General features: G+C 34.8%; 3 protein-coding genes across 6 annotated transcripts; 2 read left to right on the top strand and 1 right to left on the bottom strand.

Moving 5' to 3' along the window:
- The first annotated feature begins 6,457 nt into the window (after positions 1-6,457).
- On the top strand, positions 6,458-12,623 carry LOC112777182 (uncharacterized). Of its 3 annotated transcripts, XM_025821486.2 has the most exons (7): positions 6,458-6,731; positions 7,108-7,207; positions 9,807-9,902; positions 10,001-10,053; positions 11,029-11,077; positions 11,804-11,851; positions 12,456-12,623. In XM_025821486.2, exons 1-7 carry the CDS (start codon positions 6,499-6,501, stop codon positions 12,531-12,533), a joined length of 657 nt encoding a protein of 218 aa, XP_025677271.1. In that variant the 5' UTR covers positions 6,458-6,498; the 3' UTR covers positions 12,534-12,623. The 3 variants fall into 3 exon arrangements, with proteins under 3 accessions (XP_025677271.1, XP_025677272.1, XP_025677270.1); XM_025821487.3 differs by lacking the exon at positions 11,804-11,851; XM_025821485.3 differs by lacking the exons at positions 11,804-11,851; positions 12,456-12,623 and adding an exon at positions 11,174-11,447.
- Positions 12,624-12,752: 129 nt separating this feature from the next.
- On the top strand, positions 12,753-15,104 carry LOC140182201 (uncharacterized). The gene is made up of 2 exons (XM_072228338.1): positions 12,753-14,516; positions 14,601-15,104. Exons 1-2 carry the CDS (start codon positions 12,753-12,755, stop codon positions 15,102-15,104), a joined length of 2,268 nt encoding a protein of 755 aa, XP_072084439.1.
- A 14,781-nt stretch (positions 15,105-29,885) lies between these two features.
- On the bottom strand, positions 29,886-32,610 carry LOC112775546 (probable protein phosphatase 2C 49). 2 transcript variants are annotated; one of them, XM_025819242.3, is made up of 4 exons: positions 32,216-32,610; positions 31,236-31,433; positions 30,918-31,153; positions 29,886-30,773 (listed from the first exon to the last, which is right to left on the bottom strand). In XM_025819242.3, the coding sequence occupies exons 1-4, from the start codon at positions 32,399-32,401 to the stop codon at positions 30,191-30,193; spliced, it is 1,203 nt and encodes a 400-aa protein (XP_025675027.1). In that variant the 5' UTR covers positions 32,402-32,610; the 3' UTR covers positions 29,886-30,190. The 2 variants fall into 2 exon arrangements, with proteins under 2 accessions (XP_025675027.1, XP_025675028.1); XM_025819243.3 differs by lacking the exon at positions 32,216-32,610 and adding an exon at positions 31,760-31,831.
- Between the last annotated feature and the right edge of the window lie 34,026 nt (positions 32,611-66,636).

Here is a 66,636-nt window from a genome sequence, read left to right as displayed (position 1 = left end):
GTCCAGATTGATAGAGATATGCTTATTGCAGTGGATAATCCAATCACTAAGAAGAGCATGGAATGTACTTGAAAACTTGGGCAAGCACCACTTCAGAGGCCAGTTCCCCTTCCTCAGAAGAAGCAGCCTGAATGGCCTCAAGGACAAGATCTCCCTCTGCACGAGTATTGGACTCAGCTGGCAGTATCCATTAGACAATTGATATCCACTATGGATCAGTTGAAACAGGAGCACAAAAGCCAATCCACCATGCTGCATAAGCTGACAGAAGAACAACAGAAGCAGGGGTGTGAATTGGAAGAGTTAAAGCGCCAGAAGGGACTCCCCAAATGGAGCAGCAGCCACCATAACTGAGGTGGTTGAGTTTCACTATCCTTTCCCTTATATTATTTCTATTCTCTAGTATTTTATTTATTTTCTATTTTCTATTCTGAGCTACATGATCACTAGTAGGATTTTCTTGCTTTCAGGTTAAGTTGTTATTTTAATACTTTATGTTTACCTTTTGAAAGATGTCTCATGTATTGCTCACTGAGCTTAATTAAAAATTTTAAAAGAAAAGAAATAATAAAATGTATGAGATTTTGAGTTATATATATATATATATATATATATATATATATATATATATATATATTATAAGTCTTCTAGTTACTTTGATGTAGAGGCACTATCTCTATCCTGAATGTATGAATTAACTGTGCACATTTGATATTGGAGTTGAGATTATTGGTTCTTGAGAAATAGGAACTTAGAGAAGTATTATTGATTCTCTAAAATAAGAAAAAAATTGATTCTTAAAGCAAAACAAACAGAAAAAAATTAATAAAAATAAAATCAAAAGAAAAAGGTCAAAGACTTTGAGTATCAATGATTAGGAGGGTCAAAACTGATCTAAAGCTCAAAAGAGTGTTTTCCCTAACCATATGCTTATAGCATGAAGGTGTCAAGTAACCCTTGAGACTGAACACTTAAGATTGTGATCCATTGCTGTTACAGAGTATGCCTAAGGTTCTGAGCACCACTGTTTGGGAGAAAAAGAAAGAAAATTAGAACTCAAAGAGTTTCCCACTTAAGTGCTTGTGGTGTTCTTGTATCAAGTTAAGCTTGAAAACAAAACACTTAGAGTCACGGCTAGGCTCAAGGTGCAAAGCATCAAAAAAAGGAGTTGTGCTCAAGAATCAATTAGAGTCTAAAGAAGAGAATCTATAATATCATCTGAGTTCTAGTTCTGAAGGATACTAATATTTCTAAGTTTCAAAGGATAATGAGATGCCGAAACTATTTAGAATTAGAGTATCACAAGCCCTATTCAGTAACTAGACCTGAGCTTAAACGATAACTCAAGTCTCAGACATTTTCTCTTCTTGGTCCTATATTATTTTGGTCGTTTGAAGACAAGCAACAGTTTAAGTCTGGTGTTGTGATGCGTGAGCATCTTATACCCTTTTTCTTAGTATTTTCTAGCTGTTTTTAGTTAGATTTTATTTATTTTTACTTAATTTTAGTGCAAAAAATCCCTTTTGGATGCTACTTTGAGTTGTTTTAATATTTTTATGATTTCAGGTGAAATTCGAAACAATTTGGCAGAGTTTGGAGCTGAAAAGGAAAAAGCTGGCAGCACCCTCCCTGGGCGTTAAACGCCCAACTGGTGTTTAGCACCAGCAAGGGATCAGGACCAGAGGCGCACAGCTCCCTTTAGGGCGTTAAATGCCCAAAATGGCATTTAACACCAGCAGCTGACCGAATTTACCCTCTCTTTGGCATCTCAAGTGGATTTATCATTTATTAGTTATATTTTTTTGTAATTTTTGTTTAAAAACAATACCTTTTAATTTTAGGATTTATTATTTTAATTTACTTTCAGTATCAAATTAGGTTAGTATAGAAGGGAAAAGATCTTCTGTATTCGGATCTTCTCCCTTCCGCACATTTTCAGAATCCTAGTTTCTCTGTAAGTCATGAGCAACTAAACCTCTCAGTTAAGGTTAGGAGCTCTGTTTATTTCTATGGATTAGAACTATTATTCTTCTATTTTAATTAATGTCTTAATTCAATTCTAAGGATTATTTTCGTTTTTAATCTTATGAATTTGGGTGGAACGAGAGTGTGACCCTTATTCTACTTGTGTTCTTGTGATTCTCCAGAGAGATATCTCGCTTGAACTACAGCTTGAAAATAAATTCCTCCTAAATTGCTAATTACATGAACTAATTGGGATATGTGACATATAATCCTGTTAGCTTTGGGTAATTAGGGTTTTTGTGGCCATAAACTAGTTTTTGAACTTAACCATCTAATCGGAATTAAGTGACCACGAGAGTGGCGGTTAATGAATGTTAAAGGAGGCTAAATCATTAAGAGATTAGGGTTTAGACATTTACGGTTTGCCATGAAATGAATCATGCATTGTTAAAATAGTTGGTAAGAACTTTTAATCCGGAAAGATAAACATCTCCGAATCCTTAACTGTTTTCACACCAAACCCTTATTTGCTTTCTTTATTCACTTGTTTATTGTTTTATGCGTTATTCAACCATCAAAACCCCTTTTCTATTCGCCTAACTAAGTCCAACTGGATAGCCATTGTTGCTCAGTCCGATAATCCTTGTGGGATCGACCCTCACTCACCTGCGGTATTTGTTGGATGATCCGGTGCACTTGCTGGTTAAGCTGTGCGAAATCTTAATTCGCGCATCAGTGGCCGAAGAGCAATAACATCACAAACAATAATGTCAAGGTGTTCAACAATTGCATAAAAAAGATGAGGGAAAAGCCAATTTTCACCATGCTAGAAGAGATTAGATGTTACATTATGCGCATCTTGGCCAGGAACAAGAATGCACTGGTAGGGTATATGGGCAGGATTACTCCGGTTCAGTAGAGTAGATTGGAAGTCGAGAAGAGGTATAGCAATCGTTGGAGGCCTTTCCCAACGGGTGATTTAGCTGGTAATATATTTGAGGTTTAATGCTTGCCGATTAAGGTCAGCGTAGACTTGGGCAAGAAAACTTGTAGCTGCAGATTTTGGCAATTAAATGGTCTTCCCTGTCGACATGCTTGTGCTGCTCTAGCATATCAGAATAAAATACCCGAGAAATACGCGAACAATTGACTCACTGTTGGAGCATACAACAAAACATATGAGTTCCTAGTTCAACATATTCCTAGGAAAGAGTTTTGAGAAATGCATGGCTGTGCAAACCTTTTGCCTCTAACATACAAGAGGCCGAGCGAAAGACCAACAGAGAAGAGAAACAAATGGAGTGATGCACCAGAGCCACAACTAGATCCTCAAAGAGTCAAGCGAAAATATGGACAAATAATTTGCAAATATTGTCTTATTGTATGATTGTTTACAATTAATGTCATTTCTATACCATGTTATATTTGTATCCTCACTTGTTTCTTGCTTCTTCAGGCCGAACATAATAGTAAAACATGTCAAAAAAAGAAAGACGATATGGCTGTAGCCGAAGAAGTAGGACCAGCAATAGCCCCAGATGTAGCACCGACAGCAGATGCAGCACTGGCAGTACCAATCGCACCTTTGCAGCGCCATCTATGGTGATTCTGATAATTCCATAGTTATAACTATTAATGTAATTATTTTCTCGTAGTTTTTAATTGTTAATGCAATTATTTTCTCTTTAAGCAGGTGATACCAAAGTCCAAACCCTGCTTCACTTATTCCTCCTCAAGCCAACTAACCTCCAATTCAACCGGCACCTATAAGATCACCACCAATCAGACTTTTAATGTAGAATATGCCCTTCAATAGCAAGAGGCCAACCAAAAGGAAGAATACCAAGAGGCCTCCTCCAACTCTGTTCAACAACATGAGACCTCCTTCAATAAGCAACCCCTCAAGTAGGCCTATTATTAGCCAAGAAACCATGCATGGTGCTAGTGCTGGAACATCTACTAGATTCATGAAATTTATGTCGACTCCAAGACGTGGAGCACCAACAACTAGACTCTCTAGTGGTAGTAGCAATTCCACACCTAGTTAGGACCTAAGATTGATTGGATTAAAGAACTTTTGTTGTAGTGTTTAGATATGGCTGTTACATAGACTATGTGCACTTCAATCTTTTTGGGAACTTAGTTATAGTGTTTTGGTTTAGGGTTACATTGACCATGGTTTGTTTTGTTATTTAATTCTCATCAAACAACTATGATGAATTAGTATGAACTTATATGTCTACTATGTTAATGGGAGATGATTACATATTTGGCTTTGTCCCACATTGATTTGGTTCAAAAATTTTTGTTTAGTAATTATCACCATTCATATATATTGCTATGTCAAAGTTAGATTAGAGTTTGTGATTTGAAATATAAGCAGCTATGTCGAATTTTGAATATCTAAAAGTTATTTTTGTCAAATTTTCATTCATTCGGCTCACAAATTTTTATTAACTGTTAATTGTCACAACTCATATATTGTTATGTCAAAGTTAAATCAGCGTTTGTGATCTGAAATATAACTTAACTATGTTAAATTTCGAATTTTTAAGTGGTTACTTTTGTCAAATTCTCAATTTTTCGTAGTTGGATATGTCAACACATATATACTTTTTAGGTTACTTTTGTCAAAAAATATTTTGAACAACCAGGAACTGGCTCAACGCCACATTCTCCTTTCATTTCAATTCAACATCAACCCAGGAAAAGAACATGATCAAATCAAACCTCAATTATACATTGTAAATGCTAGAAACATGATTGAAAAGAAGCACAACACAAGTCCTATAACAATTGACAAAATCTATATCCTAATTTCTATAATTTCTCCCTTTTTCCTATCTTCATAACTACTTTCATAATAAACACAGAAGAAGAAGCATGATAAACACAGTCTTGTCATAATTGCAGAAGAAGAAGAAGAAGAAAAAGAAAAAACATGATAGCTATCATAATAAGGGGATGCTCCCATAAAGACACAGAAAACGTATTTTTTAAAGATATTTTTTAATAATTAAAATTTAACACATATAATCACTTAAATTATGTTATTTTTGTTAAAATTAGGTCAGACAAATTAATTTAATCGAAAAATAGTGAATCAAATTTTGAATCCGTCTAAATTAATATTATTTTTTATAAAAAAAATGACTACAATACCCCTATTATATAAAATGACTAACATACTTTTATTATATATATTAATTTTGAGAATTCTAAATTCTATCCCTTTTCTTCTCTATCGTTATAGAGTTAGAATTTAAAGTTTTTAAAATTAATATATATGATAAAGATATTTTAGTTGTGTTTTATAATAGGGATATCGTAGTAATTTTTATGAAAAATATTAATTTATACCAGTTTAAAATTTAATTTATTAATTTTTTTACTAAACTGATTTGTCCAGTCTAATTTTAATAAAAATAATACAATTTAATTGATTATATATGTTAAATTTTAATTTTTAAAAAAACATCTTTAAAAAAAGACGTTTTTGAGATATTTATCCAAGTGGCTCCCTCATAATAAATCCATATTCTACTTTCATAACTACATTCTCAACCTTTCATAACTAGGGTTTCAGGTTTTCGAAGAACTCACACACTTATAAAGAAGAAGCACATAAGGTCATTATGGTAAAGTTAGTAAATAATGCCACGATGAAAAGTTAAGCTGAAAGGGTACTTGCCACGTAAGAAGCCAAACTAACGACAAATTTAAAAAATTGACCTTTGGTTAAAAATGTCAAACTGAGCAAATATTTCATAGTTATAAAATTAATTTAAATTAATGATAATTAATATTGTCAGCGTCACAATCTTTCATAATCAAAAATGACTATTTATTCACATCAAATTTATGGATGATCTAATAAATAATAACTAATAAATAAATAAATAAGAATAGTACTACGTCATTATTAGAAATATTATTATTTATCATATATATATTTATATATATTTATAAAATTTTTTATATAAAAAAATAATTTGGTTAAAAATGTCAAACAAGACAAATCTTTCATGGTTATAAAATTAACTTAAATTAGTGATAATTAGTATTGCCAATCAATCTTTTATGATAAAAAATAACTATTTATTCACATCAGATTTATAGATAATCTAATAAATAATAAATAATAAATAATAATAAATAAATAAATAAATAAAAATAGTACTATGTTAGAAATATTATTATTATTTATCAAAATTTGTATATCCAAATCGATTTATATTTATATTTTTTAAAATTTATATATATAAATTAATAAAATTTATTTATTAAAAATAATTTAATATTTATACTAATTAAATGAATTAATTAAAAATATTAAAAATAGTTGATCTTAAAAAATATTAAAATCTTTAAAAAAATTTTTATTATTAGTTAATTATTAATATTTAAAAATATAAATTAATAATTAAAAATAATAAAATTTATTAGTTCGTGAATATTTATCAATAAATAAATAAATAAAAATCACATGACACAAGAGAGTCGCATACTCATCAGCGTAAGAGCAGCAAGACCATGTCTTCAACTGCGACTCTCATAGGTTCCATTTCAACCACACCACACTTTTCATCTTCAAATACAACAACCAGAACAAGATTCAGAACCAGAACCAGAACCTTCTCCTCTACACCTCAATCGTTGAACCACTCATTCTTCAGGCTCACCAACGCTCCTTCCAAGCGAGCTTCCTCTACTCCCTTCCATGGATTCAAGCGATTTTCCCCTGTCATGGAGTGGCAGGACTGCACGTAACTCTCTTTCTCTCTATTTCCCTCACTACTTTCTCTTTCCAAATTATTCACAACGTTTTCGTATATATTTTCTCATTATTTCTTTCAACCAGAAAGTAATTTAAAATTAGTCAAAATTTTGACAGTTGCTATGATTCAATTCGGAATGGTTTACTAATTTCCCACTATTGGTGGTGTTTTCTCACTTTTATGGGGTTTTCGCAGTTTGTTCATTGTAGAATTAGATGATGATTCCATTGTTAGTGATTCAGTACATTTTTTGTGTTATTCTATTCGTCTGTGCGTTTAGCACTTGTGCATGGAATTGAAATCTTCTAGCTGAACCATCCACAGCTTCCCACTTTCGGTTAAAATAGAATGTTGCTAACTGCAGGGTTAAGACGGAGGTCGATGTGCCGGTCTCGGTCGCCTATGCTTGTTATTCGGATCGCGAAGCCATTCCTAATTGGATGCCCTTTATTTCCTCTGTTAAGGTGTGCTTGCTGTCCTGCTTACCCTTAATTGTATGAAGCAATTCTCTAGAGTTAACAATTTAGCATGACCTATCCTAAAACAATTAAGTCTTTTACCTTATGGTATCATGATCTGTCCCATTTGAATATGTTATAGAAGTTTGGTTCTCTTCATGAGGTCATAACAACTGCTGCCATAAATCAAGAGCTAGCTGATGCAAAGGGAGGTAGCAAGGAAAGGGCTATAAATAGCGTTAGTTAAATGTGCCGAGTCAACTGTATAGCTAATCCTAGGGAAACTACATTACCTGTATTTGGGTAAATACCCTTTCCAGCCCGGATCTTTTTCTCGTGAGACATAGCGCACCCTAATCATCCTTAAACCTCATCCAGACCCTCATCCACTAACATATATAGACAAGACGACCCCTGCAACCGGTTAACAACCGGTTGCCATTTTGACGTGTTAGATTGAGACTGAGGTGTCAAAATATCAGTGCTAGAGGGACTAAAAACCCCCTCTTTAACATCTTCCTCTTCTTCTTCTTCTTCTTCTTCTTCTTCTTCTTCTTCTTCTTGATCCTCCTCCTCTTCTCTATTTTCTTCCTCTTCTTCTTCTCCATTCTCTTCACATCTCCATCACCATCACCATCACCATCATCGTCGAGCTTCACCTTCACCACTACCACTGTAGTTCTCTCTTCCTCCTCCTCTTCGCCTTCTCGCCCTAAACCACAACCCCCCTAAACCACCTTCCATCGGATTAGTGCCAAAACTGCCATGAACATCCCCGACAGCAACCACGTGCACATCCTCCTCCCTGCCATGATGCCGTGCCCAATCTGAGTCGCCTCCCATCCAAATCTCTCCTCCGCCATGGACACCACCAGGCTCAGTACCGCCATTAGGTAAATCTCCAGGAACAAAAATATAAGTTTACAAAAACTTAATAATCATGAATAAAAAAAAAGAGAAGTTAAAAACTTACTTGAAGATTGCTCTGCTGAAATTCTCCTTCAAGGATCCTTGCAAATCATCCTTGTGTGCTAGGGTTTCTTGTTCGCAAAGCTTGCAGCAGCTTCTATCTCTAAGAAAGGTCGATCAGGAATTTGGTTGAATAGGGTTTCTTGTTCGCAAAGCTCAGCGATGATGGAGAGAGAATCAGAATCCTCATAGGCTCCAAAATTCTAAACAATGTTAGGGTGTGGGGAAAGAAAAGTCATGAACTTGGATTCGTTTTCGATGCAGGCACGAACTTGGGTTTTGTGGTTTTGTGCGGGTTTTCAGGGGGTTCTTTTCTGGTTTGTGGGTAGCCATTGATGATGGGGTTCTTTTCTGGTTTGTGGGTAGCCATTGATGATGGCTCTGAAGAAGAGGGAAAAGCCATTGATAATGGTTTTGAAGAAGCGGAAAAAGAGGAAGAGAAGGAAGATGAAGAAGAAGAGGAAGATGTTAAAGAAGGGGTTTTTAGTCCCTCCAACCAAAGGAACTGACACCTGACACTGATATTTTGACACCTTAACCTCAATCTGACACGTCAGACTGGCAAGTGGCAACCGGTTGTCATCCAGTTGCAGGGTCATCATATCTATTTTTGTTAGTGGATGAGGGCCTAGATGAGGTTTAAGGATGATTAGGGTGCACTATGTCTCATGGGTAAAAAGTCAGGGGCCGAAAAGGGTATTTACCCCTGTATTTGGTTGTCAGATTTTAGAACTTTGTCGGACAAACACAATCAAAGGGGCACACCTACATAACTGAGAATTACTTCCACATCTGAACAAAAAGAAGTCCATTGTTATGCAAGCTAATGTTGAGGCAACGAACTGCATAGTACTATTACGGGGAAGGGAAGAAGTTGAAATCACCTTAAGAGTAGGTAGCGGCAGATGATGCTATAGAGGGATAGGAGTGGCAACTGTTGGTAGTTAGGAATTGAGATGATCAGTGGTGATACTAAGAGGGATCAGTATTTGTGGTGGTTGGGGACAGGGATCATGAGTGGGCAGAGACCAAGGTCTGAGTGAGTAAGGTAGCATACCATACCTCATGAGGAGGGTCAAGTATAAAAATGTAACTTGAGTTACTTTAGCTATGTAGCTCTCTTATCCAATAGACTAGTGTTTTTCATTTTGGCTCTTCTCATGAGCTTTTGTATTAATAAATTGTGGCATTAATCCATGCACTTCCTCTCACTTTAGGTAGGCTGGAATTGGGACTGATTAGGAAATATCTCTGTTCACTTATGCCTGTGCACTTTTCAGATAGCATGTCCTTATACTTTCTTAGCAACATAATAAATCTGAATATATTCTGGAGGTGTTTGATCTTTTCTTAATAAGGAACTGTTTGATTCATGCCTTTTCGCCTGCTAAATTTAACAAAGAAGATATAGTTTTTGCTTTGCTAAAGCGAGCATTCGACTGGTTTGTTTGGAATCCATGGATCCCGTCCTGGTTGTTACAGCAGGTGGTACAGTTGGGATCAGCATTAATGTATCGCTTCTTTGGATCCAAGTTTTGCCAACAAATTTTAAAGCCCTGAAATTTCTCTTCAAACAAGCATAAAAGATATATTTCGTCTTTTAATTTCTTAATTTAATGTTTAATCCATTTAACAGATATTGCCTGACAAACCTGACCTGTCAAGATGGTCGTTGAATTATAAGGCATTTGGTCGTGACATTGAATTCTCTTGGCTTGCTCGTAATATGCAGGAAAGATCTCTAGTCTAATATCCTAGCTTCTTTCAAATATATGGCATTTACTTTTTTCTCAAAAGTTCTGATTTATGTTTACTTTTACCTTCTTGCAGCCCATTCCAAATCAGAAAATCCATTGGCGATCGCTGGAAGGTCTTCCAAACAGGTAACTTACAAAGGACATATTCTGAGAAGTTAGTGATATGTTATTGATTGTCTTTTATATGATATTGAACTATTCGTCTGTTTGGCTTCACAATGCTTCCGGGAAAATTTTCCTTAAAAAGTCAACATAATATTATTTGCACCATTAGGTTACACTTGCTTATGCTTAATCAGAAGAACTTTCTATATCATGTAGATTTTATGCCTATACTTTTAGGGAAAGGTCTCCCTAAGATCAACACTCGCAGTCATGTCTAACTAATCTCGTCCAATTTTATGAGCCAGTGTCATATAACTTTAAAATTAAGGGAGCTTAATAATTTAGCATATACTTCTAAAAATGGAGAGGAGTCATGCATAGTGAACGTCATAGACTAAAATGACTGGTTCGGAAGGTTACGAAAAACGTCCAAAATCCTTGCCATTCGAATAACTAAGCTCTAACCGTCCAAAGCATTTTCCTCCCCTCGAAAACCCTCATAGACTAAACTCGTAAACACACCCTAAGGGTAGTGTTTGGAAATTGTTTTTGACATAAATATAAAGACAATGAGCATATGAATTTGATTGTTAGTCACTTAGTTGAGTCATGTACAGATACATAAATTTTTTGGTTTCAAACAGAAAATCTCTGTCCTACCAAAATGTAAAGATAGATAATAGTATGAAACACACCTCTACTTATGTCTGTCTTTCTGTACTTGTGTCTCGAGACCGTTTTCGAACATTAGCCAATAATATTGCCATGGTCATATTTGCCTGGACCAACACTTTCGCCAGACATGTCTCACAATGTACGTGGAATGCAATTTTTCTGTCTTGTTAAAGAATTCCTGCTAATTAGAACATATGTTGCACCATGTTGTGTAATTTACTTTTGTATCACCGAAACAAAATTAAATTGAGTTGTGGCTATCATAGACCCAATTTTACATGTGTCTATTCAACTTTTAACTGCTTGGTTTTCATGTGGCAGAGGTGCTGTTCGATTCTATCCAAAGGGCACATCATCATGTGTAATTGAAGTAAGGACTTCTCCAAAATAAGTCTGCATATTTTACCACTGTTAACTTGAACTCCAGAATTTTGCACATTTATCTAATCATGTATATAAATTATAGGTTATAGATTCAAGTACTAAAATGTCCATAAAAGATCACGTCGTTGCAAAATTACCCATAAAAGAGCAAAAATCCGAAATTATCTATGAAAGAAGGATCATAGTGCCCTATCAAAAGTTACCTACATTTTGGAAGATTTATCAAACAAATCGAGTTTTTTAGGTGTAGTGGGTGATTTTTCTTTTTCTGTACATGTGAAAAAAGATCATGAGTTTGTGCTTACTGTTACACTGGGATAATTTCATGTCATTAAAATTTCTCGGCCCTTGCATAAGACGTTATGTCTGTTCTTTTATCTTTTTATAACAACTCAGTTTTGCCATTATTCCATATCTGAGTATTTTTGCAGAACCTCATTTTCGGATGCCATAAATCAAATATATTATTAAAAGGATTCTTGGTACACTAATGCCAACTTTAGGTCTCATCATGCAGTGTTTTGTCAAAAGAATAAAAGTATATCACCACATTGTGCCATGTGCATGCAATAATTTACTCAAAATATCTTTATATTCTCTTTTGCCCTATCAACACGATTTCCACGTTTCTTACTTCTAGCAAGGAGCTAAGAAATTTAAATTGTTCTCCAGTTTAGTCAAGCGCTAACTACTCTCCGTTTGTCCTTTATAGCTTACGGTCTCGTATGAAGTCCCCCAACTTTTAGCTCCGGTGGCTTCGGTGAGTGATTACGCATTAATAGAATGAAATGTTTCAATTTCTTCATTTGACAAAAAAGCCTTAATAAAAGTCAATTATGCTAGGAAAATTAGGTGATGGTGCATAAAAATAGTTTAATAATCTTTTTTTGCCCATCTTCTCAAAAATGAAGGGGAGTCTTGGAGTAACGGTTGAGTTATCTCCGTGTGATTTCAAGGTCATGGGTTTAAGCTGTAGAATCAGCCACTGGTATAATTATCAAGTTGGACTGCCTATATTACATCCTTTGGGTGCAAAATTTTTCCATTTTGCTTTAATGCCCCTTGCTCCTCAAAAATGTTATTTCTACGACTGGGTTTGAGAACCAAATTGACAACTCATAACACGACTATGCAATCAGACAACCGGACTTTGCATGCACTGTGATGGGAATGCACTCCACACAGCCGTGCAAAGATTAGACAACCGGAATGTGTGACGGATTGTGGGAAGAGTTGTTTGATCTGGTTATTTAAATTGCCGGATCGTTTATTTTCCTCCTCTTAGATTCTCTCCTTTTGCAGTTTTGAATCCGTTTTGGTAACCCTTTCTGATTTCTTTACATTTTCATGATAATATGTTGCAGGCACTACAACCTTTTCTTGCAAATTTGCTTGAACGTGGTCTGGAACAATTTGCTAGATTTGCAAAAACCTACACCTGATTTTATTATTATTGTTGTAGCTGATTTTTAGAACGGGACTAAACTTAAAATTTTGCATATATAAATGTGCATACATTGTTTTCATTTTTCCATGGCTGTGCTAACTCATTGAAATTATGGTCTTAATGCCAAATAAAGGCTTCAAACGTAATAATATCAAAATACTGTTGTGAAATCCGCAAAACCAGCGTTGTTCTTTAGGGTATTTCAAACTTTAATATGGATTGTGCAAACATTATAGCTTGGAATGTGAGAGGAGCTGGAAATAAGTTGGCTCGGGTGCATCTGAAACAATTGGTAAAGAATTTTCATCCGTACGTTTTTATCATTTTAGAGACTCGTTGTGCTTTCCAAAAGATGGCTGTCTTTTGGAACAGATTAGGTTATACTCCTATTCATATTGAAGAAACTCAGGGGCATAGTAGAGGTATTTGGGTTCTCTCTGCATGGTCCGGAGTATCTTGCAATGTCGTGGCAGCGAGTTCGCAAGTGGTGTGTGTTGAGTTTTCGAATGGCGGTTTTTCTTGGGTCTGTGCAGCAATTTATGCAAGTCCCGTTCCTAGCAAAAGGGAAGAAGCTTGGAACGTTTTGACAGATTTTTCTAGAAATTATTTAGGTCCTTTATTAGCTATTGGGGATTTTAATGAGATCCTTCTTTCATCTGAGGTTAAAGGTGGGAACTTTGTCTCTCGAAGGGCAGAGCGGTTTGGAGCTCTCCTAGATGAGTGTGGTTTGATTGATTTTGGAGCCAATGGATCTTTGTACACTTGGTTCAGACATATGCAGGGTAATCGGTTCATCTCGAAGAGGCTGGATAGGGCTGTGGCTACTGATGCTTGGTGTTTTCGTTTTCCAGAAAGCTATGTGGAGAATTTGGTGAGGATGCATTCTGACCACTGTCCCATTATGATACGATGTCAAGGTAATGATAGAAGAGTCGGGGTAAAACCTTTCCGTTTTCAAGTAGCTTGGTCTTATCACCCAAGTTTTTTGTCGGTGGTCAGGGGTGCTTGGGACAAGGGTAGACCCAATCCTATTCGTTGCCTTTCTCAGGTCAGAGATGATGCTTTGGCCTTTAACCGAGATGTCTTTGAAAATATTTTTAAAAGAAAGAGGGAATTGGAGAGGCGTGTGACCAGTATCCAACAGCGAATGGAGAGAGTTGATGCTTTATCCCTCATACAGGAAGAAAGGGAGTTACAGGCTGAATATAGTAATCTGCTTATGCAAGAGGAGTTGTTTTGGTATCAAAAATCCCGAGAGCACTGGGTCAGATTTGGAGATAGAAATACTAAGTTCTTCCATATGCAAACCATTATGCGGAGGAAGCGTAACAAGGTTCAGGGGTTGTTTTTGGAGGATGGAAGATGGAGTACTGATCCGCAAGAACTCGAAGAATGTGCAATTGGATTTTATAGAGATCTTTTTTGTAATGTGAAACAGGTAGAACTTGATGTGATGGGGGATCAGGAATTACCTTCTTTATCTCGTGAGGCTATTGAAAGTCTCACAAGAAATGTTTCTAAAGAAGAAGTTAGGAAGGTGGTTATGGGCATGAACTCTTTTAAGGCCCCAGGTGCCGATGGTTTTCAGGCTTTTTTCTTCAAGGAATATTGGGAAGTGGTTGGTACAGAGGTATGTGAACTTGTTAAGAAGGTTTTCGCTGGGTTTGATCTGGATAGTGCTCTGTTTGACACTTTGGTGGTACTGATTCCTAAAGTTGATAACCCGTCTCGCATGAAAGAGTTTCGTCCTATCAGCCTCTGTAATGTCATCTACAAGATTATAACTAAGGTGGTTGTGGAGAGGTTACGACCTTTTCTACAAGATATCATTGGTCCTCTGCAAGGAGGGTTTATTCCTGGAAGGGGTGCCCCAGACAATATCATTGTAGCCCAGGAAGTTCTCCATTTTATGAAGAAAACCAAATCAAAGAAAGGTGTTCTTGCTTTTAAAATTGACCTAGAAAAGGCTTATGACAGGGTGAGCTGGGAGTTTTTGGAGCAATCTCTCCTAATGTTTGGCTTTCCAGGTACTATTGTTTCTCTTATTATGAAATGTGTAAAGTCTTCCTCCCTTTCTCTAATGTGGAATGGTAACCGGTTGGATGGTTTTCAGCCAAAGAGGGGTTTGAGGCAAGGAGACCCGATGTCTCCTTATTTATTTGTTATTTGTATGGAGAGGTTGAGTTGCCTCATTGCTAGGCAAGTGGAGGTTGGTAGATGGAAACCAGTGACTGTGTCTAGGGGAGGTCCTGTAATCTCCCATCTCCTTTTTGCAGACGACCTTATCCTTTTTTGCAAAGCGAAGAAATCTCAAGTGCTTCATGTTTTGGACACTATGGCCACCTTTTGCAGAGCATCTGGTATGAAGGTGAATTTTGACAAATCTCGTGCTATCTGTTCTATGAATGTTTCTAGACAACGCAAGGATCTCTTCACTGGTATTTCTTCTATCCGATTTGCTAATTCTCTGGGAAAATACCTTGGTGTCCCCCTTAAGCATGGCAGAGTTACTAAAGCTGATTTTAATGATGTGGTTGATAAGCTTACTAATAGGCTAGCATCTTAGAAAGGTCGCTTCCTTAATAAAGCTGGTCGGATTTGCCTTGCTAAATCAGTTTTATCTTCTATACCTATTTATAGGATGCAAGTAAGCCTTTTTTCATCAGGTGTGTGCTCTAACATTGATAAGTTTACTAGAAGTTTTATTTGGTGTGGTAGTCATAATCACCGTGGTCTTCATTTAGCATCTTGGAGAGTTTTGACGACTCCGAAAAAGTTTAGAGGTCTTGCTTTGCGGGAGTCGCGGTTGGTCAATTTTTCTTTATTAGGAAAGCTAGTTTGGCAAATTTTGATGAATCAAGAGAAACTGTGGGTCAAGATTATGTTTCAAAAATACCTCCAGAATAGAAACATATTTGCAGTTAAAGCAATGGGTTCTTCATCGTATATATGGAAGTCTATTGTGCACACAGCTTCCGTATTAAAGGAAGGGTTTGTTTGGGAAGTGGGAGCTCTTTCTAAGAATTTCTGGTTTGACTCTTGGTTGCACTCTGGGCCAGTAGGAGCGAGGGTTGAATTTCTTGATATTTGTGAGGCTGCTTTGATCATTGAAGATGTTTACCGTGATGGAGTTTGGCATTTGGAGAGGATTTACTCTTTTATTCCTATGGACTTAAGGGAAGGCATTCTTAGTTTAGTACATATTTCGGCTTCTGGTCGTGATTTGGGTTGGAGTTGGGAGCACACTCTTTACTCTGCTAAACAAGGATATTTATGGTTAATTCAGAATAAGTTGAATTGGGATAGGAATATCAATTGGCTTTGGCTTTGGAAGGCGCGGGTCCCTGAAAAGTTGAGGCTCCTAGTGTGGCTTTGCCTTCATGATGCTGTACCAACTCAATATCTGCGTTTTCGGCGACATCTCTCCTCCTCATCCTTATGTACACGTTGCAATCAACTTCCGGAGACAATTCTTCATTGTTTTCGGGATTGTGAAGTGGTGCGATCAGTTTGGGTTTCTCTAGGTTTTTCTGATGTGTGTTTCTTTGGCTCTCACGAGGTGCATGATTGGTTCAAGCATGGCCTCCTCAATGAAGGTTGTTCCAAATTTGCAGCTATAATATGGTCAATTTGGCAAGACAGAAATATGGGTAATTTTCAGGGAATTTTTGGATCTGCTGGGTCAATTGCATACAAGGCTCGCAGGTGCATGGTGGATTTTGAATATACAACTCAGAATCGAGTGTGTTGCATCCAGGGATTAAAATCTCTGTCTTGGTCTCCGCCAGAACCTGGTGCTTGGAAGTTAAATTGTGATGGGAGTGTGAACTTGGGAGATGATTGTGCTGGTTTTGGATGGGTAATTCGCGATAGCTCCAGTCAATGGGTAATGGAATGCTCAGGAAATTCCTTTGGATCTAGTGTCATCAAGATGGAGTTGTGGAGTATATGGAGAGGTTTGGCTTGGGCTTGGGAGGTGGGTCTTAAGCTTGTTGTCTGTGAGACAGATTGCGCATCAGCTTTTGAGCTAGTGACTAGTTGGCAAGTTCCACTCTGGCATCTTGAAAAAGAAGTGATACAACTGATCTTTGACTTGAAGTTAAGAAGGGATTGGGATATTCGTTTTGAGCTTATCCCGAGAGAAGCTAATGTCGTGGCAGATCGGTTGGCAAAGATGAGATCTGGAGGTAGCGGAGCTGATGAGGTTCACCTTTGGCACCAGCCGCCAGAGGTGGTTTGTCCTCTCTTGCTGTTAAGAACCTGATTTCTTTTCTTTTTCTTTTCTGCTCTTTTGTTTTTTTTCTTGGTTGTTCACAAAAAAAAATGGTCAAATTAGTATGTGAAAGATCACTTGATCTCCAAATTACTCCTCGAAAGTTTTTCTTTAAATCAAACTCATCCTTAAATTATTAGAAGTTAGTTCTTCTGTCACTTTTCTTGCTAACGGTGGGAACTAAAGTTGACCTAGCTCGTCAAGTTACACCTGACCTAGCTCGTCAAGTTACACCTCAGTGCATAAAAGAAATATTGTTTTAACTTATGGAGAGCTGAGTGCATCAAAAAGGGCATCGTATCATTGGTTTTCAATCCCTCACACTCTACCTAATTTCACTTCCCTCACTCAAAAAAACTCTATGTTTCACCTGGTGGAAAGCGTCCAGCAAAAGAGGAGGGGAGGCAAGGCGGTGGTGGAGGTAGAACACAGCACGAAGACGGTGAGCAGAATCGGTAACGACAACAGGCCACTCCATTAGCTTCTTCTCCCTTTGGTCTTCTTCTCCCTTGGATGATCAATTTTTTAATCATCATTTTTATTTATATTGTTGTCTTAGAAGAGTGAAGCGGAAGGAGAAGAATGAAGATGATGATTGGGGTTTCTGAGCTGGGCTGGGATTGAAATTTGAGGACTAATTTGATTTAGTTTTATAAAGGGTTAAGTACGATTTTAATCTCTAAAATATAGTTCGAAAATTTTTTTCGTCTCCAATCTTTTTTTACATACAAAATCATCCCTAAAGTTTAAAACCAAATTTTAAAATCGTTATTTTTACTTAAAGCTTAAAATTTTGGATCAAATTATCCATAACAAAAAAAGTTATAAAAAAAAAAAAAAAAGCAAGAGAAAGAGAGTGTTTCTTCTCCCATAAAAAGGAAAGGGAAGAAGAAGAAGGGAAAAGAAAAGAAGAAGAAGAAGTTGTTTATGATCCACCTCTGCTTTTGCCGCTACTTCCGTACGATTTTGATTCCTAAGGTAAAGACGATTTTAAAATCAAGTTAAATCTTAGGGACGATTTTGTATACAAAAAAGTTGGAAATAAAAAAAAATTTTGACTTATACCTTAAAGACCAAAATCGTACTTAACTCTTTTATAAATATATCATGGCAGCATGAAATGGATATCGTCAAGTGTATGATATGCTGTCATTTAGTGGGTCAACTTGGCAATTGTTACGGTGCTGGTTATGAAAGTGACGGAATGACTAAAATGATTAACTTATAATTTTTGAGGAATCAATTTGATTAAAAAAATCTTTCGAAAACTAATTTAAAGATGTGATCTTTCAGGAACGAATTTGACCATTTACTCCTTTATTTATATAACAAAGAAAGAATGAATTACCATTTCTAACTATTATAATTATGTCTCTTCTTATAAATTTAAGAAAGAAATGTGTTCGAGATATAATTTGTTGAATAATTTTGTTAAATAAATTTAATTTTTATGAGTATTAAATTTATTTACATCTTTTATAATTAGACACTTGTATATGATGATTAAAAAAATGATCTTCCAAGACGACAATATAAATGAAAATTCTCAAAATGTAAACTTAAACCAAATTGATTAAGGCCAATTTGGATAAAAAAAAATTTATTTAGTTATTATGGAAATAGAACTTAAAATATAAAGATTTATATTAAATAATTTATATAAATTATTTTGTGATTGATTTTTTACTTATAAAAATATTTATTTTAAAGAAAAATTGATAAAAAAATTATTACAAAAAAAAAATCACTTTACTTTAACTTCTCTATTAAGTGTAACACCCTACCACACAAAGCTTTACGCTTAAGTCGTAAAACAGAGGTGATGTGGTATTACGACCTCTAAAATAAAATAAGTACATATAATAGCAGAAGAGTTATAATATGCTAGGAGCCTTGAAGAAAAGGGGGAAATAAAAATCGCACAATAAAGGCGCAACGCTCAAGGAACGAGTTAACTTACGTGCTAAGAAAACCATAACTATCAAACATAAGCTAACAGAAGTGGGAATAGAGTGCCAAAGATACAAAATATCAAGCTCCTAACTCAGCCTGCGAAGTCAAGACTGGCCGGAGAATATTTACACATATATATACATACATATCCAAAACCCAAAAGTACATATACACAATCCTGCCTCTCCATAAACCTTTAAGAGGATCAAAAAGAATAAGTCATGCGGAGAGAAAACTAAGTACATATATATACATCATAGCATAACAAAATATCCCAGTAACCACTCCGCTTCAAGAGTCCAGACGCCTAACGAGATGCCTCTCGACCTGCATCTGAAAAATAACAACATAGTATGGAATGAGAACCGGAGGTTCTCAGTATGGTAAAAGTGTCACACACATAATATATAAGGTCCTGGGAATGCCAGAGGCAATCCTAAAACGCCGACACTCAGATTATAGAGCTTAAAGTATTAAACAGAAGCCATAAAAGGTGGTTTCCTAAAAATATTTAATTATAACTTAACTTAACCTTAAATCTAAGTCCTATGCTGCCATTCCTCCATACCTCCAACTCCATCGTGCATTTTCACAGACAAATAGACAGATAAAGGCAAACACAAGAAGGTTACAACTACTGCAGGTAACAAATACACATTTAGCATGGCAAATACAGGTAGGCACACCCAATTAGAGCACAAGCAAGTAATTCAAGAAATATGCATATGATGCATGCCTGTCCTATGGCTGATGAGGCTCATCTGTCGGTTATCCAGCCAACCCGACAAGTCTGAATTGTCCTTAGACTGTCCCCCGACGTGCATCCCCAAGAGTCTATGCATAGATTTTTCTCAAATAATCAATATTGCTCAATGGGGGTAACATTCTCGGGAATTTATATAGTGCCCGGTCACACTTACGTCGTAGGGTCAACAGAGTATCGAGTTTTCAACCTGGTACACGTGGTGGCAAGCCACGGCACTTAATCCAGGGAATCTCGTATCTCAGATTATTCAAATTCATAAGCCATATAAATAATTCAATTATAATTCCTCAACATCCACATCATTCTCAATCACATCTCATTCATCATTATATGTCAATCATATTCAATCATTATCCTTCATTATCACACCTCTCATTCCGTCCATCAATAGTTCCAATTCAAAACATAATTCATTCTTTTCCAAATGAACTAAACTTAAAACATGCTCATTTTCTTAATAACTCAAAATCAAACCATATAACCTTTAAATCTAAATCTTTTTAAATAATCATATAAACAAAATCTCTAATTTTTATAAAATTTCGGCAGCATCTCCTCTAAAACTCGGACTTTGCCACCCTGTTCGGGTCCAAACCTGTATTCTTTTCAATTCAACATACCCTTTCTCATCATCATAACAACCACCACAATAAATCTACCTCAAATCAACAATTAAACTTATACAATATTCAAATCCAACAACCAAAATTTAACTAAGGATCATAGTTCACAAATCCTAGGCTTTTAACACAAAATACCTCATTATCACAACAACCTCCACAATAGTTATACCTCAAATCAATAATTCACCAAATCATTAGTTAATCAACAATAACTTTCAACCATAATTCTCTCCAAATTAACATAACAACATTCACCATCCGAAATTAAAAACTAATTATCCAATAAACTTCAACCAAATATATTCATCGATAAATTACTAAACATTAAACATACACCTGCATTCCAACTTATCCAATGGTCATCTAGCCTAAGTTTTCACAGAACATTATATATTAAATGCAAGAAACCTAAACCATACCTTAGCCGATTTCCACGTAACGACCAAAGCTATTTATTCAAAACCAAAACAGCCCCTCAAAACTCAACTAATCCGCTTCCTCCAAGTTCCAGTATTCACAATTTCAAGCTCCAATTATTTATTTTCAACCTAATACACATTCATAATACATATATACCCAATTTAATACTCAAAGCTCGAATTTAATGAAAATAAAATAGAATTATCGTATCCTCACCTTACCCAAGCTTCACATAAGCAAGAGTGAACATTTCTCTCAAGCTAATTGGATCCTAAAACATCAGAAATCAAAGAAATTCAATATTCCCACTTAAAATTCGAAAATTGGGAGAAAAGAGGGCTGAGAGTGATTAAACAAGTTACCAGTGAAATTGTTCCGGTAGAAATGTAGAGCTCGACGCGGTGGACGCGTGGCCGCAAACGGTGCGGCGATCGGAGCTCGGATGGAGGAGTTACGGCAAATTGAATTTACCGTAAGGGTTGGAAACGTTCTTCGTTTCTCTCTTCCCCTAAATGTGTTTCACGCTGCCTCTGCTGAATGGGGAAGAAGAGAGGCTTGGATTCATTAAATTCTGAGCCGGTTGGGCCCACGGGCCTGGTTTGGGCCCGGTTCAACCGGTTCGGCCCGTTTGGTCTAATTTTGGACCGATTTTTTTGAAATTAGTGTCAAAATTCTCGTTTCGATGAGCTCTACCCTATTTTGATATAATATTCGCATTTCTAATCCTCCTTATTAAAAAATAATTTATTAACTAATTATCTACTAATTTAATCGGGGTTTACATCCTACCCACCTAATAAAGAATTTTGCCCTCAAAATTCAAATATAGTTACCTGAAAAGAGATGTGGATAGTCCTTTCGCATATCTGATTCGAGTTCCCAGGTATGTTCCTCGATACCAGCTCGTCTCCAAGCTACTTTTACCAATGATACTTCCCTTCCTCGTAATCGTTTAACACTGGTGTCATCAATCCTCACCGGAATTACTGGGAGTGTTAGATCTTCTCTCACTTGGATTGGTTCTGGTTCTAGAACATGACTTGCGTCAGGATTATACTTCCGAAGCTGTGACACATGGAACACATCGTGCAAATTCGAAAGATACGGCGGTAAGGCAATTCTATAAGCCACTGGCCCAATTCTCTTCAGAATCTCAAATGGTCCAATATAACGGGGATTCAGTTTCTTGGTCTTAATAGCTCTTCCCACTCTAGTGGTTGGTGTAACTTTCAAAAAGACATGTTCTCCTTCTTCGAACTCCAAAGGCTTTCGCCTCTGGTCAGCATAGCTCTTTTGGCGGCTCTGGGCTATAAGCATTCGACTACGAATCTTCTTTATCTGTTCAGTCGTTTCGGCTATCATTTCAGGCCCTAATAAACTCCTTTCTCCAGTTTCATACCAACACAACGGAGACTGACATTTCCTGCCATACAGAGCCTCATATGGAGCCATTCCGATGCTCGCATGATAGCTATTATTATAAGAAAATTCTATTAATGGCATATACCGATCCCAGCTCGCAGGCTGGTCCAAAACACAAGCCCTTAGCATATCTTCTAAGGTCTGAATAGTTCTTTCTGACTGACCATCTGTCTGAGGGTGATACGCAGTACTCAAGCTTAACTGAGTCCCAAATGCACGCTGAAAAGCTCCCCAGAACCTTGATGTAAAACGGGGATCTCTATCAGATATAATAGTAGAGGGCACACCATGTAATCTGACAATCTCTTTGATATACATTCGAGCCAATTCCTCCATTGTGCAACTTATTCGGATAGGAAGAAAGTGAGCTGATTTTGTTAGTCGATCCACAACCACCCAAATAGCGTCACAACCAGATCTGGTTCTAGGCAAACCTATTACAAAATCCATTGCGATACTCTCCCATTTCCATTGTGGAATCTCCAAAGGCTGAAGGGTCCCTGATGGTCTCTGATGCTCAATCTTAACCTTCTGACACGTTAAACATTTAGATACATACAATGCCACATCATTCTTCATACCTGATCACCAGAACATCGTTTTCAGATCTTGATACATTTTAGTGCTCCCTGGGTGAATTGAAAACCCGCTCTTATGAGCATCCTTCAAGATTCTCTGTCGCAGGTCTCCAATATCTGGCACAATAATCCGGTTCCTAAACCTCCACAAACCATCCTGTCCTTCTGACACTCTCCACTGTTTCCCCTGTTCGACTGCTGGTAATACCTTACGTAACGCTTCACTGTCTCGATGAGCCTTCAGAAGTTCTGATTTAAAATCACTAGAAATTTGCAACTGACTCAAACACAGGATTCCAGATTCTTCTCTAACTCCCAAATTCAAACCTTGGAATGCCTTCAGTAACTCTTCCTCCCGTAGCATCATCCAAGCTGCATATAAAGACTTCCGACTCAAAGCGTCCGCCACAACGTTCGCTTTTCCTGGATGATAATTCAATTCAAAATCATAATCTTTCAGAAGCTCCATCCATCTCCTCTGACGCATATTCAATTCTTTCTGCTCAAAAAGATACTTCAAACTCTTATGGTCTGAGAAAACATGAAACTTAACACCATAGAGATAGTGCCTCCAAATCTTTAAAGCAAACACAACAGCAGCAAGTTCTAAATCATGTGTCGGGTAGTTCATCTCATGCGGCCTTAACTGCCGTGAGGCGTATGCTACAACATTCTGGTGCTGCATCAAAACACACCCCAACCCTTTCAGAGATGCATCACAATACACTTCAAATGGTTCACTTGGTTCAGGTAATATCAATACAGGTGCAGTAGTCAACATGTGCTTCAATGTTTGGAAACTTTCTTCACATTCCGGAGTCCAGATAAAAGGCGCATCCTTCCTAGTCAATTTAGTTAAAGGTAAGGCGAGTTGTGAAAATCCTTTAATGAATCTGCGATAATACCCCGCCAAACCTAGGAAACTCCTGATCTCTGTCACTGAAGTTGGTCGCTCCCAATTCATCACTGCTTCCACCTTAGCAGGATCCACAGCTATCCCCTGCTTACTCACCACGTGGCCGAGAAACTTCACTTCACTCTTCCAGAACTCACATTTAGATAGCTTAGCATATAACTTCCTGTCTCTCAGAATTTGAAGCACAATCCGCAAGTGATCAGCATGTTCCTCTTCAGTCTTAGAATAAACAAGAATGTCATCAATGAAGACAATAACAAACTTGTCCAGATACGGTCGAAAAATCCTGTTCATATAATCCATAAATACTGCCGGGGCATTAGTTATCCCAAAAGACATCACTGTATACTCATAATGACCATAACGGGTCCTGAAAGCAGTTTTCGGAATATCCTCGTCTCTAACCCTTATCTGATGATATCCGGATCGCAGGTCAATCTTAGAAAACACACCGGCACCCTGTAACTGATCCATTAGATCATCGATTCTAGGCAACGGATATTTATTCTTCACAGTGATCTTATTCAATTGCCGATAATCGACACACAACCGCATACTCCCATCCTTCTTCTTTACCAGTAACACTGGTGCTCCCCACGGAGAAACACTTGGTCGGATAAAATGCTTACCCAACAGATCTTCCAGCTGAGCCTTCAGTTCAGCCATTTCTAAAGGCGACATCCTATAAGGAGTAATTGAAATTGGACCGGATCGAGGTACCAACTCAATTGCGAATTCCACCTCTCGGTTAGGTGGGAATTCATTAATATCATCCGGAAACACATCTGGAAATTCACATACAACCGGAATTTGCTCTAAACTCTGATCATCACCTGATACTCCCGCAGTTAATAACATAATACCCTGACATTCAGTTCCAGAACAGTTTACTATCATAGAGTTCAAATAGTAACTATTCACCACAACCGGTGCTTCTGACCCTTCTGGCATAAACTGTACTGACTTCTCAGAACAATCAAGCAAAACATGATTCTTGGATAACCAATCCAATCCCAAAATGAGATCAAGACCAGTCATAGGCAAACAAATCAAATCATGCACAAATTCACGCTGTTGCACTCGAAAAGGAACTTGTGGACATTCTATCCTAGTCACCATAGCTTCATGAGTAGCATTATATACTTTCAAATCATAACCTAAAACCACCATTCTCAATCCTAATTCATGGGCCTTTTCAAATACAATAAATGAATGACTTGCTCCTGAATCAAATAAAGCATTTAAGATTTTACCAGCCATTTCACAATTACCTCTAATCAGTGTCTCAGATCCCTCAGCACCAATGGTAGAAGTGGTATATACTCTCCCTGGCTGCTGCACCCTACCAGTCTCATACTTCTTCTTCTCAGGGCAATTACTGGCTATATGCCCGGGCTGTCCACAGGAATAGCACACTCCAAGTCCTAGTCTGCACGGAACTCCAGGATGATACTTTCCGCACTTCTGACAATTCAGATCTTGCTGTGGCTGCTTCCCAAACCTTTTTCCTTGACTAGCATTGGTATTCGGCCTTCTGTAATTACCTTGACCCTGAGTCTGCTGCGAAACAAAACCTCCACATTTGAAATTCCTACCTCTCGGAGCAAAGTTCCTCCCTGAAGGCCTCTGAAAAGGCATCCTCAAACTCCCTTTCTCTGCTGCCGCCTTCCTCACACAATCCTCAGCCACCCTACTCTTATTCACCAATTCAGAAAATACCCTAATCTCCATTGGGGCAACGAAGCTCAGAATATCGCTCCGAAGACCTCCCTCATATTTAATACACTTCCATTCAGCAAAATCTTCAGGCGCACCTTGACAGATACGAGAAAAGCGACATAACTCCTCAAATTTACTGGTATACTCAGCAATAGTCATCTGTCCCTGCTTTAACTGCATTAATTCAAGTTCCTTGGCATTTCTGGCTGAATTAGGAAAGTATTTCTTATAGAATTCTGTTCGAAAAACCTCCCAAGGAATTACAGCACCATCAGGCTGCATAATACGTCGTGTTCCCTGCCACCAATACTGAGCTTCACCTTGCAGCTGATAAGGTCCAAATTCAACCCATTGCTCTTCAGGAACCTGTTGTGCCTGTAATGCCCTTTCCATAGCCTGAATCCAATTATCTGCATCAGTGGGATTTGAGGTTCCCCTAAAGGTTGGAGGGTGAACTTTCAGAAATGTAGCAAGCGTCATAAGACCGTCCTCATCATTATTGTTCCCATGATTACCCAATGCCTCAGCTGTTGCCTGCATAGCTGCAGCCATATTTCCCAGGGCAGCCATAAAGTCTACTGGATCAGTCCCTATGGAAGCAGGAGTAACGGTGCCTGTCCTACCTCTACCTCGCCCACGACCGCGTCCGCGAGTCGACATCTGGTCCCTATACACACCAAACAAGTGATATTAAGTTGATCAGTCTCAATATCGCAGGTCTAATGCTTTAAGTTCCAAATGCATGCTCACAAACGTTTATGCCATATATATCAATCAGATATCCTAATAGCACATACACACATATACAGAGAATGCACAGAAGCACAATCAGTCCGTCTTTCAGGCTCTATAGGAACGAACTGCTCTGATACCATAATGTAACACCCTACCACACAAAGCTTTACGCTTAAGTCGTAAAACAGAGGTGATGTGGTATTACGACCTCTAAAATAAAATAAGTACATATAATAGCAGAAGAGTTATAATATGCTAGGAGCCTTGAAGAAAAGGGGGAAATAAAAATCGCACAATAAAGGCGCAACGCTCAAGGAACGAGTTAACTTACGTGCTAAGAAAACCATAACTATCAAACATAAGCTAACAGAAGTGGGAATAGAGTGCCAAAGATACAAAATATCAAGCTCCTAACTCAGCCTGCGAAGTCAAGACTGGCCGGAGAATATTTACACATATATATACATACATATCCAAAACCCAAAAGTACATATACACAATCCTGCCTCTCCATAAACCTTTAAGAGGATCAAAAAGAATAAGTCATGCGGAGAGAAAACTAAGTACATATATATACATCATAGCATAACAAAATATCCCAGTAACCACTCCGCTTCAAGAGTCCAGACGCCTAACGAGATGCCTCTCGACCTGCATCTGAAAAATAACAACATAGTATGGAATGAGAACCGGAGGTTCTCAGTATGGTAAAAGTGCCACACACATAATATATAAGGTCCTGGGAATGCCAGAGGCAATCCTAAAACGCCGACACTCAGATTATAGAGCTTAAAGTATTAAACAGAAGCCATAAAAGGTGGTTTCCTAAAAATATTTAATTATAACTTAACTTAACCTTAAATCTAAGTCCTATGCTGCCATTCCTCCATACCTCCAACTCCATCGTGCATTTTCACAGACAAATAGACAGATAAAGGCAAACACAAGAAGGTTACAACTACTGCAGGTAACAAATACACATTTAGCATGGCAAATACAGGTAGGCACACCCAATTAGAGCACAAGCAAGTAATTCAAGAAATATGCATATGATGCATGCCTGTCCTATGGCTGATGAGGCTCATCTGTCGGTTATCCAGCCAACCCGACAAGTCTGAATTGTCCTTAGACTGTCCCCCGACGTGCATCCCCAAGAGTCTATGCATAGATTTTTCTCAAATAATCAATATTGCTCAATGGGGGTAACATTCTCGGGAATTTATATAGTGCCCGGTCACACTTACGTCGTAGGGTCAACAGAGTATCGAGTTTTCAACCTGGTACACGTGGTGGCAAGCCACGGCACTTAATCCAGGGAATCTCGTATCTCAGATTATTCAAATTCATAAGCCATATAAATAATTCAATTATAATTCCTCAACATCCACATCATTCTCAATCACATCTCATTCATCATTATATGTCAATCATATTCAATCATTATCCTTCATTATCACACCTCTCATTCCGTCCATCAATAGTTCCAATTCAAAACATAATTCATTCTTTTCCAAATGAACTAAACTTAAAACATGCTCATTTTCTTAATAACTCAAAATCAAACCATATAACCTTTAAATCTAAATCTTTTTAAATAATCATATAAACAAAATCTCTAATTTTTATAAAATTTCGGCAGCATCTCCTCTAAAACTCGGACTTTGCCACCCTGTTCGGGTCCAAACCTGTATTCTTTTCAATTCAACATACCCTTTCTCATCATCATAACAACCACCACAATAAATCTACCTCAAATCAACAATTAAACTTATACAATATTCAAATCCAACAACCAAAATTTAACTAAGGATCATAGTTCACAAATCCTAGGCTTTTAACACAAAATACCTCATTATCACAACAACCTCCACAATAGTTATACCTCAAATCAATAATTCACCAAATCATTAGTTAATCAACAATAACTTTCAACCATAATTCTCTCCAAATTAACATAACAACATTCACCATCCGAAATTAAAAACTAATTATCCAATAAACTTCAACCAAATATATTCATCGATAAATTACTAAACATTAAACATACACCTGCATTCCAACTTATCCAATGGTCATCTAGCCTAAGTTTTCACAGAACATTATATATTAAATGCAAGAAACCTAAACCATACCTTAGCCGATTTCCACGTAACGACCAAAGCTATTTATTCAAAACCAAAACAGCCCCTCAAAACTCAACTAATCCGCTTCCTCCAAGTTCCAGTATTCACAATTTCAAGCTCCAATTATTTATTTTCAACCTAATACACATTCATAATACATATATACCCAATTTAATACTCAAAGCTCGAATTTAATGAAAATAAAATAGAATTATCGTATCCTCACCTTACCCAAGCTTCACATAAGCAAGAGTGAACATTTCTCTCAAGCTAATTGGATCCTAAAACATCAGAAATCAAAGAAATTCAATATTCCCACTTAAAATTCGAAAATTGGGAGAAAAGAGGGCTGAGAGTGATTAAACAAGTTACCAGTGAAATTGTTCCGGTAGAAATGTAGAGCTCGACGCGGTGGACGCGTGGCCGCAAACGGTGCGGCGATCGGAGCTCGGATGGAGGAGTTACGGCAAATTGAATTTACCGTAAGGGTTGGAAACGTTCTTCGTTTCTCTCTTCCCCTAAATGTGTTTCACGCTGCCTCTGCTGAATGGGGAAGAAGAGAGGCTTGGATTCATTAAATTCTGAGCCGGTTGGGCCCACGGGCCTGGTTTGGGCCCGGTTCAACCGGTTCGGCCCGTTTGGTCTAATTTTGGACCGATTTTTTTGAAATTAGTGTCAAAATTCTCGTTTCGATGAGCTCTACCCTATTTTGATATAATATTCGCATTTCTAATCCTCCTTATTAAAAAATAATTTATTAACTAATTATCTACTAATTTAATCGGGGTTTACATTAAGTAACTTTTTAAAAAATTGCGAAAATTGTATCAAATAATGCTGTAATATTTTATAAGTTAAAAAAATTTAAAATGGTTAGCTTTCAATTCGGTACCCGAAAAATTCAACCGTTGATAAAATAGTCTCCAAAAAATATTATTGACAAAATAGTTTTTGAATTATTTGAAAATGCAACAAAAAAACAAATAAATATTTTTTTTGTAAATAACAAAAAAATTTCACATTTAGCAAACGACTTATCCATTAAATCTAAATTTTTTTGGTAACATTACAATAAATATTTAGAAGATACACAAAAAAATTTAGAGCAAAATTTGATCTCTAAATTTTTCTTTTTATTTTTAACAAAAATATTATCATTCACAATAAATTTTTTTTAAAAAAAATTTACTTCACAAAAAATTACTAAATTTTAAGAAGAAAAATAACTTATTTTTTCAATCATAATTGTGAAATTTACATCAAAATTTAGTCTCCAAAATTGTCTTATAGAACATATATTCAATATCTAATTCTTTTTGTTATCTTTTTAAATGTTTTAGGGTTTATTTGTCATAAGCATCTTTTAGAATTTGATTTATCAGTGATGCAAACTTTTCAGTACTATTTTGATGGTTTATTCTAAAAGAATGATTTATAGATCTTCCTAGACGAGACCTAAATCTAAAATGTAAAACCTATATGAAATCGCAAAACATAATTTTTTGCATCAACTTTTTTATTTATTTTTTAAAACCGTTTTAGACCACGTTGTAAACGAAGTCAAATTGCACCCGTATAAGACAAGGATTATTATATTGTTGTAGACATTTGCAGTAAAAATGTAAAATTTGATAATTCCAAGACAAGGATTATTATATATTTATATTCATGTAGACATTTGCAGTAAAATTTGTTCATCGAACGAAGGATAATTATACCCTCAAAGCTAATCAGTAATTACTCGCCACGTCTAGGTGTGGATTAACTCCGATATCCCTGCTATCATACAATTACTATCAGAAAACGAAAGAGTGTAATATATTCCGAACAATTTTATTGAAACATAAGAATGGGTACAAGAATGTGGCAGTCGTCATGGATACAAAAATGACTATAATACAAAATAAATCTAACAATAATACATATATACACGGCCGCCCACCGCCATCACCGCTGCTGCAACCACCAACCACGGATCCCTGACCCCGGTCTATGTACATCAACCGACCACGTAGGAAAAAATTATGGCTACTTTTTCCAATGGGTAATATAACTGAAGCAGCCAAAAACAGCATACAATATCTCCACAATCACATTTTATTTGATGTTAATGTACATACACGCTTAGTTGCTGGCACTCCCTTCCAATAAACTCCTCAAGCTACAAAGAGCCTCTGCAGAGAGGCTGCAACATCTAATTTTCCGCTGGCAAGGTGGAGACGGAGGTGTAGAGGACTCATTGTTGTCAAGGGAAGAGAAGCAAACAATGATAACAGTGAGGTTGTCAAATGTGTTCAAGCGCAATGCCTCCATGACGAGGTCCCTTGCGCATTTATCAGGGTCATCGTGTCGCCTCAGACCTTTGCGAACAAGGCTAACTGCATGCTGACTTGACATCACATCCCAGATGCCATCACACCCTATGATGAGGAATTCGTCGTCCTCTGTTAGGACCATTTGTCGGAACTCAGGCTCTGCAATCAAAGGGGAGGAAGAACCCTTTGGTAACTTCATGTCCCAGTCACCTAGGGCTCGAGTAACGGACAGAACCCCATTAAGGTAACCATCTTCTATGTAACCGCCCAATTCTTCAACTCGCCTCCGCTCTGATGCATATATAGGCCTGTGATCTTGAGACATGTCAATGGCCTCTCCTTTACGACAGAGAACTGCCCGGCAATCACCAGCATTGGCCACCATCAGAAGCCTGGAACATTACACCAGGGTCAGCAATGCAAATATAAAGAGGTCACAGGCTCTAAACCTAATTTAATGTTTGAGGTCATCATATGTACATTAAATAAAAGCACATCGAACAAAAGAGAACCAAGGAAGTGAAGTATGGATATACCTTCCAAGCACCAAAGCAGTGAGAGCCGTGGTGCCTGATGACGTGTTCACACTGCAATCATCAGCCAATGCCGAGTCAGCTGAAAGAAATGCTTTCCTTAGGGAATTCTCAACCTCTTCCAGAAACACATTATCTACTTCAGATGTCTGTGGGAAACTACCATCCTCAAAGAAGAATTTTATTACATTTTTTCTTACATAAGCTGCAGCTTCAGGTCCTCCATGACCGTCAAAAACCTGTGAGAATCACCAAATCTCAAATAAGTTTATGATTTGAATGGACAAAGGATTGAGCTACCATGGTGAAAACATTAATTACCCCGTAGAAAGCACTCGGTTTAGGAAAGGTGTGTAGTGATCCAAGGTGAGACGACAAATCATCTATCCTTATATGTTCATCTTCCATGTATCTTCGTGGCCCAATATCAGCAAAACTACCAGAACGGATGCAGGGAACAAATTGCAGAACAGCATTTTCAAGAGCTGCATCTGAGATTCTTTCGGTAGGTCCGGCTTCCTGTACCACAATCAAATCACAGAAAATGAGAATCACTATATCAAAGGACATGATCTAGTTAGCTTGACCCGTACACAACATATGCAAAATCATGCTCTACATTGCATAAATCAGAAATCAGAAACAAAACAAACCCAATAGGTGGAAGTTAATGCATTTCATAATTAACATTTAACATTCATATAAGTTCTTCAATCACATCATTCAGCAATAAAAACATTTTGGCTACACATAGTTATTAATTACAGCCAACAAGGATGTGATCTGTAATCACATACAATCACATTTACAACTATTCATGGAGGATTTGATCCACAACAACACACCTTTGGTTGGCACTAGCAAGAGCGTTATTCTTCATGGTACCAACTACATAAAAAATCCATTCCCATGCGTATCTACGCCAACAAAAAGAAATCAATTTCAAAAGGCCAGAGAGAGATTCACAAAACATTTCGCTCCTTGGTGCTAACCAAAAATTCGGATCAACATGAAAGAAGATGTTAAACTAAACACAGGTTGCTAAATCAAACAAGTAAGAAACACAAGGAACTAATCTAACCGAAAATTGCATAATTCAGGTACCTAAGAATCTTCGCCTATCAAGTACCAAGCCAATTTCTTTTTCCAGGAAATCAAAGAATTCAGAAGACGAAACAAGCGAACCAAAGAAAAACGGAAAGAAAGAAAACGTTCATACTGTATTTAAGGAACAGAAACACAGAATTCACAAAATTTAGAGAAGAAAAAAAGGAAGTTGGGTAAGGTTCTGAAAAACTGACATCTTGTGAAGTGAGTAACTGAGCGGAGACCGATTCAGAAGGTCGAGCTCGGTCAAAACTCGGAGGCGAGATAGCAGTGGGTGCTGCGTCTTCGATCTCGTGAATTCCAGTCCCTTTGTTCGGAAAATACTTCACATCCAACAACGCCACGCTCTGTTGACACACAAGCTCTGCTTCAGCCACCATCTTTCCAAGTTCTTCACACCAATTTCTATTCAAACTCAACGCTTCCAAGAGGATTGATTTGATTTTATTTGATTCGATTCGATTTCAAACGGCTTCTCTGTTTTTTCTTTCCTTTCTTTCTTTCTTTCTTTCTTTCTTTTCGGTTGTTGAGGTTTTCTTGGGAATTTTCTCGCACTTTCTGATTTTTTATCAAAAAAAACTTCTGAAACTTATGAGTTGAAACGGAATTTAACTCTCGGGGGGTTACCGGCGGCTACCGGTGAGAATTTTCTGGGAACCGGCACGTGCGGTTATGCACCATAGGATTCTTGGAGATGCGTTTGCCACAGCACGCGTTGAGGCTTTTACTTGACCGACACGTGACTGTTTAGGGGTTGACGCGTGACCTTTGAAGTGTTGGGAAGGTTGCTTCCTTAAAAGACGGAAATGCCCTTTGGGGTGTTAGCTGTCAGTTTGACTTTAAAGTTGGCTACAGTTGGGTGAAGGGTATCATGGGAAGTTCGCTTAACGCCGACCGAACCCATTTTTAACTGTCTTTTTGTGTTCATACGAGCTGACGCGTTTGTCACCAATATTGGTGATCTATGACTTGGCATCAGCTAAGTTAGCTAACCCCTTTCTTAAGTTGAAGAATTTCCGTTTTTTTTTTTTTTTTTTACTTATAAAAGAAATTATTTTAAAATTGTCAACTATTTTTTTCCGTTTTCTTTAATTTCCTGAAAATATGACATACCTTTGAGATTTGAAAACAAAAATATTAGGTAAAAATACGTTTTCTAAGTATTAAATCTAACTAAATTATGTTCTACTAAATAAGTTTGTTCAAAAGAATAATCTAAAAAATTAATATTATAGCAGTTAATTACTCAATTTTATTTAATATTATAATAAATTATAAAATAAATTTAATATGAAGTCCACTAAATTTTAGTTGGATATTTCTTCTATTAAATTTTGAATGTTCTTATTTTTAAGTTTTAACTTAGATTTTTTATATTAAATGTTAGTTATATAGTGTTGACTCTCAAGATTTTTTTATTTCAAAAATATCATAAATATATTAAAAATTAGTCATTAAATTAATTATTATATATTTATTTAAATATATATTTATTAATTTTTTTAATATATATTTTATATTTTAACATATATTTTATATAAATAACTGGTTTAATAATTAATTTTATATATAAATAATATAATTATTTTTTAATTGACTTTACATTTTTTTTTCTTCTCTTTCTTCTTTTGCATATCCTGCTTTTTTATTTTTTATTTTTTGGCATTCTTTTTCTTCTCACAATCTTCTTTTTTACTTTGCTTTTTTCTTTCTTTATATACTTCTACAAAAAATTATGAAAAAAAATAAAGAAGAGAGATAAAAGATAAAATGAAGAAGAATAAATTGCATAAAAAACAAAAAATACATGTTTTTTTTACATAAATATAACTTTTTTTGTCACAAACACACAATTATTTTAAGAAAACATATAAACTGTTTTTGCAATAAACACATAATTTTTTTAAGAATAAACACACAAATCTTTAAAAAAAAATAGGAAGCAAACATAAATTTTTTAACACTATCTTTTAAAAGAAACATAAGAAGTGAATACAAAAATTTTTTAATGGTAAATACAAAAATTGTTCGTACATAAGCATATAAATATTTTGAAATTAATCTATCACATAATTTTTTTAAAAAAATATAAAAAATACAAAAAAAGTTTTTATCTATAATCATAAAAAAATTTAGGATAAATTCCTCAATATTTTAAGAAAAAACAAGGGAAAAAAAACAATTTTTTTTATCTAAGAACATAATTTTCTTACGTAAATCGATATTTTTTTTTTTGAAAAAAAGGAAGAAAGCCATATTTTATTGATCTATTCAATAGATATTATAACTTATAAGTTGATCGGTCTAAAATGAGCGGCATACAACTTAAAAAGATAACTTGTAAGTTTTGTAAAAAAAAAAAATTTATAATCTTTTGTGTAAAAATTTATAATTTTTGACAATATTTTATAGTAAAGAACATAAAAGAAATAAATAATTTTTTTATTATTAATTTGTATTTAATGAATGGTCTCCATCCTGCGGCAGAGGCTCTTAGCTTTGACTGGTCCCCTAAATTTTAATTTTTATTAATAAAAAATAAATTTTATGAAGATAGTCTTTTTTTTTTATTATTCAATTCTTCTTTGCACAAAAAAAAAATCTTATTTTCAAATTATAATATATAAATATAATTTATTAATAATTTAGAGTAAACCTACAAAAAATTTATATATTTTTGTACAGTATTAATAAAATATAATAGTTGTAGACCAATTTATTTAAAAAAATATATATAAATTTTTTTTTTCAATGTTTTCATCCATTCAAGATTTTTTCGACTTTTATTCTTGGAACAGTAATATTATTTTTTATTTTTTTATCTTTTTAATTTTTTTATCTTTTATATATATATATATATATATATATTGCAGATTAAAAGAAAAGATTCTAGTTCTTTATTTTTTTTCAAAACAAATGTTCTACTTTTATTTTTTTTTTAAATTACAAGAGAACCATTGAACCAACAATCAAGACACATAGTCGTACATGATATATTATATATAGGTAAATAATAGAATAAATAAAGCATATTTTAATTTTTTTTCTTGATTTAAATAAATTAATTTTATTTTTCTATTAGTCTTGTTTAATTTTTTATTTTTTTATATATTTGGTTATTTATTTAATTTATTGTTATTTGTTAAATTTGTATGTTATTATACGCTAGTTTGTATATTTAGCTCTTCTTGTAAATCAACTATTTAATTATAATTTTGTATTACTGATACTACAATGTTAGTATTATTGTTCTAAATTTTAATATCTTATTTTGAATTAAAATATAATTTTATATTTTATAAAGATTATATATTGTAATTTGTACTTTTTGTTAAATATATTTTTAATTATAGAAACTTATTTGGCCATTTAAATTTTGAGTAAGTTTAAAATTATTGATATATTTTTTAAAAGAAAAGATCAAGAGATTGAAGATACTTCTAATATTATTACTTCAATAATTGAGTGGTCATCAAATTTCATTACTTCAAGTTCTCCATTAAATAGTTCAAAGTGTCTACGACTTCTTCCTAATCAACTGGATGTTTTTCATTTGAAAAGAGATCTTAGAATGTGATCAATGATTCAGAAGTTTTCTCTAAATCAAAGAAATAAAATTCATCAGCAATATATTAAAGTTGGGTCAAATCAACCAATTGTTGATAACTATCCATTTTCTGGTAATAAAAATCATCGTCACTTTCACCCTTTATGGTTTAAATTATTTTCATCTTGGTTAGAATATTTTATAGAAGATTATGCTATATATTGTTTTTTATGTTTTTTTTTTTTTGGTAAGAAACCTTCAATCATTACAGATTCAAATGTTTTTATGGAGAATAATTTCAAGAATTAAAAGAAAGTAAATATTGAAAAAGAATGTGCTCTTCTAAATTATATTGGCAAAGGTCCCAACTCATTTCATCATAAGTCACTAAAATGGTATGATGATTTGATGAAACAATCACAACATATTAACAAATTTTTTCATAAGAAAATATCAGAAGAGATTGAAAATAATCGAATTCGACTAGGAGCATATATAGATTGCATTAGATGATTGACATTTCAAGGTTAGTTGCACCGACAGAAGATATGATGAAAGCTAAAGTTCAAGCAATAGAGGTAACTTAATGCAATGCATATTATTGTTTCTACATCAAAATTACTTCTTCAACATTAAGAGATAGTGGATGGTGTAATTTTTTTATAAATGTTAAAGATTTGTGTGAAAAAATATGAAATTGAAGTCCCTAATATGAGTGCACAGTATGTTTTTGGAAGAGGTCGATCTCGTCAACCAAGTGTAATGATTGAGCATTATTATTGAATAGATGTATTCTTGACAACAATTGACTCTCAGATACAAAAGTTGAATATATAGTAAATTGAATGAGGAAATAATAAAGTTTTTGACTTTGAGTTGTGCTTTGGATCCTAAGGACAATTTCAAATTATTTAGCATCGAAGAAATTAGCAAATTAGCATAAAAGTTTTATTCCCTTAACTTTCTTTTTAATAAACTAAATATTTTGAAATTTCAGTTCCAATATTATCAGCATGATATACCAAATCCTTTGAAAGGTGTTGGTACACTTTTTGAATTGTGTCACAAGTTGCAAGAAACAGACAAATAAAAAACTTATCACATAGTTGATAGATTAATACGTCTTATTTTGACTCTACCAATGTCTACAATAATAATAAAAGAACTTTTTGAGTAATGAAATTTGTTAAAATAAGATTCCAAAATAAGATGGCTGATGATTTTTTTTGCAGATAATTTAGTTATCTATGTAAATCTCGATAAAATTGATAAATAATTAGTCAATAATTCGAATTTTAATTAGGAAAATTAAATAACTAATATCAAAATAGGATAGAGCTCGCCAAAACGAGAATTTTGATATCAATTTCGAAAATTTGGCCCAAAATCGGACCGAAATGACCGAACCGGTTGAACAAAGCCCAAACCAGACCTGTGGGTCCAACCGGACCCAAACACTTAAAAGAAATAGCAGCTCTCTTCTCCCTCATTAGCTGCTGCGACGCCATAACAGAAAGGGAGAGGAGGAGAGCTCCCTAACCCTAATCAAATATTCCAACAACCATAACTTTTTCGTTTGAGCTCCGATCGCTGCACCATTTGCGGCCACGCGTCCAGCGCGTCAAGCTCTACATTTCTATCGGATCAATTTTACTGGTAAGCTTTATTTTCATTTTAGAATCTCTACTTCCTTTTCTTTGGTAAAATTGAAACCCTATAGTGAAATCTTGCCCAATTTGGTGTTTAAGGTTCGAGATAGCTTCCGGAGCTTGTTGGACTCGAGCTACTATGTGTATAGGTGTGGTAAGGATCACTTAAACCCTAGTTAATTTTTAGTTCTTGATGAAAAATCTGAATGTGGATGTATATATGTATATTAGGGGTGAATTGAGTTATATATATGCATTGGAATTGAGAAGTGAGTATTTGAAAGTTTATTGGTGATCAAGACTTGATTTGTGGCTGTTTTAATTGAGCTTGGAGGGGCTGTGTTTTGCTTGTGAGGCTGCCTTAGGTGAAATAAAGTGATTGGCCAAGGTATGGTTTAAGTTTCGCACGTTTAATATTTATGGTGTTGTGAAAACTTAGGTTAGAGGAACCATAGGATAAGTTGAATTGGTTAATTGCATTTAATGATTAGTCTTGTAATATTGTTGGAATAAATTGTTGGTGAATATGTGTTGGAATTATGAGGTGTTGAAGTTGTAATTGTATGCTCTTGAAATTGAGTTAGTATTGGAAGTTATGGTCATGATTTGTTAGCATTATATATGTGTGCTTGATATTATTCATGAGGGGTTGATGAAGATGTTGATATGTGTTAATGAATGGTTGATTTATGTTAATAGAATTTAATTGTTATATGTTGATAGAGGGTTGATAAATATATGATGAAGGGTGGTATAGGTGAAGAGTTGTTATAAATAAAAGAGGGGTTATTGATGTATGAGGTAAATGTTGATATTTATTGATGATCAAGGTTTGTTGAATTGGTTAAAGATAATATTGGTAATGGTTGTTAATGAAATTGGCTGATATGGTATTATAATGCAAGTTTTAATGGTAAGGAACATGAGTTGATGAAAATGAGGTTTGGTTTGGTTAAAAACCAAATTTTGATAAACTTTGGAAGTCCATAATTTACTCCTCAAAATTTGGATTGAGTTGTGATTTGTTGCAAATAAAAGATGGTTTTGTAAGCTTTTAAACGATATCAATTTTGTGAAAAACGGAATTTTGAGGAGAAAGTTATGGACAATGAAAAATTGATACATAAAACTGTGATGCAGGAGTTAAAAACTGGTTGCAACAAGCTTTCTAGGCATTTTGCCAAATTTTTGGAAAAACGCCCGTCCACGCGTACGCGTGTGTGCATTTTCCCATGTACGTATGACTTACGCGTATGCGTGACTTGCTATACACTCCACGCGTGCGCGTGGCCTACGCGTACGCGTGGCTGCTGCCTCTGCAAAACCGGTTTTGACCATTTTAAACCAATTTTCCACTTCTAAACTTCCATTTTCTCCCCTTTTAAGGCTTAAAGTATGGTTCTAGATCCAGTGGATAAAAGAAGCTAGGAAAATAAGATAACTTGAGGGTGAAGTAAGATTTAAATGGTGGATTTTATGAAGAGAATGAGAATGTTAACGAAGTTTAACGCTAAGACTTGATAATTGATGATGTATTGATAATGAAATTGAAATGGCTTATGAATAATGATATCTGAGATACGAGTTTCCCTGGATAAAAACCGTGGCTCGCCACCACGTGTTCCAGGTTGAACCTCGACACTCTATTGACCCTACGTCGTAAGGGTGACCGGGCACGTATAAATTCCCGGGTATGGATAGCCCCCATTGAGCAATTACTTGATGTTGAATGTGAAATCTATGCATAGGCTCTTGGAGATGTGCGACGGGGGACAGTCTAAGGTTTTCAGACTTGTCGGGTTGGCTGGATAACCGACAGATGGGTCCATCAGCCATAGGACAAGCATGCATCATATGCATTTGTTTGTTTTGATTGCTATGCATTTTCTGGGTTTGCGTAATTGATATATACCACCTGCTACCTGTTATACTTGCTACTTGCACTATCTACTCATTACTTGTGCGTGAACTGGTTTGGTTGCTTGTTTCTGTTGCATTATAGATGATGGAGGGATGGAGGAAAAGGTGAAATGGTTTGGTGCTATGTTAGATTTGGAATTGAGTAAGTTAGGCAGATTTAGAATACCTACCCCTATTTATGGGTTATGTTTAGTAATTAAGTTGGATAACTGAATAACGGAGTTCTAGGATTGCCTATGGCATTCTCAGGACCTTATTTATTATACGCGTGGCACTTTTACCATGCTTAGAACCTCCGGTTCTCATTCCATATTGTGTTGTTGTTTTTCATATGCAGGTCGAGAGGCTCCTCGCTAGGCGTCTGGATCCTTGAAGCGAAGTAGTTCTTGGGTGTATTTTGGTTTCTGTTTGTATATATGTATATATGTATTTAGTTTACTCTCCAAGTAACTTGTGTATGCTGCTCCTCTTAGAGGTTGAGGGAGAGATAGGAGTTTATTTTGGTATTTTGGTGTATTTTGGAGATACTTATGTATGTTTATATGTATATATATATATATATATATATATATATATATATATATATATATATATATATCCTCCGGCCAGCCTTAGTTTCGCAGGATGAGTCAGAGGCTAGTTATGCTGTTTCCTTGACTTTTCTTTACTCTCTGGTTTTACCTTTATCATTTCCTATTAGGTTTCTTAGCACGCAAGTAATCCTTTTTTTAACGTTGCGCTTTTTATTTTGTGATTTTTGTTACCCGTTTTGTCTCAAGACTCCTAGTATATTATCTTTTTCTCTATATTATGTATTTAATTTATTGTTTAGAGGCCTGTAACACCACACTACCTCTGTTCTACGACTTAAACGTAAAACTCTTCGTAGTAAAGTGTTACAATCTACATAAAAAAGAATTAGTAGTTATTTTTAACAAAAATTTAATAATAAATAATTTTAAAAATAGAAAAAAATGCCGAATAGTTTTTTTATGATATAAAATTATAAGTGGTAATTTTTATATATTATTGTCTTATTTTATTTATGATATGTATTCTTATTTATTTATAAAATTATTTTATTATTTTGTTGAAAAAATTGTATAATAAATAGATATTACATATGCATGTTGATAAAAATAAAGTTAGTAGTATATCTTTTATTTAATTGAATATTAAATATATATATATATATATATATATAATTTTTGTATAAATATTTAATTGAGATTAGATATTTAATTTTTTAAATTTTATTATTAAAAATAGTAATATAAAATATTTTTAATAAATTATTAAATATGATTCCTAAAATAATTAATCTAGCTCTGCCTGTCTCCAACCAATTATATAACACTTTCATAACAAAAGTTTATGTGTTGTGTGTAATTAATAGTCTTTGATATCTTTATTAATTTTTTTTATGTATGTAAGAGTTTAAAAATAATTAATATGATATTAATAAAATAATAAATACTTTAATAATATTATTATATTCCGTGGTGAGTGATTAATATCAGGTGTCAGGATTCTTTTTTTATATATTAGTGAATAATATGCACATTTACGAAGTTAAATTGCTCTGATGATTAATTTATTAGTTTATTTAAATAAATATTGATAATTTGAATTTTGTTTTATGTATATTGTAATTTATTAGCTAATAACAAATCTTTAAATAAAATTTTAATTCATAATAAATTAATCTTTGATTTATCGAATTAGAACAGTAAAAAATCAAATAAAGACATTCGTTAAAATTAGGCTGAGTTTTTTAAATATTGTAAAAAGATGTGTGATTTTCTTTAATATTTTTTTTTAAGTGAATTTAACACTACTATGGAAAAAAAGAAATTTTGTATCAAAACACACAAAATATTGGAGACGTTTTGTATGTAGTTTAAATTTTTGAATGGAAAAAATCAAAACGGCATTACCGTTTTGTGTAGAAATGAATAATTTAAAAAGTGAGCAAAGTTGAAAATGGCGGTAACGTTTTGTGCTAAAATCAATTTTACCGTTGAGAATGGTCAAAACGGTGGTGACGTTTAGTACAAGTGTGAATAAAAAAATATAAAATTAGCTATATAAGATACTCTAGTGTTATGAGGGAAACACGTTGAATAGAGTAGAAAGTGAACAACACAAAGCGATTTGCCTTCAAATTTTCAGAGAGCTGAGAGCTCTTTCTTCTTTAGCAATTGAAGTTGTTCTTAATTCTTTAGCTTCTGAAGTTGTTCTTAATTTTTTAGCGTTTGAAGTTGTTCTGCATTTGTTGAGTGAAATAAGTTGTAGATAAATGTAACAAGTGTATAAAATGAAAAGTTATGTTAGTTTAAGAATATATTTCAATGGTCGGATTTTGTATGATACACATGAGGGTGTGAGTTTTTTGTGTGAGAATCCATGTGTTATTATTATTCCTCTTTCAATAATATATGAAGGATTTAAGAGTGTACTTTGTCAGAGTGTAGATTAGCAAGGCCTGAAGAGAGTGAGCAATATTTTATACAGGCAGCCTGTGTTAGTATTTGGTGGTTTCGTTCAATTTCAAATAATGCACGTGGCTGATGAAGCTAGTATACAAGGAATGTTTTCGACCTACCATCAAACTAGAGCACGAGCCTCACTTATCGAGTTATACGTTGAGTTTGAAGAAATTGAAGATATTGATTTTCCAGAGGCCAATATAGACTAGATGGGTTATAATACCGAAAGTGATGAAGAGTTTGAAGGTAATTATGAAGTTGTTGGTCCAACTGAAGATGTGAAAGAAAATAATATATCAGTTGAGGAAGATGTAGCAGATGTTGCTAATGCACTAGTAGCTCAACATCCATCGGGAGAACCATCGTTTATGTATACGTTGAATCTTAATACCATGCATGTTTCAGAGTTTCTTAAATATATCAATACAGGTAATTTTTATTATTATTATTATTATTGTTGTTGTTAGAATTATTATTATTATTATTATTATTATTATTATTATTATGTGTTACGAGGATTATTTGAATTATTATTAGTATTCTTACGTTATTATTATTGTAATTAACACTAATTATTATATATATTATTATTAGTATTATTATGTAACGGAAGTTATAGAAATTATTATTATTATTATTATTATTATTATTATTATTCGTGCAGTTTCTGTTGTTGTCGTGGATGGTGAATTTATTGTTGGAATGGAATTTAACTCCAAAAAAATTGTGATTGCAGCAGTTAAAGAGTATATCATTCAGAGGAGCGTCGATTATAGGGTGTATGAATCTGAACCGACGACATTTTATGCTAAATGTGTACATTACGGAATAAGTTGTGATTGGCTTATTAGAGTTAGTCTTATAAAAAGACAGTGTTGTTGGGTGATAAGGAGGTATAACGGTAGTCACACGTGCATCAGATCCACCATCTTTCAAGATCATGCTAAATTAGACTCTAGTATAATTGCATAATCAACAGAGCTCCTCGGCATAGAGTGCTCAGAAAAGGACCGCGGTAGACGGCTCGCATCCAAAGATAACTGACCAGAACCCTCTTGAGGCACCGGCACCTGTACAGGGTCCTGGGTAGAGAATAAATTATTTACCCACTGAGATGACTCAGGACCCTGAACCCAATCAATAATATTCCTATACTGTTCCTCATCATGTGTCGATGTCCCTAGTATTTGTGTCAACGAATAATGCGGTGCTTGGGTCGGTATGTATTTTTCGTGCATTGTAGAGGGCTGTGTGTATAGCTGTATGGTAGGCTGAGTGAAAGGTTGTGCATATTCCTGTGAGTATGGTGGATGTGATATAACAGGTTGAGTGAAAGGTTGTGAATATGATTGTGTGCATAATGGATATGCATATGCTTCTGGATGTGGTAGATACGGATACGGTGGGTATGTATATGGTTGTTGATTTTGCCGTGGTGGGTGTTGTTGCTGAGCTGGTTGCTCTTGTTGATGTGATTGCTCTTGCTGTGCTTGTTGGTCTTCATTGGCATGTTCGGAAAGACGCAGGTGATGACCAAAATTACGAACATACTAGTCCATGTACTGCTCAGAAGGTTGATAATGGTCGCCATGTGCACCAGTCAATACGGATGCAGCACTGTTTAACCACTGTGAGATCCATTTTTCGTGTTCTAAGCCCCAGTTCTTGTTTTTGGTCCCTTCATCACTATGTTGTGGGACGCGCCGAGTTTCATAGATTCAACTGGCGGGTCTTGATGAAAGCCAAATTGTCTTCTGACCCTATTAGTGGGATGCCACTCCAGAGATCTGCATCATCGTTGATCTCAAATGGAATAAGATGTGGTGCAATCCGGTTGGGACTGTATGTATCCCACACAAACTGTAAAAACACATCAAATCTCAAAGTTATAAATGAGCAATCATTAATTTAATATAGCATAAGAAAAAAATCCAAATGACGAAACAAGTACCCCGTCCGGAGAAAGATCGTCCAACCTTCTCCTGACGTCAGCAGTTGTCCAATTTTTATACTGCTCGATAGCTGATTGATAATCACTCCACCTGGCATATTGCAACAACTCGTATTTTTATAAAAATTTAGACATAACCTCCCCTAAAAGTGGACTTAACCACCCTTAAGGGTTTCCTCAATTCATAAATCATTTCAACCATCAACCACAATGTCATTAAAATAAATCATAAGTGATTCGTAATATCAGTTACTACAGTAAAAATCACTAAATCCACATCTTAGCTAAATTTTACCTGCGAACAAGTGGAAAACTAGTATCCATCGGCAGTAGTCCTATTGACGGCATTCGTAACAATGCCCATACAAGGAGCAATGACATAGGACCATCAATGTCCTTGCAATCATACCTAGATGCCCGACATAAGGATTGATACATGTGTGCAAGGCAAGCTGAACCCCAACTAAACTTCTGAATCCGAGAAAAGTCACGAAGCAACGGCAAATACTTCCAGTGCACACTGATTCCATACTTGTCACTAAATAACGTTGTTCCAAATAGACACATTATGTGATATTTTACATAAATTTCTCTACTTACTGCGTCAGTCAAATGTTGGCACCGCTTTAGGGTGCGGAACCATGCTACCTTGACTTCGCTTCCTCTATGGTCGTTTGGGCCAGGAGAAATACCAAATTAGGTCATGCACTCGTTCTCTAACCCACTTGTGTTGTGGTCAGTTGATCCAGTAACTGGCAAGCCGTGAGTTCGGAGTCCAAAAATCATGGCGACGTCCTCCAACGTAATCGTACACTCACCGTGTGGAAGATGAAACGTGTGCGTCTCAGGCCGGCACCTTTCAACTAGTGCATCTATAGTTGGACCGTGAGACATGATCCTTCCAATCTGAGATACATGATAAAATCTGCTCCACCCTAGCATCATATGAGTCTATTTGGTGTAAGTGTCTAGTGTGCAAATTTCTTAAACCCTAAAAACAAAAGTAATAACTAACTGTCAATAAGCAGAACTAATCAATATTACTAAATTAATACTCGGTTTAATAACAAATATAATTAATAATTACTAAAAATCCAAATAATTTATAATTACTAATTGAATTATTAATTATAAGTATAACAGTAAATACAAAAATTACTTACATATACAAGATGTTGAAAATATTCTAATATATGCTTGTCAGCACGTGTGATGTCATGCTTTCCTATTTTTGTCTTTAACGCTACACTAAAATAATATAGAAAAAAATTACTTATATTTTTCTTTTCTCTTTTTTACTGAAAACAATAATAATAATAACTATTAATCTATTTACTAAACACATATCCTAAGAATTACTAATTATCCGATCTAAATATGTTTCCATTATTTTTCAATATATATTGCAAAAATGCCTAAAATTACTAAACATACTAAAATTTAATAACAATGATTTTGTTTTCTAATAAATAATTCAATTTTATTATCACTACAAAAAAAAGGTCTATGGTCACGGTGAAAAACCGTGACCATAGCTAGTGAAAAGGGTGATCATAGGTCTATGGTCACGGTTTTTGACCTATGGTCACGGTTTTTTCGCCGTGGCCTATTCTCTCGTGGCCATAGACCTATGGTCACGGTTTTTTTATCTATGGTCACAGTTGTGATGTTCAAATTCTGGCACTTTAGGCCACGTTTTTTTACCGTGACCATAGCCTATCTATGGTCACGGTTTTAGCCGTGACCATAGCCTCTATAGTCACCCCTTCCCAAAACCGTGACCATAGATAAGGCTATGGTCACGGTTTTGACCGTGACCATAGCCTCTATGGTCACTCCACCCAAAACCGTGACCATAGATAAGGCTATGGTCACGGTTTTGACCGTAACCATAGCCTCTATGGTCACCCCTTTCCAAAACCGTGACCATAGCCTTATCTATGGTCACAATTTTGACTGTGACCATAGTTTCTATGGTCACCCCACCCAAAACCGTGACCATAGCCTCTATGGTCACCCCTTCCCAAAACCGTGACCATAGCCTTATCTATGGTCACGGTTTTGGCCGTGACGATAGCCTCTATGGTTACCCTACCAAAACCGTGACCATAGCCTCTATGGTCACCCCTTCTCTAAACCGTGACCATAACTATATCTATGGTCATGGTTTTGGCCGTGACCATAGTCTCTATGGTCATCCCTCCTTAAAACCGTGATCATAATTTATTTTGTTTTTTTAGATTTATTTTTTTAAAGCATAATCAGATCCCAAAATTATGATAATCACAAAATAAGTCTAAAAAGAAGAAATTCAATAAATCTAAATCATAAAATTTACATTATAAACTATATATGTTTTTAGTCCAAACAAGACAAATCAAAAATAGGGTATAATTTATCCATTACATGTAATACCCAGTAGAAGCTATTAAAAAAATTACAACAGACATCAAAATATTATACTGTGAAAACAAAAATATTCTCTAATATAGTACATATTCTTCTCATCATTTGAAAACCAAAAAAAAAATTCTTCTCTAATTTGTTCACTCATCTTGTAATATTTTTCACCTGAAACCCAAAAAAAAAAATTGAACAATTGAACAATCGATTAGAAATTAGTTAGAACATGACAAATTACATTAAAAAAACACACAAACACATTAGAGTATTGGACACACAAGATCTGGAAAATCTGAAACAGTTGATCGCTTTGTTTGACTTTGAAGCAGACAGCAGATTCAATGCACGTTTGATTTTTGTAAAATAATTAATTAAGACTATATAAGAACGTTTATAGTTGTTAATAAAATATATATCAAGATAGAGATAGTGTTAAATTATACTCAGTTATGCTTACAATAAAAGACCAAGAATTTAATAGATGTTCAAGGGAAAACTCAAACACAATTGTTAATGTCGCAGTAACATGTCCATGAGTCCACAGTTTTAACATTTCTCAGATAACTAATCACCTATTAAGGGCAGAAGGGCAGACGACGGCGTGACAGCAGAAGCAGGAGAGGTGACAACCCACAAACGACGAGGAGAAGCATCGATGGTGACGACGAGGACGACAGTTTCACGCAGATCCAATGGTGACGACAGCGATGGAGCTGACAGTGACGAGGGATGGAGGGCTCCTCTCCAGTGGTTACAGCGCTACTAACACTCTCCCTCGCAAGCGCATCTCTCTCTCTCTCTCTCTCTCTCTCTTTCTCTCTCTCTCTCTCTCTCTCTCTCTCTCTCTCTCTCTCCTCGCGTTATGACTCTCCCGACGGCGATATGATGGCGGCGACGATGGCGGTGACACCCACCGGCGCTGATGAGCGGATAATTTATACGCTTTTTGGCATTGTTTTTACATAGTTTTTAGTATGATTTAGTTGGTTTTTAGTATATTTTTATTAGTTTTTAATTAAAAATCACATTTCTGGACTTTACTATGAGTTCGTGTGTTTTTCTGTAATTTCAGGTATTTTCTGGTTGAAATTGAGGGACTTGAGCAAAAACCAGATTCAGAGGTTGAAGAAGGACTGCAGATGCTATTGGATTCTGACCTCCCTGCACTCAAAGTGGATTTTCTGGAGCTACAGAACTCCAAATGGCGTGCTCTCAATTGCGTTGGAAAGTAGACATCCAGGATTTTCCACAAATATATAATAGTCCATACTTTGCCCGAGTTTAGACGATGCAAACTGGCATTTAACGCCAGCTTCCTGCCCTATTCTGGAGTTAAACGCCAGAAACAGGTTGCAAAGTGGAGTTAAACGCCAGAAAAAGGTTACAAACTGGCGTTCAACTCCAAGAGAAGCCTCTACACGTGTAAAGCTCAATGCTCAGCCCAAGCACACACCAAGTGGGCCCCGGAAGTGGATTTCTGCATCATTTACTTATTTCTGTAACCCTAGTAACTAGTTTAGTATAAATAGAACTTTTTACTATTGTATTCAGAGTCTTTGGATCTGATCTTTGATCAGTTTTATGCTATCTTAGACTTTTATGGGGGCTGGCCATTTGGCCATGCCTGGACCATTATCACTTATGTATTTTTAACGGTAGAGTTTCTACACACCATAGATTAAGGTGTGGAGCTCTGCTGTTCCTCATGAAGTAATGCAAAGTACTATTGTTTTTCTATTCAATTCAAACTTATTCCTATTCTAAGATATTCATTCGCACCCAAGAACATGATGAATGTGATGATTATGTGACGCTCATCACCATTCTCACTTATGAACACGTGCCTGACAACTACTTCCGTTCTACGTGAAGATGAGATAGAATGAGTATCTCTTAGATATCTAATACAGGGGACCGAGTCCGAGATATTAGAGTCTTCGTGGTATAAGTTAGAACCCATGGACGGCCATTCTTGAGATCCGGAAAGTCTAAACCTTGTTTGTGGTATTCCGAGTAGGATCTGGGAAGGGATGGCTGTGACGAGCTTCAAACTCGCGAGTGTTGGGCGTAGTGACAGACGCAAAAGGATAGTAAATCCTATTCCAGTATGATCGAGAACCGACAGATGATTAGCCATGCAGTGACAGCGCATTGGACCATTTTCACAGAGAGAACGAGATGTAGCCATTGACAACGGTGATTCCCAACATACAGCTTGCCATGGAAAGGAGTAGAAATGATTGGATGAAGACAGCAGGAAAGCAGAGGTTCAGGAGGAACGAAAGCATCTCTATACGCTTATCTGAAATTCTCACTAATGAATTACATAAGTATCTCTATCCTAGTTTATATTTTAATTATGTTTTAATTATCAATTCACCATAACCATTTGAATATGCCTGACTGAGATTTACAAGGTGACCATAGCTTGCTTCAAGCCGACAATCTCCGTGGGATCGACCCTTACTCACGTAAGGTTTATTACTTGGACGACCCAATACACTTGCTGGTTAGTTATACGAAGTTGTGACAAAGTGTGATTCACGCGTTTGAGGGCACCAAGCCTTTGGCGCCATTGTTGAAGATCGCAATTTCGTGCACCAGGCGCCGTCTCTCCTTTTCCCCATCTCCTTCCTTGTCCTTCTCCCCCCCCCCCCTCGAGCTCCACCCTTTCTCTTTTCTTTTCTTTTCTTTCTGTGTCTGTGTATATGGTGAGGGCTGAATGTGTGCGTAAATTAGGGGAAAAAGGGTTGGCTTAGGGTTAGAGTTTGGAGAGCAGGGTAAAATAGGTTTTTACTTGGAAATTTTAATAAAATTAAGGTATATATTAGATATTTTTAATAAAATTAAAAATAATTAAATTATTAAAATTTTAAATTTTAAATAAAAAAATATCTAAATATTTATAAAAATTACATGAATTGTAATTAATTTAAAATTTAAAATTTCATAATTTTGATTTAATTATTTTTTGATAAATAATTTTTTGAAAATAAAAACATGAATAGTTATAATAAATTACAAATAATCTGTTATTTATTTTCTAACAATTGGAATTTTTAAGGCTTAATGATGAGTGTTGAATTATAGTGTGTTCTACTTTTACAATGAAATGGTGGAGTTGTAAAGACAATAAGAGTAGACGATGGCGACAAATAACAGAATAAAAAGTGAAAGTGAGGATTAGAATTAGGATTTTTACTTTTTACATTTATTTTTATTTTTAAATTTTAACTATTTTTATTTATATTTAATAATTAATTTTTTTAATTTAAAAAATTAATTTTTAGTCAACATTTAAGATTTAATTATTAATAAAACTTATATAATAATTTTATAAAATAATATATACTATTTTTAAAAATTAATTATTTAATCTTTTATTTTTTTTATAAAAATAATTAATATAAATAATATTTTAAAAAATTAAATTTTTGAAACAAAATAAAATTATCTTAAAGATTTTAACTGTGACCATAGACCCCTTTAGGTCACCCTCAAAACCGTGACCATAGACCCTTTTAGGTCACCCTTCCGAAAAATCGTGACCATAGATCCTTTTTTGTCACTGTAAAAAATGGTAACCATAGACCCCTTTAGGCCATCCCCTAAAATCGTGACCATAGACTCTTTTAGGCCACCCCCAAAACCGTGACCATAGACCCCTTTAGGTCACCCCCCAAAACCGTGACCATAGACCGTAACCCTTTTTTGAAAAATCGTGACCATAGCCAATTTTTTGTCACTATAAAAAACCGTGACCATAGACCCCTTTAGATCACCCCTAAAACCGTGACCATAGATCCTTTTAGGCCACCCCCCAAAATTGTGACCATAGACCCTTTTAGGCCACCCCTCAAAACCGTGACCATAGACCCTTTTAGGCCACCCCCAAAACCGTGACCATAGACCCTTTAGGTCACCCCCCAAAACCGTGACTATAGACCTTTTTAGGTCACCATTTTTCGAAAAACCGTGACCATAGCCCCTTTTTGGTCATTGTAAAAAACCGTGACAATAGACCCCTTTAGGTCACCCCTAAAACCGTGACCATAGACCCTTTTAGGCCACCCCCCAAAACCGTGACCATAGACCCCTTTAAGCCACCCCCAAAATCGTGACCATAGACCCTTTTAGGCCACCCCCAAAACCGTGACCATAGACCCCTTTAGGTCACCCCCAAAATCATGACCATAGACCTTTTTAGGTCACCCTCTTTTGAAAAACCGTGACCATAGCCCCTTTTTTGTCACTGTAAAAAATCGTGACCATAGCCCCCTTTAGGTCACCCCCAAAACCGTGACCATAGACCTTTTTAGGTCACCCCCAAAACCGTGACCATAGACCCCTTTAGGCCACCCCCCAAAACCGTGACCATAGACTCTTTTAGGTCACCTTTTTTTCAAAAACCGTGACCATAGACCCTTTTTTGTCACTGTAAAAAATCGTGATCATAGACCCCTTTAGGTCACCCCTCAAAATCGTGACCATAGACCCTTTTAGGCCACTCTTTTTTAAAAAACCGTGACCATAGGTACTCTACGGTCACCCTTTCCAAAAAAACCGTGACCATAGCTTTTTTTTTGTCACCTTAAAAAACTGTAACCATAGAGGATCTATGGTCACGATTTTTTACCGTGACCAAAAAAATCGTGGCCATAAACCCAAAATGTTGTAGTGTATTAAAATCTTCACACACTATACATATAAATTAACTAAAAATTTAAACTAATAAAAACTGAAACATCTAATATTTTATATAAAAAAATTTAAAAAATAACCCATACTCATTAAATAATAATCAAGGCTAATATATTTTAGTTAAATTTTAACCTAAAAATCTAAATCACTAAAAAATTATATCCGAACTAAATAAATAATTCTGTTTTGAAATCAATTATTTTAAATAAAACTAAAATTATTAAAAAAATTTTAATAAATTATTTAAAATATAACTAAAATTACTAAAAATATCTGTTTTTCAAAACAGTAAAAATTAAAACAAAACTAAAATTCTAAAATGGCCTTTTTTCACATAAATTATATAAAATCAAACTAAAATTAATAAAAATTCTGTTTTTTAAAAAATTAATTAAACAAAATTAAAATTAAAAAAATATACACTAACATTCAACTAATACTATACACTAACGATAATTTATCAACACTAACAATTAATAATATTATTATAACTATAACAAAGAAAATATATTTTTTAACTACTCATAATCAATTAATAATTAATTTATTTACCTACTTAATTAAAAAATTATTTTAAAAATATTATCTACTGTTTGTTTTTAGAACTTTTAGTTCAAAAAAATAGGATTAACCCTAACTAACTATTAATAAAACGTTTAAAATACTAACCTTTTTCTATCTTTGACTGACTGCCTTTTTTGTTGTGGGAATGTGGGGTAAGTAAAATGGCAACTTCCAGCTTCTTCAAACAGAATGAATAATAGGAATGGAGACAATGGATTGAAGAAAAAAGAATGAAGGAAGAAGAGAGTTGGCGTTTTCATCAACGTGTGGAAAGAGAGAGGAATCTGCCACGTGTCGATCATGCACAACAAAACGTCGGTGACATTTTGATCAACACCTCAGCGACGTTTTCCACATAACGGCGTCGACGTCTTCCTTGCGGCTCCCATAGCGCCGTTAAACTCTCATGTTCGGTCATTTTGGTGAGTAACACCACCTTTGGTCCAATATTAAAAAAAAAGTTCGTTAAAATTATCATGTAAAATACTAAAGTATGTAAAATTGAGAAAGACAGCAAATTCTTAATTTCATAGTCAATAATATGTACTCAAATTTAAATATACTAATTCTTTTATGGTGAGTATTATGGTGCCTTTTACTATGCTGCTTAAATTGCTTAATTTACTTTTAAAAGTAAAAAATAAAATTTTTAAAATAAAAAGTAAAATATTTAAAATTTTACTCTTTTATACATTCTTGCCATTTAGAACCTTATACATATTAGAAAACTGAAATTTTAACTAAATAAAGCCGCAATAAATTTAAGCATTTTAAGAAATAACTCATTATTTTACAGGAAACAAAATCAATCACACTTATACAAAAACAAAACTCTAGTATCACTGTTATTAGTTCGCAAAGTAGCAAAAGGAAAAATTTTGTTAGATGCATTCTTTTTGTGTAGTTTTGTATATTTGTATTTTCAATAATTAAAAATAATTAATAAAAGTAAAAATAATAAAAATTTATCTAATGCTATAATAAAAGATGTAATATATAAAATAACACAAACATCACTTATACGAAATAGACAAAATAGAAACAAAGCGTGTTGAAATGAAACAGCTATTGCAACTTCCGGTTCAAGTTTTAAGGAATTGGCATTTTCATTATTCACCCAGAAAAATCTTGTTGGATACGTTAGGCAATTGCCATTTGGAAGGTTTGCATGTCTTGTAAATGCTTGAGCTTCTTTTCCCCTCCAACTTTGCCCACATTTAAATGAGAAGAAAAGGAGAAAGAAAAATCTTGAGCTTATTGCCGTGGTCCTATCCTTATTTAGTTATTTTATATTTTTATATCAATGGCATTTTATGTTGTGACGGATGTTCTATACTTCTATGTGGAAATTGGGGGGCCCACGCCAACGCTCCTATCTTTTCTCCATCTCTTTTTCTCTCACTTTATCATTTTATTTTTATTTTTTAGTTGCCCTACTTTTTATCATTTCAAATCACTCAAGGCGTGATTCTATTATTTTTCATAAAATATAAATATTTTATTTTACATTGCAAAAATTAATTTTAAAATGGATTAATTTGGGTATAAATCATTAAAAAATTGAATGTGATTTACATTGTTATGCCAGAAGCTAACACACATTCTTCTTGTAGAGTGTACGAAAGTCCAACGCTATCACATTCTAGTGTCTAGTCCACTGCAGCAGAAATCAACAAAAGGCCAGGCCAGAAGATTACTTCCACAAATGGTTGCTAATTGATGCATACAATGACACATACATTTCACTTGAATCCTTTTGCTGGCCAGGTTTGTGGGGAAAGTCATTCAACAACAAATTAGAAGCAAAGTAAAAGTCTAGGTCCAGCAATTTTGTTAAATTTTGGCCAGCATGTAACTAGTAAAAAAAAATGAGTCATTGAATGAAATTTCACATCAATCTCACACCATTAAAACCATTTTGATGGCTATTTGATGGATACAAATCACAAAAATTACTAGTCCCTAAAATTTCTCAGAAGCAAAAACAGTCGAGAGGGATCCAAACCTATTAAAAAAAATGTAGAAAAGATACTGATAAAATACCAGCTTGAGACAAGTAGGAACTGTGGAAATTATCCGCGACGAGAGGTTAAATGGGACTTGCGAAATCTCAATGAGAATATAGATCCATTCCTATGAATAAATTTGAAATTAAAATGGGAGTACACGTATATTAAAGTTATAAATTGTTATATTAAATATTTAATGTTTGTATTAGATTATATTAAATTATGCTTAAAATTTTGTATTGCGTTATCTTGTATTAAATTTTGTTGAATTTTTGAAAAATTTTACCATAAATTTCGTGTTAATTTTGTTTAAAAAAATTTTAGAAGTAATACCTATGATATTCGCAATCTGCAGTATTCGCTATTCTACAAATACAATTAAACAGAAATTGGTGATAGAGATGAGACAAAAACGAAAGACAATTTTATAAATGGAGATGGAGAGGATGGAGAAAAGATACCCGAGGTATTTATTACCATCTCTAGAGACAATGTCCAAGAACACCAGGTGAGTTTGGATAAATAATTTAATTAAGTTTTTTTTAAAAAAAATTAAAAGATAAGAATTTATAAATAAATTATTTTGTGTTTTATTTTTTAATTTTAAAAGTATTTATTTTAAGAGAAGAGTGATAAAAAAAAATTTATTATGAAAAAAGTATTTTTTTTAATTTTTCTATAAATACTAAAATAATTTTTTAAAAAATTGCAATTTGGTATTAAAAATTGCACCAGATACTAATACTATATCTTTTCATAAATTAAAAGTAAAAAAAAAAATTTATGAACCTACTCAAATGACCCTCAGTAATAGAAGTAAAAGCAAAAGCAACAACAATAAAAGTATGAAGTAATGTAATAAATATTAAAAAATGGATAATGGGTATAATGAAATAATGTAATCAAGCAGAAGTAGAAGCAGAAACAAAACAACAACAACAACAATATAATCAACCAAAAACACAAACAAACAGAAGCAACAATATAAAAGAATCATAATCAGAAATCAACAACACAATAGAAGCAGAAGTAGAAGAAGAATGAAATTAGAATCAACAACATAATAGAAGCAGAAGCGCCTTTCTCTACCTTCTTCACCGCCGACCACCCTCACCCACTGAAGCGTTTTTCCCTGTCCGAATCCTAGTTCCGCCAACCAGTCCCGGTCACCACTTCCGTCCAAGCCGCTGGCGAGCCACCCGAACTACTCTCTTTTCTCTTTTCTTCTTCCTCTCCTCTTTTCTCTTCTCCTCTGTTTCTTGTTCTTTGGCCGATCCACCATCACAACGCCGCCACCCTTTTCTTCTTCTCTCTTCACACTACCCTAGCGCACCATCACAGTGCGAAGCTCTCTTCTCCTTCCTCGGCTCACCTCCAGTTCGCGCCATCTTCTTTAAGCTCGATCATCACCGTTGGCCTTTCTTCCACCCACCATCATAAAACTACCGAAGCCTTCCCCTATTTTTGCCTCGAACCAGAATCCACCGCCATCGAGTACTTCTGCCGAGCCCAGAGGAGCAGCGACGAGATCCAATGACCGAACGACGACGAGCAGTGGCGGTGGTGAATTCCCTTCCCCTTCCCTTCCCCCTCTTCTTCCTTGAAAACCCACCAGGTGATTCCTTTTTCCTGTTCCCCAGCCCTTTAACCCATTTTTCTTTTTTTTTTTTATATTTTTTTAATTAGGAGTAATTTGATAATAAAAATTAAAATTTTAGTAAAAATGACGATTTTAAAACTAAGTTAAATTTTAGGGACGATTTTGTAAGTAAAAAAAGGTTGGGGACGAAAAAATTTTTCAGACCCTACCTTAGAGACCAAAATCGTACTTATCTCTATTTTATGTTTGAAAAGTTATCATAGAAATACATGTTTTAAAGTTACGTAATAAATAAAAATAATAAAATCACTTTTGAGAAGGAGAAAAGTTATGTTTTTTTATTTTTTCAAAAGCTTTTGAATAATTTTTTTGAGAAGCTAAAAACATATTTAAAAAGCTATACCAAATATTATTAATATAACTTTTCATAAATTAAAAACTCAAAAAAATAAATTTTTAAAGTTTCCAAACAGATTTTCAAGTTGAAAAGATTTATCAACAATGTACTTATCATTATTGTCATTAAAAGGACATAGCAAGAGAAGTTGTTTAAGAGGAACGGTTGACGATGTAGTCGCAACTACTATAACAGCTACTGTTAATGTTAACCCTATAAGTTGCTCTACCAGTTGCTGATCCTGGAGCTGCTTATGCACCCATTGACAATCATGTTCTTGTTGTTGGACACGAACCTCCTCTTGATTCAGGCCAAGATGGTGGACATGCTACTGAGATTGAACATGACCTTAGTCAACCAAATACCACTGAAATTGAAGACTCTCAATAATCAAACATTATGTAATAATTTGGTTTATCAAAATTGTCTGACAAATCTTTTTTCAACCTTATTTTAGTTTCTACTTCACTAAATGAAATGCAACTTGGAACATTGTAATGCCACCAACTACTATGTAGCATACTGCAAAGCCCCTGAGCTCCGATCTAAAAAAAAGGTCTCTCCTTATTTTAGATAAATCCATATAGGACTTTTTCTTTTGAACAAGTTTATGACTATTAGTTGTTTTATTTTGTACACCCCAAGTATTTATCTATGCAATCTTTTGTCTTTTTTTAAAAAAAAAAAAAAAACTTGCTGTTACATGAGCTACTTTTAGACTCTAGACATGACTGTTTGTTATGTGATACATCACACTGACATTCTAAATAATGCTTATGAATGTGTTGATTTTATTTCTTGTTTTCTTTTGTGAATGTTTTGTTGTTAAAAACTCACTTACATAAAAACACTTAAAATATTTATTTAAAAGATATTTTTTAATAATTAAAATTTAACAAATGTAATTGATTAAATCGTATTATTTTTATCAAAATTATATCAAACAAATCGATTTAATTAAAAAATTAATAAATTAAATTTTAAATTATTCTAAATTAATATTTCTTATTAAAAATAACTATAATATTTTTAGGGTCTTGCTACGCTAATTAATTTTCTTATGGAGGTCACCTTGGGGCAAGACGGCGTTATGGGACGGCTGTGTGCTTTACCTGCAGTGTGGGATCAGAAAGGAACCAAATCGGACCGTGCGTGTTGAGGGAGCTAATCGCACGGTCCGTCTTGCAAGGACAACACGGACCCTCCGAGTTGTGAGGGGACTTCCACGCGTCGCAGCTCCTTTGCTCCCCAGGACGGTGCCCCCTCAAGCAGCAATGATGTATTTACTTGCCACACCTACCTCCGAAAGTCCCTCAAACTAACGTTTTCACTTATCCCCCCACCCAGCAGCCACATTCTTTCTTCTTCTTCATCCTTCAACAACAACACACAGAACTCTTTCACACAAAACAAATCAAAATGCCAAAGAAGAAAAAATATAGAGATGTTAATCGTCGTGAGTATCATATTGTAAATTATCTCAGCTATGATGATTATGTAAGTATATTTATTAATTTTTTTTAATATTTCAAAACCAGTATTAGTATTGTTAGAAAATTAATTATAGTTATTGTATAAGGTGGTTTAGGAGATATATAACAGGCAACATCAGTATTATTATTATTCTTAATGTTATTATCGTTATTGTTTTTATTATTTTAAATTATAATTACAGTTGTTAGACTTATAGTTAGTTGTTGTTGCAGTAGTCTTAGGAGTTTTTGCTTAGCTTAGGATGTATTATTATTATTATTATTATTATTATTATTATTATTATTATTATTATTATTATTATTATTTAAAAATTTACTGATTTTTTACTTAAAATTTAATTAAGATCGTTGTTGTTGTTAGTAGTTAAAGGCTGACATTATTATTATTATTATTATTTTTATTTTTATTATTATTATTATTATTATTATTATTATTATTATTATTATTATTATTATTATTATTTAAAAATAAATATACTGAATGTTTTTAAAAATTTAGTTAAAATTATTGGTGCTGGTAGTTCAAGTTAGGAGTATATATATATAAGTGATATTATTATTATTATTATTATTATTATTATTGTTATTATTATTATATGTAAATTTATGGTTGGAGGATATTTTAATCAATCATAATATTTTAGTTAGAACAATTATAGATTAATAAAAAATAATATATGTATAGGAATTTTTGTAAGAATTATAGAAATTATAATTAATTATTTAACGTTCATAATTAATTTTAGAAGTTATAACAGTATAAGTAATAGAAATTTTTGATTATAGTAAATAAAGAAAGATTTAGGGTAGCGATTAATGTAGAGAATTTTTTATCAACAATTAGAGTTTGTAAAGTATAACAAAAATTTATTAGCTTTTCGATAAGGTAATTAATTAAATTTAGGAGTTAAAAAATTAGTACTTAGTAGATTGGATTTGGTAAAATTGTAATTCGTTAATTAAATTCAATAACTATGTATGTGGTGTGATTTAATTAAATGTTTGTTTGTGGAGTTACTGGTGATAAATGATTAATAATGATAGGTAATTAGTTGATAAGTTAGGGTGAAATGACTACATTTCGTAGTTAACCAAAAATTTAGCATGATTTTATTTAATTAGTTGTTCTGGTTAGAAAGTTATGTTTTTTTTGTAGTAGTATTTGTGGCTGTTAATAATTTGACTAGTACTTTATGTTTATGTAGAGTTCACGGATGTTGACCTGTGATCATCCTGTGCCCCCGGATCGGTATGATGATAGAGTGGAGGCGCATCTACGGTTTACTGGTTTTTATCATGCGTCCCAGATTGGAATAGTCCAATGTCAGAAGGCGTTGGTGAATGCTTTAGTAGAAAGGTGGCATCCAGATACACATACATTCCACCTTCCTGTTGGTGAATGTGCTGTGACGCTGGAGGATGTGGCCTTAATTCTCGGTCTTCCCACGGACGGTCTTCCAGTCACAGGGATGACTATTAGTAGTTTTGAAGCCTTAGAGGCGGAGTGTCTGCATCAATTTGGGGTTGCACCAAGAAAGTCAGACTGCAGAGGGAGCTGCATAAAATTGACATGGCTTCGTGATCTGAAAGAACGTTTACAATTGACTGACGAAAATAGTATACAGAGGTACGTGAAGTGCCATATTATGTTGTTGATCGGTACCATATTGTTTGGGGACAAGTCTGGGGCATCTGTGCACTGGAAATTTCTGCCCCTTCTAAGTGATTTTGGTAGTATCGGGCAATACAGTTGGGGTTCGGCATGCCTAGCCCACCTTTACAGGGCATTATGCAGGGCATCTCGTTATGACTGTAAGGAGATCGATGGTCCACTCACACTGTTGCTCGTTTGGGCTTTTATCCGAATGCCATATCTAGCACCGGTTCCGCGGGAACCCCGCAGTTTCCCCCTTGCAAATAGGTAACATTATCTTACGTTGGTCTATGTATCTTCATATTTAGAATCGAGTTGTATTACTGATGTACGTTATATTAGGTGGCGCAATTGGGAGCGTGGAGACCGACGCTTTAGGTATCTTACACTTGCCCACTTCAGGCAGGCATTTGATGATCTTCAGGAAGGCCAGGTATATTTTCGGTTCAAAAGTATGTGATTTTGGTTTATTATTATTGTTAATTGGATTGTAATCATGAGTCTCGTTAATTTTCACCAGTTTGTCTGGGTTGCTTATGCTGTGGATCGCGTGGATCCGGATATTATTCCTGCTGAAATTTACATGCATTCAGTTGTATGGAGTGCTACAGTGCCATTGGTTTCTTTTGAATGCGTTGAGTGGCATGCTACTGATCGGCTTAGGCGACAGTTTGGTTTTATTCAGGGAGTTCCTAATCAAGAACCGAATCTGGACAAGGCACACGGGGAAGTCCTAACTGGGCCTAAGAATCTTAACTGGGCCACAGCAACAAGTCATTCGGTTTGGGTTATGCAATGGACAAACAGGTATCATCATGTTCTTACTGAACTTCCAATGCCTCCACAGAATTCCTTAGATATTTACATTGACTGGTACCGTAATAAATATGGCCACCACTTGAGGTTGTCGGATCTTGTCGTTCAAGAGAATGATGAGGGTGATGAGGTCATGAATGACGCTGATGAAGGGAATGAGGCGAATGAAGAGAATGATGATTTAGGTGAAGAACAGTTACCACAATCACCGACACCTCCACCACCACCTCCACCTCCCGAAGAACAACCTCAGTCCTCAAACCAATATGTACCTCAGACGCAGTTTACCTCATCATACCCAATCCATCAGCAGTATTGGGGTGGGACACAGTATGACTCAGGTGAAGGAGGTTCTTTTAGCCAGTTGCTTGGGTTCATGGCGGCAGATGCAGGTCAATCACATTATGGCTATCAGTATGATATCATGGCAGGCCGGTATTCGTTGGACGCAAGGTTCCCGGGTATCACCTCCTCAGGTGCATCGGGAGGGTTGGTCTCTGGTGACTCTAGTAGAAGTGAAGGTGGTCGAGGAGTTCTTAATAGTCGTAATCCTCACCGTGTTTCAATGAGTCAAATTGAAGAAAATGCTCAGACACTTGATAAAGAGACTGATGAGTATCTTGTAGATGAACCAGATGACGAGGAAGATGATGAAACTGATGAGGCTGAAGCATCCCGTAATGATGCATCTGACTATGGTGATGATGCAGGTAGTAGTATTGCCTTATTTCTATGGTCAACTGATTTAATTACATTCATATTATTCATATCATATATAGTTGTTTGATAACTTAATTACATTCATATTATTCATATCATATTTAGTTGTTTGCTTAGTCTATGTAATTATATTCCTGTTTGGATAGCCTGTGTAATTAAACTGTGTACAGGTGAGGCACGTACTCCAGAGGAAACGGAAAAAGGCTACAATCTCAGTATTGATCCGCCCCGTCGTAGTGCTAATCGATACACTCCATCTGTGTTCAAAAAGGCCGCCAAAAAGTGCAAGAAACTTGTGAACGATGTAAAGTGGGCAATGCGAAAGTAGATGTTGTGTCTTATTAGTTAACTTTTGAATGTATTCGTTAATGAATCTATGTATCTGTTAACTTTCTGATTTATTTCTTTTAGAATCCGTGTATTAGTTAACTTTTAAATGTATTACCTAATGAATCTATGTATCTTTAAACAGGGATATGTAAACTTAGTATACATGTAAACCTTTCAAGTGGGTGCCTAATGAATCTATATATCTTTAAACAGGGACATGTAAACTTAGTATACATGTAAACCTTTCAAGTGGGTGCCTAATGAATCTATATATCTTTTAACAGGGACATGTAAACCTAGTATGCATGTAAACTTCTCAATGTATTACCTAATGAGGCTATGCATCTTTTAACAGGGTCATGGGAACTTAGTACGCATGATTAAGTTGCATGTGTCATAAGAGTACATTTATATAAGTTACAATGTTTCGAATAGCATATTAATACATGAAGTCCTGGGAAAGATAATAACATCCTAAGAAAGATGATATATAAAACTACTGAGCATTATGATCGGCAGGTGCACCAGCTGACCGACGACATCTACTACGGCTATGTCCCTCAGCACCACATTGCCTACATCGCCGTGGAGGACGCAACATCCGCGTGTCCATCTCATTCAAGAAGCGGGTCATCCTGGGGCGACCTTTGGTCACGCGTCTTAGGAATGGATTGGGTACGAATCTTGGTCCGGTGTAAGCAGGCCATGTAGAAGGATTTCCCAGTGGCCTAAACCTAGCTCGATAAACCCGTCGAACCTGGTCCATCTTATACACATCATGCACATACAGTTGCCAGTCCAGTCGTTGATTTGCACAACATGCAAACACATGCCGACACGGGATCCGATCCACCTGAAACTCACCACAATCACATTGATGCCGACGTAGGTCGACAGCATACTCCAGTCCACTAGGCATCTCACGCACTTCAAATACCTCATTCTGCCGGTCGAAGCAGTTAACCTGGATATTTCCTGATGCAAGTTGGTTTGCATGCAATTTCGTGGTCACAAGCTCCGAAAATACATGGCCAGCATTAATCCTTGCCTCTGCCTCGGCTCTTTTTCTGGTGAATAGCTCGTTAAGCCTGTAGAATGTTGCTTTGACAAGTGCAGTGATTGGGAGGTTGCGTGCACCCTTCAGGACAGAGTTAATGCATTCGACTAGGTTTGTCGTCATGTGACCCCATCGATAACCACCATCAAATGCCAACGCATACTGTTCACGGGGGATTCGGTTTAACCAGTTAGTGTAAGCCTCGCCCCGTTCTCGTAAACGCTGGTAACGCACTTCGTACTCACGCACCGTCCGCGAATATCCTGCAGAATAACAAAAAAAATTATAAAAAAGGGGATTTACATACACTAAATGAATGACACGCTATTAACAACACACTTCCAAATACACAATATTACCTATATTAACGACAAGTTTTTGCAGGTACGGTGCCTTGAATTTTCTCTGGAAGTTCGACTCAATATGCCTGATGCAGAACATGTGGAAAGCTCTAGGAGGCGACCAAGCTCCATTACTCCGCTCCACGGCTGCATTGATGGATTCGTGTCGGTCGGATATCAGTCCCACACCATCCCGAGTCACAACATGTTGTCGCAGGTTACTGAGAAAGAAGTGCCACGCATCAGATGTCTCTCCTTCCACAATAGCAAATGCAATTGGGACGATGTTGTTGTTGCCATCCTGTGAAACTGCCACTAACAGACAACCCTTATACTTTCCGTATAAGTGAGTCCCATCCACCTGCACAATTGGCTTACAATGCCTGAATGCTCTAATGCAGGGGTAATAACTCCAAAAGACTCGATGCAATACCCGAATATCACTGACCAAGTCATCTCCTTGATATGCATTCATAGTCTCAAAATGGACGATAGCTGATGGCTCCTTATGACACATGGCCTCAAACCATATAGGCAACGCTTCATATGATGCTTCCCAACCTCCAAATATTTTTTCTACTGCCTTTTGCTTAGCCAACCATGCTTTCCGGTAACTGACGGTGTAGTTGAACTTCGCTTGCACGTCTGCAATAACTGATTTTACCTTTAACGATGGGTCAGCTTCAACCAATGGCTTTATTGCTTCTGTAATTGTGTTTGAATCGAGTTTGGAATGATCCTGAGAAATGGTAGATCTGGTACAAGTGTGACTACCATTATACCTCCGTACCACCCAACAATGCTTCCTGCTGATCATGCTAACCCTGATAAGCCAATCACACCCAGACCCATACTGTGTACACTTCGCATAAAATGTCAACGGTTCCGACTCATACACCCGATAGTCTACACTTCTTCGAATGCTATACTCTTTCATCGCCCTAATAACAGATTCCCTGGAACTGAATTCCATCCCGACCGCAAATTCACCATCTGCGACAATAGGAATTTCTGGCGGGACGACAACCATATAAAAAATAATTATTACACGGATATTTAATAACCAAATTTAAAGGTACATCAACATTCACTGCATCAATTATGATATATATAAACTTTATATCATCTTTTATCTCATTCTAAACAAAATAAAAATCACAACACATAATTACCTAAATAATTAACTACATACTAATTTATATTTAACTAAACCAATAACTAATTAAATAAAACTATTATCTTAAAATTACCTAAATAATAACAAATACGTACCTACACTCATATATTCCGGAAATTCTGGAACATGCATGGCCTCCAAATCCAACACTCGCATGAAAGATGGCTCCTCAAACGGCACTTCATTCACGAGTGCATTTGCAACGTCTGTCACATCTGGGGCCACAGTGCCATCACCTTGCTCTTCATCCCCGTCTGGACCGACAACTTCGTAATTGCTTTCAAACTCTTCTTCACTGTCACTATTGTAATCTTCTAGTACTATATTCCGGTCGGCCTCAGATTGTTCAAATTCAATGTACAACTCGATGAACGAGATTCGGGCACGACTTTCAAAATACATTGAAAACATCTCTTGCAAACTCGCTTCGTCCGTTACATATTTGGATTCAAATTGGACGAATCCACCAAACACCGGTATCGGATATCTGTATAAAATGCAAGATATTTTTCTCGACATCTCAGAATCAATCTTCTCACAGATCACACCTTTGAACTCTTCAAATGAGATTGTGAAGGGAATAACAACATCTAACGGATTTTCACAAGTAAATTTCACTCCTTCAGAAGTTTGTAACAAAATCTGACCAAAATAATACACTTTTAAAAGAACTCTATCATCCATCTTTCTCACTTACCTAAATAATAACAAAAATTTCAAAACCAAAATTTTTGACTACACCGAAACTAAGAAAGACACAGCAAGAAGAGAGGAGAAGAAGTGCTCGAGGAAGAAGAAGAACCAGATCTGAAATCTTCTTCACGACACACACCCTTTTGTACATATATATATGCACCCATAACTCGGACCCACCGGTTTCTTGTTTCTGATTCCAAAAACTATAACACTCAAATCGGACCATGCGACTTCTTTTTGGAATTTTTAATCAAAATTTAAACTAAAACCCAAGTCGGACCATACGTTTAGTGGCTTTTGATTAAAAAAAAACATTTGATACCTAAAACGGACCATGGGACTTGTGAAAGAATTTTAAATCAATTTTTAAACCCCACAAAACGGAGGGTCCGATTAAGGTGTTGATGCATTTTCATATTTTTTCTTCATTGAAATCGGACCATCCGATTTTGTCACCATATATTCGTTGCACCTTACTCGCACGGTCCGAGTTCTCCAGCCTGCTATTGAGCAAAAAGCTGCCCCACACAATGGTCTAGCTCCCATGTGTCCCATAACCATGCGCAACACTACCCTCATCTCCGTAACTAAAAAAATGAGCCGTCTTGCTATGGTGTAAAAGTTCATATTGTTATACACATGTAGAAAACACGAGTTGTTTAATCTTTTATTATAGATGACTCCAACATATTTGTTCCATATATTATTTGACAGATGAAGTCAGACTTTGGAAAGCAAAAGCTGAAGGCTACTAGGAGGTGGTCAGATGTTGCAGGAAATTAATTAAAAAGATTGCAGTGGATTAATAATTAACTAATTAATTTATTAAATGGTATAAACGGTCTTAGATCATTGTTTTTATTGCGGGATGTAGGTCGTAATTATTTTTTACGGTGGGTGTATATTATATTTTTCTTTTTATTTTTTTGGGTTAAATTTATTGTGGTTCATATTTGTTATTATTGGATTGTACTATTTGAAAAGAAAATTTGTTATAATTATATTTATTATTATAAAATATAATAAAATTTCAAATTATGTCACAAATAAATTAGAAACTAAAATAATTATTTAAATAATAACATATAAGTTAAATAATTATTTAAACAATAGCTTGTTAATAATGTAATATATAATTATATTTATTATTATAAAATATAATAAAATTTTAAATTATGTCGCAAATAAATTAGAAACTAAAATAATTATTTAAATAATAACATATACGTTAGATAATTATTTAAACAATAGCCTGTTAATAATGTAATATTACAACAAAATCAAATCAAAATTAAATATAATTTTAAAATTAATTCATGAAAAAAAATAAAATGTCACTAATAAAAGTAGTAGTGAAATTATATATACACAACACATTACTATGTCTTTGAATATAATTTTTTTTTAATTTTATGATAAAATTAATCACGCAAATAAGAGAAAAAGAAATGTATAATAAGACATAAAATTTAATTTTTTTCATATATATAAAATAACTCACTTCATTAGCGTTTAGTGATTAAGGGGTGGAGGGATATTAATAAGTGTGTAGGATTTAAAATAAGGAGGTAGAATATATGGTGATTAGGGTATATTATGATTTAAGATTTAGGGTTTGGTATCTTAGGAGTTAGGGTTGAGAATTTCTGTATGTGATGAGTATAGTTTAGGGTTTAGAGTTTGAGTTTTAGAATTAGAATTTATGGTTTAAGATTTGTGGTTTAAAATTTAGAGTTTATGATTTAGAGTTTATAATTTAAGGTATAGAATTTAGTATTTAGGATTTAGGGTTTATTTTTTTATTCAGGATTTATGGTTTTAAGGTGTAAAATTTAAAATTTAAGGTATAAAATTTTATGGTGTATGATTTTAGTGTTTAGAATTTTGATATCTATAAAATTATTTTAGTTGAGAATTTAATTATGATGAAAAATAACGTACAATTATGTTGATAGAGACTAATTATGGACAAGTATTATATTATTATCAATTTTATTATTTGAATTCAATTTTGATCGTTTTTGTTAATTAATTAAATAATTATTATATAATCTATAAAATACATAATATGGAAGTGAAAGGTTTGGTATTGTATAATAATATAAAATTAAAAGCGCGTTATACCTGTTAATTTACCAATAATGAAGATAAATACATTAAAAAAATTTTTATGATATATTCTATATTTGCAATGATAACTTAAAATTTCTAGATTTGTGTACTGTGTGTGAAAATAAATTTTCATTAACATGCAATTATAAAATACTTTTATGATTCGTTATGTTAAATTTACTAAATAATTTTGCATAAAAAATTATTCTTAATTTTAATCGTTAGCACTCTTTACAAATTTTATTGTAGACTGATTAAAAAAAATATATGAGACCTACCAATTCTGCAATTACAGTTTTCTAGAATTTTCATAAAATTGTTAATTCAACACACATTTTTATATTGGACAATTGTCAAATTTTTAAATAAGACACGTAGCTTATATACATATAGAAAAAAACTTTCTTTTGCACTGTAATAAAACCCATATTTTTATTATGGAAAATGACTAATATACACGGAAAAGTAATTGACCACAAGTATTATTGTTTGGACACAAAAAAAGGTGTTTATAGATTCACATCTGTGCTAGTTCATCGAAAAACGAGTTGACATTCACAACCACACCACTGTTATCACTATGGAAGTCATGCATCTCTGCTTCTATTGTTTGTCCTTTCCTAACTTCTATTAGAGTATTGGTTGTTGGATTTCCCAGCAATATGACTGATGCCATCAATCATGCTTTCGAAAGAACACAATGGTGTATAGGGTGGTTGTTCATCAAAGAGAATGGGATAGGGTTTTAAAGCATTTATAAGGACTAAATATTGAGTCCCAAGTTTTAACGGCTAGGACAGATAACTATTAGGAGTCTAAGACATCTCCAGTAGGGAATTCATCCCAGTTCCTATTTATGACCCACCTGTCATAAAAAGTAACTCCACATCAGCTTTTGCGTCATAAACAGTAAATAGGAACTCAAAGCATCTCTCTCTTCTCCATTAAGAGGAACTAACTTTAGTCCCTGTTGTGGTCCCACTTAATTA

This window comes from Arachis hypogaea, chromosome 19, assembly GCF_003086295.3.
Source record: "Arachis hypogaea cultivar Tifrunner chromosome 19, arahy.Tifrunner.gnm2.J5K5, whole genome shotgun sequence".
NCBI lineage: Eukaryota > Viridiplantae > Streptophyta > Magnoliopsida > Fabales > Fabaceae > Arachis > Arachis hypogaea.
This window is presented reverse-complemented; position numbering and strand designations above follow the sequence as displayed.

What these genes read in the sequence shown, in the direction of transcription:
- LOC112777182 (XM_025821485.3), top strand. Translation starts at nt 6,499, where the DNA reads ATGTCTTCAACTGCGACTCTCATAGGTTCCATTTCAACCACACCACAC. An exon ending in ATGGAGTGGCAGGACTGCAC is followed by an intron (nt 6,732 to 7,107) that starts GTAACTCTCTTT and finishes TGCTAACTGCAG; the next exon opens with GGTTAAGACGGAGGTCGATG. An exon ending in CTGGAAGGTCTTCCAAACAG is followed by an intron (nt 10,054 to 11,028) that starts GTAACTTACAAA and finishes TTCATGTGGCAG; the next exon opens with AGGTGCTGTTCGATTCTATC.
- LOC140182201 (XM_072228338.1), top strand. Translation starts at nt 12,753, where the DNA reads ATGGATTGTGCAAACATTATAGCTTGGAATGTGAGAGGAGCTGGAAAT. An exon ending in TAGAAAAGGCTTATGACAGG is followed by an intron (nt 14,517 to 14,600) that starts GTGAGCTGGGAG and finishes AAATGTGTAAAG; the next exon opens with TCTTCCTCCCTTTCTCTAAT.
- LOC112775546 (XM_025819242.3), bottom strand. Translation starts at nt 32,401, where the DNA reads ATGGTGGCTGAAGCAGAGCTTGTGTGTCAACAGAGCGTGGCGTTGTTG. An exon ending in AGTTACTCACTTCACAAGAT is followed by an intron (nt 31,434 to 32,215) that starts GTCAGTTTTTCA and finishes ATTGTGGTACAG; the next exon opens with GAAGCCGGACCTACCGAAAG. An exon ending in ACTGCTTTGGTGCTTGGAAG is followed by an intron (nt 30,774 to 30,917) that starts GTATATCCATAC and finishes GTAATGTTCCAG; the next exon opens with GCTTCTGATGGTGGCCAATG.